A 61,844-nucleotide genomic window follows, 5' to 3' on the forward strand; every position below is an offset into this window, starting at 1 on the left:
CCCAAAGCACCGAGTCTGCTCCCGTCTCGACGCTTGAGGCCGCTTTTAACAGTTTTACTTTTCCAGAGTAACACACACATCCACACGTGAACACCTCCAGAGGTGTGGTGTGTGCATTTATAACATGTGCTACAATTATGGAACACTCGCCCCCTCCCCCGACTTTTGCGTGAGTTGGGTTGGTCTCCTGAGGTCCAGTTCCCTGCTGGGTTTTGTTTGTTCTTTGGAATTGTAGGCTTCCTTGTCCTGAAAGCAATGGCTCCCATCCCTGTAGCCTAATAAATGGGTATTGTTTTAAACACACCCATGGGTTTCACATAGTTTGCGAAATGACAGCAGCGTGGGAGCCTTCCTAACCTCCTCAGGCATGTCATTCCACAAGGTTTGGGCTGCCACAGAGGACGCAGGGTACAGGCAGTTGTTGATCTTGCCCATTTGCAGGGTGGCACCTGTAGAAGCAGTGCCGGATTTACACATAAGCTAAATAAACTACAGCTTAGGGCCTCGCAATCTGCTGGGGCCTCAAATAAAAACAATATAAAAAATGATTTCAAATATTAAAAAGGCGTATATATTTTAAATTTTTTCTGAGACCAGTAGGGGGCCTCTGGGTATTGTATAGCTTAGGGCCTCAGCAAGTCTAAATCCGGCCCTGTGTAGAAGGCCCTGTTCAGATGAGCAAAGCTGTTGGGGCAGCTGTGGCACAGAAGCAGGGGTGGTCCTGCAGGTAGGAGGGTCCAAGGCAGTGAATGGTTTTGTATATGGTGGCCAATACCTTGAACTCAGTAGCTAATGAGGAGCTAGTGGAGTGACTCCAGAATGGGAGTAGTACACATGCTTCACATATTAAAAAGAAAGCCAAACATAGGAGCTGTAGTACTGATTCAGACCAACGAACTACCTAATCCAGCATTCTGTTTTACACAATGACCAACCAGATTGCACCCAAAAGATGTGAAACAGAGGCATATAGATGGAGACCTCATCCTTCAGTGGCTTCTAGCAATGGTATTCAGAAGGTATTCTGAACATGGAGGTTCCATGGAGTCATATGGCTAGTAACCATTGATAGACCTATATCCTCCATCTAGTTGCCTAATCTCCTTTTGAAAGCAGTTAAACTTCTGGCTAGCACCACATTGCTTGGCAGAAAATTTCACAGACAGTCTCTCTTTGGGTGATTCCTTTTGCATGCTCTAAAACTGCTGCCCAAGCATAATAAAAATCTGACTGTCAAATGCAACTGAAATGGAGATAAATTTTTGCCCAAACAAAGATTAGGGCCTCCAATCATGTCCTCTAAATAAAAATAGGCACTAAATAACCGGGGGAGGGGGGCATAATGCCAACAGGTCTCTTAAAGCTGATGGTCCCACCCTTACCCCAAATTATAAATCAGCCTCTGAAATAATTCAGGTTTTAGTTGCCATCTCAAGGCCATCATGGCAGGGCTCAAGAAAATTTCCCTGAGGAAGAAGTTTGGTAGTTTGGGTGCCAATGCTGACATACAATGCTGACATACATGCTGCTCAGATGGCAAAATGCCTTAACAGCTGCCTGGCCATGAGTGGTTCAGCAGAGACAGCATCTTATTCTCATGGAGCTGCAATAGCTGGAAAAGTAGCACCTGTTTAGTTCCTCACCATCTCACAGCATTTCCAGGCTCTTTGACTGATGGGAACTTCCACCTTTCACTAGTATGCCACACACTGTGACACAAATGCAGATCAGAGACAGTCTGCATCAGCTGCATTTGAAAAAGAAGAACTTGTTGTCATTGTCCCCTGAGGAAGCCATTTTGATTAAGCTCATTGGGTAAGCACATTTGAATCAAGTCAGTTCTTCTTTGGTCACTGGTTTGAGATTTTTGTGTCTCCAGGGGTTTTTTAGTGCTGCCTCCCCCTCCCCTTTTTTTTTTACATTTGTCAGATGAAAAAGCAACAGTTATTATAACCATCCTTTTTTGTGACATACCAGGGATGAAACCTGCATCACTGACTGGCATTAGCCTGTGCAGCTTTTCCTCGCATGTCATCTCAACACTGGGAAATGCTGCCTCATGTCTGTAAATAACCCTGCTAATAGGTGCTATAGTGCACGAAAGAGCTTCAGCCAGTGTTCCCTCTAAGCTGAGTTGATGTGAGTTAGCTCACAGTTTTTTAGCCTTCAGCTCACACATTTTTGTCTTAGCTCAGGAAGGATGACCCCAGAGCAAACTAATTTATGCAGTAGCCAAACCGCTCGCTCACCACTTTAATGCCACTAGCTCACAAGGTAGGACTTTTGCTCACAGGACCCCAAAGCTTAGAGGGAGCATTGGCTTCAGCATAATCAAAGGCATTCACATTTCCTCAATATTAAATAAATGCTTGCATACACACAACTAGAATGCTTTCTTGGGAGTAAGCCTCACTGAATAAAATTGGACTTTCTTCTGAGTAGACTGGATTAGGCTTGCTTCTCCAGGGAGCAGTTCTAAGCAGGTCTGTCCACAAGCCTACTCAAGTCTACTCAGCTGGGCTTACTTAGACATGTGTGTTACTAACTTTGATGTTATACCATCTCAGGTATTGACTCCAGTAAGTTAGAAATACAACCAGTGTCCCCTCATCAGCACTATGTCAGATGCATGATGAGCACCTAATTTTTCATGCGCATCCGCATTACAAATGAAGGGGGCAAAATGCCCTATAAACTGTTTCATTGGTAATAATTTGTATCTCTCCAATAAATAATGGCAGGAGCCTGCAGTGAAGAAACAAGTAGTCCCTAAAACAAACAACACAAAAAATGTATCCCAGACATGTTATGAAATTAGTTTTAATAATGATTTAGTGAATAAAAACGTGCTATGTGTGCAACTAAACCTTCTAAAAATAAAGTATTAATACCAATGTATTTTAAGATAATCGCTTCGGCTTAATTGTCTATTCTGCGAACAAATGTGTAGGGTACTATCAGGTTGAAGAGAAAAATAGCAGTCGTAAACGTAAGCTCTGTCCCAGGGCTGCGATGCCCCCGCCGCTTCATTCTCTACAGTTCGCTGAAAGCCAGAAGGAAACCCAGGCCTGCACCGCTCGAGAGGGAGGGGGCGGAGCCAGACCGGCCGGTTCTATGCAGATCAGGTGCGGCAAGGCATTGTGGGGGAGCGGGGGCGCCCCGCGATTGTCCGAGCTTAGGGGGTCGGATCGCACTCAGAGGGCTGGCTCTTTGGTGCCGGACCGTGCCCCGCTATGCTGCGACGTGGACGGCGTGGAGGACGTGGAGGAAAGGGGCTGCTCGCTGCCCGCTGTGCCTTGGTTAGCGGGCGGCGGCGGAGGCGAGCGGCGTCCGGGGCTGGAGAAAGCATACTTACCTGGCAGGGGAGACACCTTGATCACGAAGGAGGTTTTCCCAGGGTGAGGCTCATCCATTGCACTGCGGGTGTGCTGACCCCTGCGATTTCCCCAAATGCGGGAAACTCGACTGCATAATTTGTGGTAGTGGGGGACTGCGTGCGCGCTTTCCCCTGGCATCTCAGTTACAAAAGATAGAGCTGGTTTCTCTTTTCCATGCTGTGTTTTTCTCTTGTGCTTCTTTCAGTCCGTTTCTGTTGTTTTTACCGCTTTCCGTTTCTCTTTTTTTCTTCCCTACCATAAAAGTTTTGTTCTTTGGTTCTCACCGGATGACTTGCATTTTCTTCCCCCACTTGGGTAAAAGTCGCACATCTCTGTGTGTGGTAACTCGCCGCGACCCTGTGAATACGCTTCAAACGTTCTGTTGTTAACTGCTTTGTTCAGGTCGTACTAACTTGACGGCCCTGGCTTCCCATATTGAGTCAAGCCACCCTACTGTTGGGTCGTCCTGTTTTCTTGAACCATAACTTTTCCGCTGGTAATGTAGAAACCTGATAATACAAATGTTATACTTGGCAGTACAACCTTTTCCTTTACTATACACTCTTTTTACAGACTTTCTTGCTTTCTCCTAACAGTGACTTAAACCTCTTTTGTCAAGAACTTCAGTGCTTCTGATGCACAGATAGCATTAAGTTCAAAAAGAGTAAATTCTTGGTACTGCGCCCATTTTTAAAAATCAAAAATAGTTCCTCAACCCACTAATTAATGTCCAATTAAATAAACGTAGTAGACAGTTACTCTAGTACAGATTTGTCAGCTCCCAACTTGATGCGGACCTCTGCACTTTGTGTTTAGTACAGAACCCAACAAGTGCAATACCACGCACCATCCTAAGCACAGCCAAACCTTGCTAAGTCCCTCCCCCACACACACCTTCAACTTTTTTTCTCCAGACCCCCATAAAAGCCTTGTTCAGAACAAGTTGTTCTTCTGTTTGAACAGGCAGACTTCCAATTTCTCCCCCCACTGGGTAAAAGCCACATCGCTCTGTGTGTGTATTAAGTTGCCCCGACCCTATGAATTAATATTCTCCGTATGAATATCCTCCAAAACGTCCTATTGTCTCAACAGCTATAAAGCCTGGGAAATTACAACAGCCTTGTTCAGGCCTTGCAAACTTGACGGCCCTGGCTTCCTTACTGAGTCAAGCTACTTGATGTTGAGTCTTCCTGTTTCTTTGCTGCTTTCAACTTTTCCTAGCGGTATTGTCTTTTTTTAGTTACTTGCCTTCTCAATGACCAGCCAAAAAGAGAAATAAAGAAAGGGGTGCTAGACTAAATCAAGTCTGAATTAGAATAAAAATTATTAAACTTCGGTCATTGTCATTGTACTTTAGTTACATTATGATGGGGGAACTGAAAAACACGAAGACGTAGAAACAACAGCAACAGACTGAAAAAAGCACAAGAGAAAAACACAGCATTGAAAAGAAAAACCAGCTCTGTCTTTGTGACTGAGATGCCAGGGGAAAGCGCGCACGCAGTCCCCCACTACCACAAATTATGCAGTCGAGTTTCCCGCATTTGGGGAAATCGCAGGGGTCAGCACACCCGCAGTGCAATGGATGAGCCTCACCCTGGGAAAACCTCCTTCGTGATCAAGGTGTCTCCCCTGCCAGGTAAGTATGCTTTCTCCAGCCCCGGACGCCGCTCGCCTCCGCCGCCGCCCGCTAACCAAGGCACAGCGGGCAGCGAGCAGCCCCTTTCCTCCACGTCCTCCACGCCGTCCACGTCGCAGCATAGCGGGGCACGGTCCGGCACCAAAGAGCCAGCCCTCTGAGTGCGATCCGACCCCCTAAGCTCGGACAATCGCGGGGCGCCCCCGCTCCCCCACAATGCCTTGCCGCACCTGATCTGCATAGAACCGGCCGGTCTGGCTCCGCCCCCTCCCTCTCGAGCGGTGCAGGCCTGGGTTTCCTTCTGGCTTTCAGCGAACTGTAGAGAATGAAGCGGCGGGGGCATCGCAGCCCTGGGACAGAGCTTACGTTTACGACTGCTATTTTTCTCTTCAACCTGATAGTACCCTACACATTTGTCCGCAGAATAGACAATTAAGCCGAAGCGATTCTACCTTTCTTTACCTTCTTTCTTGCCCCAAATGTCCCGCTCCCCCACAATGCCTTGCCGCACCTGATCTGCATAGAACCGGCCGGTCTGGCTCCGCCCCCTCCCTCTCGAGCGGCGCAGGCCTGGGTTTCCTTCTGGCTTCCAAAGGGAGTCGTGGGGGCATTGAAAGAGGGTCGTGATCAAACGCCTTTGTTGGGTGATGAAGACGAACCCGTAGGCTGGTGTGCGAAGAGAATTGCTTCCCAACCTTTCAGAAGGAAGAGAGAGAAACTGCTACAGGAGTTTGAAAGCAAAAGAATGCAGTCGTGGGTTGTTTTAATTCGAAAAGTTAAAAGAAGAATTTTTCAAATAATGTGCTAATATCTGGGCATTATCTGAAACACGTGATACGGATCTATTAGTGCCTGGATGGGAAACCAGTTGTATGCTGCCTTGAGGTGGAAGAAAGGAAGGCTGCATTTACGTAACAAATTCTATCCATTCACAAACGAGTCGAAAAACCTCTCTGGGAACCCAGGACGTGCAGATTTCTATTAAATGCTTGTATTTTCCAGAAATGCCACTAGGTGGCGCTCCTGTACTTTAAACACTGTGTAAGGAAAACCTCTCGCCCGCCAACCCATCGTTTCAGTTCCAAACTCATTGACGCCAGTGCATTTAGAAGATTGTCACTCTTTACCATTGCGCTGAGAGACACCAAGAAAAATATATGAGATTGAATTCATCTACAGTTCAGTTTTTGTTATGTGTTCATCCTTTTGGAGTTAAGTAGGTAAAGACACCTTTTGGGACAGACCTGTTAAATGTAGGTTGCATGTGAATGAATGTTAACGAGGAACTTCTAGCCTCCACTTGTATTTCATTCAAAGGGAGGCAGTAGGTTTCTGCAGTTCTGCGTGTTAAGCTCAGGGCTCAAACGTCTATGCAATACATTGAACTGACTCGCAATTTTGTAAACTCCATGTTTCCACCATCCCACCGTCCATTACAGCCCGAACCGTCTAATCTACTGTCACGTGACGCTTGAAAGCATTCCATGAATATATTCCTTTAAAGAGAGATTCTCCTCTCACTTTCGAATTGTCACCGTAAAAGTCAAACTGCTGGGCAATGGGGGAATAAATTGGAAGGGGGCACCTGCGTCAGAGCGTGAAAGAAAATACCGGTGGGGACCAATGTTCCCTCTAAGCTACAGAGCCCTGTGAGCAAAAATTCTACTTTGTGAGCTACTGGCATTAAAGTTGTGAGCAGGTGAATTGACTGCTGCATAAGTTAGTTTGCTCTGGAGCCATCCTTCCTGAGCTAAGACAATAATGTATGAGCCGGAGGCTAAGAAACTGTGAGCTAGCTCACACTAACTCAGCTTAGAGGGAACACTGGTGGGGACTCTGTCAGAGATGAGAAGCGGTGCCCCATCCAAGCCTCTCCTGAGGGCCAGAGCTCCTCGTTAGTAAGCAAGCAGCCCGGACTGGTTTGGCGCACACCTGGGGGTCTCTAGCTGAGGATGGCCGGTTCCCACCTGCCTAGACCGGAGTTCGAAGCAGTTGGGATTGGGAAGACGTGGCTCCGCTGTACCCAACCAGATGGACGGAATTAGGGCGCATCGCCGCTATGCAGGGGAGCCCGGGGGTTGTAGCAGAGATCGGGGAAGGCAAAAACCCGCCCAGACTCGATTCGCGGACCCAGTACAGTAACTTTCGGCCCTACAAGTTGAGACCCACTGGTCTAAAACAAAATCCCCCTTCCTCCCACCCCCACATAACCAGAAGCCACATAATAGCTTTTATTAAACCCAGTTTCCGGAATACATTTCTTTTTCTTTAGTCCGTGAGGTGCCATTGGCCTCCTATCTAATTTTACTGTGACACGACTGTCCCTCTGGAACTGTCAAAAAATGACACAAAAGAACGGATAAACTGCCAGATGCTCCAGCGCGCTTCTACAAGCTGAACCCCACCCATGTTGTAAACCGAGCGGAGGCAGCGGAGAAGGCTTATTGTAAAGAGCGGCTCTTCCGGGCCTTCTCCTTCCTCCCGGCATCCTCTCTTTCCATCGGGGAGGGTTGGGTCGGTGACGTCACCCTACGGCGACGAGAGGCGAGGTCAGGTTCCGTGTGGCGGTGGAGGAGGAGGAGGAAGCGGCGGCTGGTGATTGCGCGGGTGGCTCCTGGCCGGCCACTGGCTACTCGGCTCCTGCTGCTGCGGCGCCGCGGGTGGTAAGGGGGCGCCGGGAAGAGGAGGGAGGCGGAGGGGAAGTCCAGCGCCTTCCCTCGCTCACACGAAGGGCTTCGGGCCTCGCCGGCCCGCTGATGCGGAGCGATGGGCGAACTCCCGGAGTAGTCAGAGAGCCGCTGCCGGACTCCTCTTGTGAACGGACCGGGAACGCGTTCAACAGGCGAGTGGCGCTCCAGGCTGCGATGAGGGGGCATGCGCGCTTGCTAGGGAGTAAGCTTCATTGAGTTCAGTGGAGAGCGACTTCTGAGTAAGTGGGCGTGCAGAGTGATCCTGTGCACCTTCTATTCAGAAGGATGTCCCCCATGGACTCCTTGCAGGTTCCATTTCATGTTAACGTGCATTGGACTACATCCTTAAGATCGCACGAGAACCATTGTGGGGTAACGGTTGGTGTCATGAGATCTGGGAGACTTAGGTTCAAATTCCCACTCAGACAGGAAGTGTGCTGGCTGATAGGCCTGTCGCTTAGCCTAACCTACCTCGTAAGGTTGTTGGCGGAGTAAAATGGAAGAGAGGAGAGCCTTGGGCCTTTTACAGACTTTCTGCCTAACTGATCTCACTGATATGTTGTCGAAGGCTTTCACGGCCAGAGTTCATTAATTGCTGTAGATTTTCCAGGTTGTGTGGCCGTGGTCTTGGCATTGTAGAACCTGATGTTTCGCCAGTCACAGTTACTGGCGAAACGTCAGGTTCTACAATGCCAAGACCACAGCCACACAACCCGGAAAATCTACGGCAACTAATGAATTCCAGCCGTGAAACCTGACATTTCGCCAGTAACTGTGACTGGCATCCTCAGAGGTATTATACTCTTTTGTCAAGAACTTAAGTGCCTCTGATGCACAGATAGCATTAAGTTCAAAAAGAGAAAATTCTTGGTACTGTGCCCATTTTTAAAAATCAAAAATAGTTCCTCAACCTACTAATTAATGTCCAATTAAATAAACGTAGTAGACAGTTACTCTAGTACAGATTTGTCAGCTCCCAACTTGATGCGGACCCCTGCACTTTGTGTTTAGTACAAAACCCAACAAGTGCAATACCATCCTAAGCAGAGCCAAACCTTGCTAAGTCCACTGAAGACCACGAAGTAGGATGACACGGAAAGCCGGGGATCACAACCTTGCACCGGCTTGACTCCCCCTCCCCCTCCCACACGTTCAACTTTTTTTCTCCAGACCATAAAAGCCTTGTTCAGAACAAGTTGTTCTTCTGTTTGAACAGGCAGACTTCCAGTTTCTCCCCCCACTGGGTAAAAGCCACATCGCTCTGTGTGTGTATTAAGTTGTCCCGACCCTATGAATTAATAATCTCCGTATGAATATCCTCCAAAACGTCCTATTGTCTCAACAGCTATAAAGCCCGGAAAATTACAACAGCCTTGTTCAGGCCTTGCAAACTTGACGGCCCTGGCTTCCTTACTGAGGCTGCAGTCACACGGAGCATTAACCAGTCACAGTTAGTGATGCCAGTCACAGTTACTGATGCCAGTCACAGTTACTGGCGAAACGTCAGTTTCTACAATGCCAAGACCACGGCCACACAACCCGGAAAATCTACAGCAACTAATGATCTCACAAAGTTGTTACAGTAAACTGGGGAAGGGAAGAGTGGGGTATATTGCCCTAAGTTCCTTAGAAAAGGGCAGAATAAAAATGCACTAACGTGATCTGCAAGGAATATCTGCTTAAGACCATCATGCACAACCTACTTGCATCGGGCCAGTTGCAAGGGGTTTTTAAAATTAAAAGTGGCCTCTGGAATTATTGTTGTTTATGTAGGTACCATAGGGTTGATCAGCCATTCAGCTCCTTCCAATTTGATTTCATGCACAGGGTTTAAGAACCTTGTATTCTGCTTGTAGAGTGGCTCAGCCTTTGTGTTTGAGTGGGTGTGTTGAACTCCAGTTGAATAGGTATGTGCCACTTGAGTTATTTCAAAGGTGTAATTGGAGAAGGAAGGCTGGTGGTTCCCATGGTCTGCAGTGGGTACTGTGCTAAGGATGTGTATGTTGAGGTTTAGCTGCTAGTCAGTTTCATTGACAAGCTCTGGGTCCTTCCCTGCTCCGGGTGGCTGGGGTAATGATGACCTGCATTCTATGTTAGCTTCAATTTGGATAGTCCATGGATATATTAAGGCAAGCCCTAGTGGGAAAGACCAAAGGGCTATATGAGCAGTACTCTCTTTAGCCAATTAGGTGCTCTCAGACGTTCACATGTGGGACATGAAGGTAATAGCCCTTCCTCCACACAACCTGTATTCAGTGTCAGCTGCTTCCAAACCTGGAGCTTCCACTGAGCAGTCATAGCTAACAGGGTTATCAACTGTTGTCTTCCATGAATTTTATAGGCCCCTTTTAAAGCCAACTGTGGCTATCTCCACATCTGGGACCAGTTTATTCTTTTTTCTCTGAATTCTGCTGCCAGTGAGTGTCATTGGGGGCCCCTCTGTGAATTTGTTCTTTCTAGCCATTTTATACACATGAATCTTAATGTGTCTCATACACACACAAACACACCCTTTTTAGTTCAGAAAAATGTCCCCAGGCATTTTCTCCCTACCAGTAATGTCCAGCCTTTTAATTGTTTTGATTGTTCTTTATAGTCTCTCCTGACTTTCTGACACCATTTTTGAAATGGGGTGGCTAGAATCATCAAAATACAACAAATAGTACAACAGTTAATGTCCTAGATCTATATAAAGGTAATATAATGCTGGTAATTGTGTCTTTAGTTCCTTTTCTAATAATTTTTAGTGTGAATTTGCTTTTCAGGGGGACAACTGCTGCCACTCAGTTTAGTCAATATTTTCATTTTCTGTGACTATCCACCAAGAATTATTTCCTGTTTAGTCACTGCTAATTTAATGTAGATCCCTCCACATATGGGGGAGGGGGGTTGTAAAGCAATTTCTACTGTGGTTTGCATCACTTGACCCTTAAGCCTAGGGCTGCCTTAATTTCCCAGATAAAGGAGGCAAAGGGGTAATAGTTAGGATTTCCTAGAAGATTAATCCAAGTTGAGAGTGTGTAGCTTTAAGGTATACTGCAATTCTATTTGTATTTATTAGGAGTGAATCCTGTTGGACTTGCATCTGAATAAATGTATAGGATTCAGCTGTAATATGCAATATTTCCTAAATATATGATAGCACCAAGTATTTATTTTTTGTCAGACTGGATAAAAACTTCCAAAAATAAAAGGCACAAGTTGAGAACATTTTTAAAGGAACTGTGCTTTCCCTTTTTGTGGCTTGACAGAAGAGGACTGGGGATGACAAGGAAATAGGACTCCTGAGGAAAAGGAGAGTTCTTTGTAGTTTATTCTGTGTCGTTTGGAAGTTGGAACTGGAAGTTTTTGAAGTAAGAAACGTGTCTTGTTCTGAAACTGATGTTGTAGAATACAGTAATTCTTAATGTAATCAGAAACAGTGTTTTCTTATTCACATGTTCAAGCTCTGTATATTTCATTGTTTGTCCTTAAATGCCCAGAATTTAGAAGTTCCACAGGTACTAAGAGAAGGAATTCAGAGTAAATCTGTTGGGGGTGGGTGGGGACAAAATACCCCAACTAGTTGTGCCAAACGGAAACAGCTCGAAGTAGATCAGGTTAAGAGCTTGGGGATGTCCTTGAACATAGCTGTATCGATGGATCCACAGGTCAGTGCTGTTGGCAGGGGCACCTTTTTTGGCTACATCTAACATAAGCTGGATCCTTATTTAGACTCTTGGGACTATCTATTTGCCAGCTGACAGGTTAGGCATTTTCTGTGGCAGGGCTGGTCTTTTGGAAGGTGTATCAGAGTGGGAGTGGAGGCACCTTCACTTCCCACATTCAGGAAGGCATGTCAAACAGTCTTATTTCAGAGGGTGTTTGTAGCAGGTTAATAACACGGTTATTCCAAAACTAAATCTGAAATCAAGCAAGGGTTTTGAGACCGAACCTCTGCTGCAAAATACCATCACTTTAGGAACAAGAAACAGGTGTTGTCAAACTGTTTAGCTAACTTATTGATTCCCAACTGCAGCATAGCTTTCACTCTGTCTTGTCTCAATGTTCTTCCATCCACTTCCTTAGAAAGGACGTATTGTGGTGTACCCCTTCATAAGTGTTTATGACCTTGTGTTACTGGGGAAATTGAAACAGTTGAACATGTGCTGCTGCAGTGCCTCTTCTATGATGATCTTAGATATGTATTTCTTATACCTATCCTCCAAAAAATCCATAGAAGACTGGTGGAATGGTATACCTCCTTCTAGCAGACCTTGAACTTGGAACCTTGGATAGAGTTGCTAGATTCTGGTATTTGCTACTTCAATACTTTGTAACATAAGGCTGTATCTATGTTTTTATAACTATTCTACTAATGTTTTATTCTGCTGATCTATGACTATAATAAATGATTGATTGAGAGGGTGCTGTTTGGAGGGTAAATTGTTTTGGGAAAATAAGACTGTGTTGCTCTTATCTTTGTTACATTTTATTTTATTTTACTTGTCTTGAGTCTAAGGAGAAAATGTGGGATGTCAGATTATTAAATAAGTAAATGTGCAGAAGCTAGAGAAGGTGGGACAAGTATCTGTGAAAGAGTTCATAATTTCATTGGTTAGCTTTCAGTTCAGTGAGATGTGCTGTATAAGGAGATGCTCATTTCTTTTCTGATTTTTCTTTTTGGGTATTTTCTTCCGCAGAAGGCAATTCTACAGTAAAGGGTGCCCGGAACCAGCAAGTGGCTGTGCCTTTGAAGAAAGCAAGATGGACAAGAAAGCATTTGAGATGGTGCTTGATGAAATTAGAAGGGTAATTTGTTAGTTAAACAGTTATGTTGTAAGTGCAGCACAATGTTTAAAGAAAGGAAAATCAAAATTAAAATCGAGAGCAAGTTGTTTTGCTTGCACAGTACAATGAAAAATGCATGTTTTGAATAAAGTTATTTGGAGAATACCAGACTGTTCAAACAGTCAAGAACTGAGAAGTTGAAATACTCCTATGTACCTATGCAAAATAATACAAAATGCTTGAATTCAGTGCCTTCAGCCTCTTATTTTGTTGTGTAATAATTAAACTGTAATTACCATAATTTATTAGAAATGTGCCTTTTTATGAAAGTGTGATTCTTAGCATTTCAACAAGCGCTGTATATTTTTGTACATCCCCCTCATGCTTTGATCTTTCATTGAAGTACTCAGGTTGGATCCAGTGATTTGTCAACAGAAGGTGCTGACACAGGTGCAGATGTTTCCTGCATTTACCCCCTCCAGCAGTCCTTTCCAACCTTGGTGAAGTCTATTCCTAGAGTCACAGGACCTGCATGAACTAATAATACCACATGGCTTAGGAGGCTGCAGAGTGGCTTGCTATTGCACCTGCTAACCTGCTAGTCCACAAGAGTCTTGTGACCCTGAAGAAAAACTTTCCCAGGGTTGGAAGGGATTGCTGGGTGAGGGAAGTGTGGGACAAGACTGCAGTCTTTGCATCCCCAGTTCACTGGATCCAACCCAATGTCTTTAGGATCAGGATGTAAGTTCCTACTGAATTCAGCAAGACTTACTCCACAAATTGCTGCCGATGCTAGCCTTTTTCGGACGCACACAGGAGACTTCATTCCTATTTAATATACTATGATCCCCGATTGGCCAGTGATCTTCATTTCTGTAGTGTTGCAAAATGTAACATCTGGTCTGACTTTGATAACTATCTTTTCTGTGTTTTGTAGGCTGTGTTGATGGAGTACAAATTAAAAGCCATTGAGTATGTACATGGATACTTTTCTAGTGAGCAGGTAATGTCTAGAAAGTATAATCTCATTCAGCAATTTCATTCAGAGGTCCCTAATTCTTCTTCCATTCAATTAAGGATCGTGGGATCCATTTGCCTGTTTCGAAACACTACAGACAAATCAGAAGCTGATTAGTTTGATGTGATAGTCTCTTCTCAGAAGCTACAAACTGGGATATTTGTGAGCCACGTCTGCACTACTGATGTTAAGCAAAGTGCTGGCCTCATGACGTGCACACACCAAGGGCAGAGGGGTTCATCCCTTTGATTTACTTCTCAAGGCCATGGAAGGCAGCTGCCTTCAGTGTTTGCTTTACCTTCAGATTTGAATAACAGTAAGCAAATGTTAGCTCAAAAAGGGAACCTCCATGTTCAGAGGCAGTAAACCTCTAAATATAAGTACTAGGCACTGACATCGGGGTAAGGTCTTGGACTCTGTGCCATGTTGTTGGCCCTACAGGGCAGCTGGTCGGCCACTGTGTGAGACAAGATGCTGGGCTAGATGGACCACTTGTGTGATCCAGCAGGCCTCTTGTCACAGTACAACCCTAATATTAAAATACAGTCTTTTTGAGACTTCAGTTTATATTGAAATTTCATTTCTAGAATTTTTGAAATTCTCTATGATCAAGTTTTAAATTATTGCTAAAGTAGTTCTCATATTCTTGGAGAATTCAGTTGAGCAGTGCAGGAGGGATGCATATATGTATGATGTATAGTAGGATTTCTTTCATTGCAGATTGTTGAGTTGCTGAGGTACTTTTCTTGGGCTGAACCACAATTAAAGGCAATGAAGGCATTACAACATGTAAGTTTTCACTGAAGCATTCACTGAAGTTTTCACTGAAGATTCATTGAATTAAATGTACTGCCCTTCCTTGGAGACACATTTCCTGCATCATTCTGATTGGTGGCTCATGATGACTAGTTTTGCCTTCTGAAGAGAACATGTGTTTGCTTCCTTTGTGCTGTGATTAGCAACCTTACTCTGGTGGCAGTAGTTACGGCATATACCACACCATTGGAAAAGGTGCAGTGGCTCACGTTTCAGATGCTGCTGGAAGATTGCTGCCCAGCCTCTTCTTGAAAATTTCAGATGATGTTCAACAGTCTCCTTGAACATTTTCCTTTCATTAACTGCTGTTTCCTAAGATTTACAAGAAACCTGCCCTCTTCTCTGTGCGTAGAGGGAACTGTATGATTCCCCCATCTCTTCTGAACCCTTTTCAACGTCTGCCACATAACCATTTTCAAAGATTCACCCAGTTTTTTTCACCTTTTTATATTATCCAAATACTAGACTTCTTGGCATACGTTAAGTTTTCTTTGGAATTCTTTCAAACTTCCATCTCCTTTGGAATTGTGTTGCCTAGAAGTTCAAACAAAATGTCACCAGTGCTGAGTAAATTGCTCCAGCTTTGAAACAGATGCACTTAAGCACCTTTGAGATTTTGCTTCATAACATCACATGGCTGACTTGTGTTTACCTCACTATCTTCTATAACTCCTAAATCATCTCTCATGCTGTTGCTTAGCTAGTTATCTGCATCTTGTATCTGTGCATCTTTACTTTTTCTCCCTCTATGTAACATTTTATTTCTTGTAATTCCATTTCACTTTTTGTCGTCTCTACACATCTCTTGCAGAGTGTTCTGATAATTTTGTTAGGTCTTGATCTTTTTTTAATTCTAAATTTAACAGAGCTGGTTTAATAAGCTTTCCTGATAATTGTTACTTACAATCTTGGTGTGTTCTTGGTCTGTTTAAAAAAATGCATATTGCTCTTAGGATATGAGCTCTGATTTGAATTTCTCAAGGTGATCAAAGGGAGGAAGTAGGTTTGGCTGCTAGAAATAATTTTATTTTTCCTCTGTGCTTACAAAGCTAATACTTTTAGTGTTCAGGTATCTGTAGCTCTCTTGTAAATTCCCTTGAATTTCCTTACTTCCCCTTTCTTCCTCTCATTTAAGTAGTACACATGCTGGCTTTTGGCTAATGTTTTAAGTCCCAGTTCTGAAAAGAGATAGCTGTTTGTCCAAATCCTTCTCTCTTATTAAAGAGTGTGAGTCATTCTGACATGCTTACTTAGGCCCTTGTTCTGTCAGTGGTGCTTTTTGCCTTGTAACAACTTCCATTTTATGGCATTTTTAGCTAATAGTACAGCTGGGATCTGAAGTGTCCTTTCTGCTTATGGTAGGCACTTCCAGTTGTGGAAGAGGCCATTTTTGCCGATTCCCACCCCCTTGCTGTAATCCCCTACTTTGACTGTTCCTGGGAGTCCAAGGGGGAGGGTATGCCTTTGCAGGGAGGAGGCAGAAAGTCACCATTTATGCAGTGCATCGGATCTAATTCACACTTCTTATTTTTCCATGCTTATTTTTTGTCAGTATCTCTGCTGAGCTGAGCAGCCAATCTAGAGGTGTCCTTTGAGTTGTGCCTTCTTTCTGTGACCATAGACAGAACTTCTTTCTATGGAAAAGTCTGCCTTGCCAGAGTATAGGGAGTTGAATTAGGTAGCTTTCATGTCCATTCCTGTAAGTGGAGATCTGGTCCAGTAAGCTGTTGAAGCTGAAACATGCTCCGGAATCCAAATATCTGTTGCCATTGGCTGAAATGATTACTCTGTGAGTCTAAAGCTGACTTATGGGATAGGGACTGAGGCAACTTGCTTTTTTCTTTTGTTTCTAGAAAATGGTAGCTGTTTCTGCCTCAAAAGTGGTTAACATCCTCAACTGTTTCACTTTTAGCAAAGACAAGCTTATTGCACTAGAACTGTTGGCTTCGTAAGTATCAGCTGTTGATTTGCTTTGCATGCCTGCTGTTAATGCTCGCTTAAATCTTGTTCATGTTTTGTTTGATTATGGAGGCTTGAATGCTTAAGAAACTTGATTTAACCAATTGATGGGCTGTGACTATAAGGTGTTAAATAGTTTGCATTTTATGCTCTGTTATTTTACTTCATTTAGATATATTTTTCCTTCTAACATATAAAAATAAATGCAAATACTAAATCTGAACTGTATTGTACCCTGTTAAAATGCAGTTAGTGTTACTGAGGAGTAGTCATTCTTTCTAAATTGAAAAAAATTGCTTCTTCTTCTTAGCAATATAGTTGATGCTCAGAATTACCGACTTATTGAAGACCTCTTCAAAATTAGCCTGTCGGAGAAGAAGAGATGCAGGAGAATTCTTGAGCAGGTATTGCTGCATGGCTTGTTAGAGCTGGAGACTGATGTATATCCATAACATAGCTCAGGCCCTAAGTCCTTGTTAGGGGGTTGAAGTACTTTTCCTATGAGGAAAGGCTGGACAATCTGTGACTTCCCAGTTTAGAAGAAAGAAAGACAGCTAAGGGAAGTCATGATAAAGGTTTGAAAAATTATGCATGGGTGGAGAAAGTGGAAAGGGGATACCTCTTCCATAATACTAGAACTTGGGGGCACTCCATGCAATTGTACAGAAATGAGTTCCTGACAGATAAAAGGAAATACTTCTTTACTCAACAAGCAGTTAAAACTGTGAAATTTGCTCCTAGTGGAAGCAGTGATAATCATAAGCACAGACAGCTTTAGAAATGTGTTAGAGTTACAGTTTCATGGAGGAGAGGTTCATCAGTAGCTACTAGCCACGGTGACTGAACATAAATATAATGTTTGTGGAATTGCCCCACTGCCTGTATCTGCTAATTGTCGATTGGATTATTTGTTAGGAATTTGTTCTTATGCTATTGATGTTTTATGAATGTTTACTGTACTTGTATTTTTATCCAGTGCTATTTTAATGTTTAGATTTATTTTATGGTATAAAATTGCTCAATGTTTTATTGTAAACCTCTCCAAGACTGCACATGAGAAGATGTAGTATAGACATCTAATAAATAAATAAGAGGCAGCAGACCTCTGAGTACCAGTGGTGGGCGGCAGCAGAGGAAAACCTTGGCCTCTTTGCCTTGTTTGGCTTCTAGGGCAGTTGGTTGGCCACTGTGTCAAACAGGATGCTCGACTAGATGGACCACTTGTCTTGCGTTCTTACAATAGGGACACAGGGATGAAATGCCACAGAACTAAGTCATAATTCTTTTCAGGATGGTTTTCTGAATTTTGTGTTGAGGCACTCTTGCACAATATAAAAACAAAAGCTGAACTAAATTGTGGCTACACATAAGTCCAGGGGACAGTTTGAATGGGGCTAGGGCAATGTAGGTAACGAGTTGCGTGGGGCTAGGGCAGTGTAGTGTCATGCTTGCTGAAAGCTTCCAGAGGGAAACGGGTACTCAATGCTGCAGTGAAGGAGGAGATAGGCACCAGGAGGCCGCCTCCATGGATGTTGCAAGAAATGCGAAGGGCAAGTGTTGGCGAGAGCAAGTAGAATTGGGGGTGGCGGGGCTAAGATAAAGCGGGTTCTGGGCAAGAAAGCCTTGAATAAGAACATGGTGTTCTTGTTAGAGCAGGAGTTGAAGAGAGACTTATCGGACATTGTGGGAAGTGGGGTTAGACGTGCTGGGCCTAGGAGGGCATTTCACAGTAGGTATTCAGAAGATCTTATTTGCATAGCTGCATTGTGTAAAAGGCAGAACTGGGTTCCTAAAAGCTGAGACAGTGTGGGAAACAGGTGCGTTTAGAGAAAAGCTACCTGTGAAGAATCTGGTAGTCTGAATTTTATCATTCAGGCTGTACCTTCATAAACCTTGGCTGTTTATCCACACACACACCGGGATGTGAGAAGTCAATCTGGTTGGTGTTTGTTTTGTTCTTATATTTCAGGCTTCCAAAGGAGGTTGCAAAGCACCTCATGCTATGATATCTTCCTGCGGTATGATTCCTGGAAACCCTTATCCCAAGGGGAGGCCCAGCAGGATAAATGGCATTTTCCCAGTAAGCATTGTCTTAATGAATTTTGTTCATGTTCAGTTTGGGGGGAGCTGCTGGGATATTAACTCCTCCCCAAGTAGCATTGTGTCTAGAATGATTATGCTTTTGTATTTAAGCAGAGGCTGCCAAGAAATCTCTCTCTTTAAGTTTTAAAGACCTGTCTGAATAACAGAAACAGTTCATGTTCAGTCTTCTGTGCTGTCCCACATGGGTGGGGGAGACACTGCTCTTGTGCAAGCCAGACATCGGAGGCTCTCTTACAGCTACTCTAGAATTTTCTGCCCTCCAAAGGGAGCCCCTCCCCTGCAGAGCTCGTTAGAGGCCGTTTTCCCGCCTGTCACATGCTCTGCAAGGAGGAGCTCCCCCTTTCCCTCAGTCCTTTCTTTGCCACCAAATTGTGAGGACAGGTTCTCTACAGCTCTATGTATCATGAGCTTTTCTCCAAGTTTCCTTTCTTCTGGGCTCTCTCCTTTTTGGGGGTAATGTTGCTGAGGGCTTTATTTAAAAAGTGTTCCCAGTGTGGTATTAAAATGACCCATTCAGATGAGCACCTACTCTGCCTTCTCTGCTTGGGTGAGGCTCATAATACAGTCACGTGCAAGATCTGCCTCCAATTTACCCCAAAAGCCTGCTCAGACTGAGCAGCACGCTTAAAGGTGAGTTTATGGGAGAAAGCACTCTCTTGTTCTAATTAGCCCAGCAGCAAAAACATCTGCCCCAGCAGAGCATAAGCAATCCTTGCCTTCAAAATCACCAGTTCGAACCAACCAACCTGCAAGTCCACCATTGAGCACCTTGGTTCTGTGGTTCCAGGGACAGAACTGAAGCATTTGCTCAGCTGAAGGCTGCACATTGGAGCCCCAACCTAAGAAAGCACGTTCCAGGTCCAAACATAAGGAGAAGCAGTGTTCCAATCCCAGGACACTATCTGAATCAATTGACTCTGGTTCCAGCCAAATCAGCTGCAGTTCCAACAGAACGGAGGGGAGTCTCTCTACCACGAACTCCTTCTCCACATGCCTCCCCAGCTCATTTGCTCTCTGAAAGGGAATTGGAAGCCTAGCCAGGGTGCTTTGGCAGGTCCAGCAGCTAGTCGTCCGTTGGAACCATCCTCCTGGACCTCAAGAATAGGGCAACTGGCAGTCGCAAAAAGCATCTCCAGCACCGAGGCACCTCTCTTCACAGAACCGTGACACTGCAGGTCTGCCAGTTTGGTATCCTCCTGCAATCTCTCCTCCACCCCCACCCTTATAGGGCATTTGGATTCTGAGGAAGAGCAGGATTTGAGAGCTGACTCCCCTTCTGGTCCGAGCTCAGACATACCACCAGACCCTTCACCTGATGATACTGTAAGGGACCCTGATCCGATTCACTTAATGACGTTCTTAAGCTCTATGGAGTGAATGGCTGAATTGCTGGAAATAGAGGTGATCTCCATCAATCCAAGATCTCAAGACAAGATCTTAGGCAACCTCTGTACATAGTTACCGGGTATAATTGCCTTCCCTGTCCTGGAGGGTACTGGGGACATCTCCAAGGCCCTCTGGCAGAAGCCAGCTAGCATGGCTGCCACATTCCAAAAAGTGGAAAATTTATGCAGAGCGCAACAAGAAGGTCATACCTTCCTCCAGCTTCATCCCTTGAAGCTGAAGAGATGCAGGTGAAACAGCGTACATGGATGCATTCCTCACCAACTGATAGAGAAGGGCAAAAAATTGATGCACTTAGTAGAAAAGGTTACTGTTCTGCTGCACTCAACCTGCTCATTGCCAACGATGGTGCAATTATGGGAGGATACCAGTTGTACCTCTGGGAAGAGAGCTTCTATCTGAAGACAAGAAGCCTTTGGCTAAACTTCTCCAAGCGGAAGCATTGTGCTTTTCCAAGCAACAGATGAATTCAGGCAGACACTCCGCTGACTCCTCCTCCAGGCCCATGGCTTCAGCACTCGTACGGAGAAGGTATGCTTGGCTGTGCTCCACGACTCTCCCTTCTGACACTAGGCAGAGAGTGGAAGACCTCCCATTTGAGGGAATGACACTATTTGCTTTGTCGACTGACAGTTATCTCTAATCCAGAAGAACAAGCAAGCAGGTCATTCATTCGGCACCACAGCAGGTCCACCACTCTGTACAGACCTCAGCAGTCATACAGATTCCACCAATCGCAGTTGCCATACTCTTGGCACTCACATCAGCAGCCACACTTATCAAAGTATCCTATACTTTTCAGGGTCTATGGCTCAAGGCAGCTGCAGGTCCAATCATAGACAGTTGGGCTCACAACATCAGCCACTTCCTAAAGAGCCACAGCAGGCTCCAAAAGGTTCTTTATGACTAGGGCCCGTAATAGACCAGTCAGCTATCATCTTTAAAGACAGGTTGGCTGTTTTGAGTGACAAATGGCAGGAAGTAACTCATGACATTTGGGTTTTGTCAATTGTTAGTTTGAGTTACAGACCAAAGTTTTGGCGGTGGCCACCCCTCCAGCATGTGGATCAGGCTCTGAATAACTCCATACCTGAGTTGGAACAGGAGCTGTCATCCCTTATCCAAAAGCAGGCAGTACAGAGAGTCCCTGATTCGGACGCAGTCACAGGTTTTTACTGATGTTTTTTTCCTAGTACCGAAAAAAGATGAAGGTTTTAGACCAATCCTGGACTTAAGGGATCTGATTTTTTTCCTGAATGTTAGAAAGTTCAAATTTTTTTTCCTAGTACCAAAAAAAGATGGAGGTTTTCGACCAATCCTGGACTTAAGGGATTTTAATTTTTTCCTGAATGTTATAAAGTTCAAAATGTTGTCTTTGGATTTAGTCTTACAGCTGTTAGCATTAAACTGTTGGTTTTGTGTACTTGTCCTTCAGGACACTTATTTCTATATACCTGTCCACCCCGTTCTTGCAGGTTCTTGCACTTTAAATATAATCATGTTTCTCACCAGTACATGTCCCTTCCATTTGGGTAGGCAACTGCCCCATGAGTATTTTCTAAATATCTTGCGGTTGTAGTAGCCCATCTAAGGTCTAAAGGTTGTTCTGTTTGCCCATATTTGGATTACTAGCTCATTACTACACCTTCCTGTGGGGAACTAGACTCGCAGGTTTCCCTGATTATACAGATGTGCCAGGAATTGGGTTTGGTAATTAACAGCAAGAAATCACGCCTCCAACCTACTCAGATTTCCTTTATTGGAGCCCTTCTGGACACCACAGGGGCCAAAGTTTTCCTACCAGTAAATAGAGCTTTACACATCAAGGCATTGATTAGGTGCCTGCCTCACAACAAATTTCAATCAGTCCTTTTCTTTCAGAAGCTGTTAGGACTGATGGCTTCTACCACAGCCACAATCACGCATGCACACCTAAGAATGCGACCTTTGCAGAATTGGTTTTTAAGTAAATTTCCCCCTGCTCTGCTTTCCCAGTATACTAGGTTCACAGTCCCTAGGTCCATGGTATGGCAGTTGGGCTGGTGGGTGTGCAATAGTAACCTCTTAGCTGGAGTAACATTTGGGGGGAAGGATGCCTCAGCTTTCTGTCACCTCTGATGCATCCTTGCAGGGCCGGGGAGCCCATTGTTGGTCACTTTCTGTTCAGGATATGTGGTCGTTAGAAGAAATGGCTCTTCATGTTAACCTCTTAGATTTGCGTGTCATATGTTACGCCCTTACCTCGTTCACAGGGCTCACCAAGGGAAAAGTCATTCAGGTCATTACAGACAATACTACAGCAATGACCTATATAAACTGACAGGGGACACGGCCTCAGCAGCCCCATGCAGGGAAGCCACTCGTATTTGGGAATTGGCCATAGCTGAAGGATCCTCCCTTCAAGCAGTACATGTGACAGGCAATGCTCCCTCTAAGCTGTGGAGTCTTGTGAGCAAAAATTCTACTTTGTGAGCTTCTGGCATTAAAGTTGTGAGCAAGCGATTTGGCTACTGCATAAATTAGTTTGCTCTGGAGCCATCCGTCCTAAGCGAAGTCAAAAATGTGTGAGCTGGAGGCTAAAAAAACTGTGAGCTAGCTCACACTAACTCAGCTTAGAGGGAACACTGGTGACAGGTAGTGCCAACACAAGGGCAGACATCCTCAGCAGAATGGGGCAGTCAGAACACGAACAGTCTCTGGGGAAGAACGATATCCTCCCAGTTTTCCAACAGAGGGGTTTTCTGGGAGTGGACCTTTTTGCCACCCATGCCAATGAGAAAGCCCCGACATTCTGTTCCAGGGCAAGTACCGATCATCTTTCTCTAGGGGATGCCTTCCAAATTCGCTGCAATATAAGAAAAACTGGAGATAGGCGACCTAAGAAGGTATAAACATTCAAGTACTATAATGTATATGCAAATGTAATCAACTTTATATTAAAGCTCAGAATGTACAAAATTACAATATTAGGGCATAATAGCCAGAGGTATACAAAATTACAATACAAAAGCTCATTAATCAGAACATAACAATGTAGCAGCAATATAGAAACAGTTCAGCAATATATAATATTATAACTAACCTTCCTAGTTCATAGAAGCACCTTCTCCTCTCAGGTTGCTACAGATAGTAGTGGGACTAGCCCTTAGTTTCTATGGAAAATCTGTCATTTTGGACTTCTCTGCATAATGCTAAGCTCAAGGCTAAGGAAGTCTCTGTGCTTAGCATTATGGTCCAAAATGACCTGAGAGGAGAAGGTGCTTCTATGAACTAGGAAGGTGACATTATAAACCAAGAGATATCAAGACACAATACATGTTGATTTGCTTCTGATGAAGTTTCACCACGAAACAAAGTGAAAGCCGGCTGCTTTGTTAACTGCTTTGTAAACTGCTTTGTAAATTGTTTCTATATTGCTGAACTGTTTCTATATTGCTGCTACATTGTTATGTTCTGATTAATGAGCTTTGGTATTGTAATTTTGTATACCTCTGGCTATTATGCCCTAATGTAATTTTGTACATTCTGAGTATTAAGCTTTAATATAAAGTTGATTATATTTGCATATACATTATAGTACTTGAATGTTTATACCTTGTTAGGTCGTCTATCCCCAGTTTTTCTTATATTGCATCCTTTATACTGGGAGGTCTGTGTTTCCTGTTTGTGCAGTTCCAAATCCGCTGGGCAGGAACCCTGTTTTATGCCTTCCCGCCATTCCCGCTTATTCACAGGGTATTGACCAAAATACAAAAGGAGCACACATGTTGTATCCTGATCACTCCCTTTTGCCCCAGACAAGTCTGGTTTCAGGTCTTCCTATCATTATCCAAGGGCCTCTACGTACACTTTCCCTTAGCTGCAGATTTACTTCGCAGGGGACCTGTCATCCACCACGAGGTGATTAGGCCCAAGTTGACAGCTTGGCTGTTGAATGATCCCAGTTTCGGTTCTCCGACCAGGTAGCCAATGTCCTTCTTACTGCCCATAGACCCTCCACTAGGACGTCATACATGAATGGGTCCGTTTTTCTAATTGGGCAGGGAGTTCACACAGAAAATTGTCTTATTACCTTGGTATTAGAATATCTACTGTCTCTTAAAGAATCTAATCTGACGGTTTCTTCCCTTAAGGAACATTAAGTCGCTATATCTGCCTATCATACCAAGATCCAGAACAAGACGCTGTTTTCTCACCCAGCGTCCAAATGTTTTTTGAAGGGGTTGTTTAATTTGTTTCCTCCATTACCACATATAGTGCCACAGTGGTCCCTTTCAATGGTTCTCTCCCAGCTCATGCTAGCCCCATTTGAACTGCTGGGTTCTTGTAAGAAAATGTATGACTCTGAAGTCCTGCTATTTGGCTGGTAATCTGCCATAGTTGTCAACAGTTAACAATAAAGTACTATGTCATTTGGTTGCATTTGGACGAAGGCCTTGTATTATAGCTGCAACCTTAAAGAGACCAAGGGTCTGTCCTCCCCCCCCAAAAAAGTTTTTAGGTTGCTTACTGCACCTGGTTATTCAAACAAGAGGGGCAGATCTTTCATTTCTATGTATGGCATGTTTTTGCTTTTCACAATACATAGAATTAATTGCTTAGTAGTGAATTCTTTGTATGTTCTAGGGGTCACCTATCAAAAAGGAGAATGAAGAGTATACAAATGAAGGCAAAGGAATCGCAGCACGTATTCTTGGCCCATCCAAACCAGTATGTCTTAGTAATTATCATTTTTAAAAGATACTATGGTGGCCATTATTCATGTTGTTGTAAATAAAATGCAGTTCATTGTGGCAGAGAATTAGATATAGAGTTAAAAGAGCAATAATGGGTTGCATCCTGCTATTTCTAGGTGCAAGGATCACTGGATTCCCCCCATCCACCCTCTCCTCCCATCCCCTCTGGAGCCATTTCTGATCCCAGAAAAGCTTACTTCCAGGGTTGAGGGACTTTTATGCACGAATAGCTGCATCAGCTAGGTGGCTATAGTGGGCAGAGGGAAGGGGGCAAAATTGCTCCTTTCTTTCCCCTCCACGAGCAGAGCTCAGTGCACTCAAGGTGCAAAAAGGGTGTTCTTGTTCCTTTCCCCATCAGAGACGCTCAACTGGTGGTGTTAATTCATGCAGATCCCTCAGCCATGAGATTAAACATCCGTGTGATCACAAATGGCTCTGGGAAGGGAGAGGAGGGAAAATCCCAGACTGTCACTGTTGTCTGCTAGTGGTTTGCGAGTGGTTTGTGAAGCACTTGGGTGGGTACAATAATTAAGTTTAAGGGAGAAAATGTTTCAAAATGGCCTTGAGGAAGACAAAAGGGCCACCAGGAGGAGGAAGGGGAAGGTTAGAGGTGGTTTTCAGTATCCAGGGAAGGGGGTATGTCAAAGACCTGAAACTCAGTAGGTGACACTTGGCAGGCAGTTTTTGGCTAAAAAGTTCTTCCCATGGCAGTTGTTGAGTACTGAAAATTAGTATAAATCTTCTGATATCTACTGTGCAATACATTGAAGGTATATGTTGCAATTACTTCTGTATTATCTTAATACGCAACGACTTGGGTTTGCCTAAATATGGTCCCTCTTCCTCAGGCTCCAGCAACATACAATCCGCACAAGCCTGTTCCTTATCCTATCCCTCCTTGCCGACCTCATGCAACCGTTGCACCAAGTAAGCTGAGGGCTGTCTGCTGTTATTTGTCCTCTGATAATATTTCTACTGTGGAAGAAATGTACAACCCTGATATGCAATAGCCTCAGCTGTAATTTTTTGTGTCATGGAAATTTATGGTGTCTGGTTATTTGAGTTTTTTTTAACTCTGTGCATAATATTCATAGCTCTTCTCCTTTGAATCTGTCCTGCTTGGTCTCCCGTAGCTGCGAGCACAGAGCTGAAAATCAGTCCGGCATAGCACTGAATGTGTTGTATCAGAGAACCGTTGTAATGTCCTCAGTCTTGAGACTGATGCTGTCTCTCCCAGAACTCTTCAACAAAGTTTACTCATTCTGCATGTCTGTACTCGAGTTTTAACTTGAGGGAAAGCTTAGGGGCATTTCAGGGCTGAAGACTCTGTTCCCATTTAAGCAACAAAGGTGGCAGAACTTTGAAATGTGCAATATTGGCACAATAGGTCAGGGAGACTGAGGGCTCTGAGAAGAAGAGCAAAAATCAGACCCTGTGAAGCAAGTAAAAGCCAGCATGGTGTAATGGTCAGAGCCCTGGGCTAGGAAGATCTGGGAGACCCAAGTGTGAATCCCCACTCTGCCATGTGAGCTAAACTGGGTGATCTTGAGCTAGTCAGTCTTTCTCTTAGCCTAACTTTCTTCAGAGGAGGGTGGTTGTGAAGATGAACAGAAGGAAGGGATAATAATTGTTGTGTAAGCCGCTTTGGGGTTCCCATTTGGGAAAGTGGGCTATAAATAGCCAAATAAATAAGTATTAAAATTCTCTCTTGGCGTCTTCTAGTTTATAAATATTCGGCTGAAATTCCTCACACTTGGAAGACTGAGGTTTAGACATTTTCTTTTCTGTTTTTTGAAAAGTTAAGCTAAAAGCTCAGGAGGCTTTAAAGGCCTACAAATTCCATACAAAAGGCAGTATTCTGCATTTTGGCTTACAATTACAGTTGTACAAACACTTTGATATATAGAGAGTAGATCTGCCACCCAGGGATTTGTCTGTGTAACTGTATTGTTGCATTGTCATTTATTGTCACCTTTTTGTCTTTACCAGGTGCTTTCAACAATGCTGGTCTTGTTCCACTAGCCAATGTCATAGCCCCTGGCTTGCCAGCTCCACCACCATACACTCCTAGTCATGTAGGAACAGGTAAAGCAGGTATCCTACTCATGACCTTGGTTATGCTCCAGAGTAACCAAGGGGAGGGGGGAGGGGCTGTGCACATGGCTTGGGGCTGCAAGCCTTTAGCAAGCTCCTTCCTTCAGCAATGGAAACAGCTCTATCTGATAGCTGCTGCTGTGGTTTCAGTACAAGAAGGGAGAAGAAAGTTTGTCCCAGGCTGGGCTTGAGTTTCTGCTGTGTTATCAAGAGATGCCAAAGTTGCTGAGGCAAAAATGTGAGGAGAGGTGCCTCACATGGGGAAGAGTGCCCCCCCCCCCGAAGGGCATGCCTCCTCAAAACTCTAGAAAAGCTAAAGTTTGAACCATAGGGTAGGGGTGTCCTGCTGTAGTGCATCCTGGATGTAAACGTCTTCTACGGCAGAAGGGAACCACTGCTCATGGGGGCACTCTTAGGGCTATTCTCCACCCCCAAAATTAGTGAGTCCAGCGTCCCCTCACAGGGTTACCATGGGGTTGGGCAGAGATCATGAGAAATGCCTGGTTCTTATCCATAATGGTAGTAATGATTGGCATTACGCTTGTTCCCATTAAATGTAAAACCATGAATTATGTTCTTTATGTAGAAAATGAAGAGGTTTCCAATCAGGCAAAATCTTCCCAAAGCCAAGGTAAGCTGTACATCTATCAACCCTAGCTATAATAAATTAAAATACATATCTGTAAGAAAAGCCTACGTTGAGAATTCTGTTGAATACTGCTTTAGAAAAGAATCCATTTATAGTTTAATAGCAATTTTAAGGTAAGCTGAAAGTAATAACAGGCGCATAGAATTCTTTTCCAGTGATGAGTCTCAACCAGCAACAACGTAGGATTACATGTCATAAATGGGAGGCAGAAAGAATAGCCTTGAATATTGTGAGAGAAGTTCCACACCTGCTTTGTAGACTTGTCCATTTAGGGATGTGATACATCATTTAAAAACAGCTTGCCTTCTGGTTTACAACACTACAGTGTATTCACCAAAGTTACAGTGTATTCACCAGATTGTCCTTTGTCCAAAAGGGATTAACACTGTCAGGATGAACTCTAGCCAGGATGGTCAATTAGGAATGGAAATGAATGGATTATTCTAATATAAATTATTCAGGGGTCCAAGATCCCAGACACTCTAAGTGGCACTCTTGCTATAGTAAGGTGTCAAGGTTTCTGTCACACACCCTTAATCCAGTGGGGGAGCCTGTGCTCCTGAAGCTGGCTTCCAAGTAGTTAAGTGCAGGTAACTGGGAGCTGATGTTTATGTCTGCACATTCTTTTTAAAAGGCAGTTTGTATTCCGTGCCCAAAAGAAACAATAAGATTTATCCCACTAGAGTGCACCTCAAATAGTTACATGGGCCATAATAGATTTTGACTAGCACTAAGCAAGCCACCACCCCATGGTGATACCAGGCTTCACCCTCTGAAGGTGGCTGACTCCACTATGGGCCATGTAAATGTTTGAAGGAGTGATCAGAACACCATTTCTCAGTTCTTGTGTGGGCTGAGAAACAACATTAAATCTCCTCTCCGCCCCCTCCCCAAAAGTTTCTTCATTGCATCTCAGAAGCTTGCAATGGGGAGATTTTCAATGGGAGATCAGGGTTAGAATGCTATCCTTAAGCCCAGAGGATGCCTGAGAGTCAGTGTTCCAATCCCCCCTCCCCCATTTCTCACCGTGTTCCTCTTCTGGGAAGGGGTGAGCAATTGGGGGGGGGTCAGAATGCCTCCCGTACTGCCCCCCCCCTTCCAGCCTCATGGAGAGTCATAACATAACTCTGCCAAGTCACACGTAGTATAACCATTGTTTACACTAATGTGTTTATTTTGCATACGTGTTCAATTTGTATGTCACTTTGGACCTAATATTTAAGGATGCACATAATTTGGAAGATGCAAAAAGAGAAACGAGGGGATGGCTAGAGGAAATCAGTACCTGAGATCAGGAGAAAGGCAGGCCAATATGTACATCACAAACATCACTTTGCCTGAACTCTAGAGTTCTCCAGATTCTTTCTGTATTTGTTCCAAAAATATTTTCACAATCCTGAAATTCAGTGGAAGTCTTTTTTTAAAAAATCTGCTTCACAAATTAATTGCCGTGTAGTGAAGCTAATCTACGAAGGCAGGAAAGATAACTGAATAGGTTTTCAAAAATATGTTCACAATCCTGAAATTCAGTGAAAGTCTTTTTTAAAAAAAATCTGCTTCACAAATTAATAGCCTTATAAGGATTGCCCTGTAGTGAAGCTAATGTACGAAGGCAGGAAAGATAACTGAATAGGTTATATGGGTGTCTTTTTTTCCTTTACATGACTTTATACATATGCAGATGTTGTGAACTTTGAGGGGGGGAAACAAATTTTGCTTGTTCTATAGTTTGAACATTTCAAACAGTAACTGAACTGCTGGTCATGTCTCACTCTTGCATACCATTTTTTTTGTAAGTTGTGGTGCACTCTTTTGTTTTGCTCTTATGCCTATGAGTTGCTGCGTGAATTGTGTTAGAATGCATTCGTGTTGAATACAAGCATTTCCACTGGTTTCCAAGAATTCTTACTGGTTTTGTTTCTTTCCAGCTTTTGCTACACAAACGAATCATCTCTTTACACCTCATGGTTCTATCCCTGCTGCTACTTCAGCCCCTACCCCACCATCTGTTAAGGCAATAAGCCACTCATCGACACTCGCATCTCCAGCCATCCCAGGGCTAAGCGTCTCCACCCCTGTTCTCCCCGTCTTCCCTGGGCAGGTCATCTCCTCCGTCCATCTGCCTCAGCCGTCATCAACGCCTACCCCCACTGTTGTCAAATCCCATTCCTTGCCTACCGTTCCTACCACATCCACTCATTGCGCCACCTCTGCTCCCCTCCCTGCCACTTTCTCTGGGCTGTCTTCTGTGCTGCCTGCTGCAGCAGCCCCTCAAGGGCTTTCCACGCCGTGTGCCACTCCTGCAGCTAACGAAGCTTTTGCATCTGCCTCAGCACCCTTTGCCAGCCTGCCTTTTCCTGCAGTGTCTGTCGCTACCTCTGCCAGCAACTCCAGTTCATTGTCATCTGCTTTCACTGGCCTTCCTTTGTCCTTGACTCCCACTCCGCAGGGGATAGCTAGTCCCATTCCCTCTGCCATTGCTGGTTCTCCCGCCACTAGCCTCCCCTGTCCTCTTAACTTGCCCAACCCTCTTCTGTCTGTCTTAAAGGGGTTTCTGTCAGTAAACGACAGTTCTGTCATGAGCTCAACGGCTTTGCCTTCTGCCATGACAGCCGAGCTTGCGTCTTTGTCCAGTCTCACGAGCCAGAACTCTGAAGCTTCCTCTTCATCCAGTAACAAATGTTACACTCCAACTGCGACGTCTGCCCTTCAGCATCCTTCCGCTCCAGGACTGGCCATTTTCCCTGGGCTCCCATCTCAGTCTGCAGCTAGCAACAGTGCAGTCCCACCTGCATTACCAACACTGTCCCCACTGGCCACGTTGCCATCCTCCGTTATTCCAGTCAGTGGTGCCTCCTCAGTTGCTCTTTCTCATTGTGCGAGCCCCGCTAATCCTGAGCAGCATGTTTCATCCACCCCGACAGCCCCAGCCCTTCCAGCTCTGGTCAAAACGGAACCCACCAGCCCTACCCTTTCAGGTTTCAAAGGCCCTTTGCATTCCACTGGGCCTGCTCACAGTACTTCTAGCTTATCAGCAGCACTTGGGCATGTGTATACCTCCACTAGTTCCTTGCCAGTCAGCCTCCCCAGTTCCCTGAACCCAGCACTCTCCAGCCTGTCCTCCTTGAGTGCTCCCCTCAACAGTTCCCCTTCCATTGCTCCCCACGGCTCGTCTGCTCCCATAGCTCCTGTATATAATGCACTCCCACCTTTTACTTCACTGACCAGCAGCTTTGCTTTTCCTGGCAACCCAGCACTTACCCCGGCAGGGTCTCTGCTGCCCATTCCGCCCACGACGTCATCGGCCATCTCCGCGCCTCATGCCAGCTCCACCAGCACCGTCCTCCCGACGCTCATTGCTTCAGCGGCTGCCCCGGCGCCACCATTCTCCCTTAACCTCTGCAGCGCTGTCCCTTCCCTGTTTTCTGTGCCTCAGGTCCCTCTAGGCTCATGCAGCTCATCCTTCCCACCTTTCCCTGTCTCTAACACTCCCTCTGTCACTCCTGCTCTCCCTTCTTTCCCTGGGCTCCAGGCATCTTCTACAGTAGCAGCAGTCGCCCCGCTGCCGGCAGCTGCCACAGCCCCAGCGCCAGCTCCAGTGCTGCCAGGGTTTGCCTCGGCCTTTAGCTCAAACTTCAACTCCGCACTTGTGGCCCAGGCTGGGTATGTTGCTCACCTCCGAGATCAGTCTCTTTGGCAAATGGTTTTATCGTTTATATGGGGGTGTGGTTTCTAATCATAATGACAAAGTGCATTACATACTCCAGTAATTCTGTGGCCACCTTCAGAAAAGCATAGCTGGAAAACTGTTAGATTTCCTTACGATCTATCCCAGGGTGTGTGTGGGGAGGGGGTCTTTAGCAGAGTTGCAGGAAATGTCTTTTGTTTCCATATCCAAGGTCTTTAATTACAGGTGGGTTTTGAAAATTCTTAAAACACAAACTGCCAACAATAGTATTCGACAGTGTCTTACAATTTTCTGTTGTCTGAAGTGTTGTGGTTAGATTGTCCAGCTAGATCTGGGAGATCCAGTTTCAGATCCTCACCCTGCCATGGAAGTTCATTGGGTGTCCTTGGGCCAGTCACGCATAATCAGCCTAGCCTGCCTCACAGGGTTGTTGTGAGGATAAAACAGAGGAGAGGAAAACGACACGGGCTGCTTTGGGTTCCCCTTGGGGAGAAAAGCAGGGTATAAATAAAATAAATATCAAATATTGGCAACAGAATTTCTGTGTTTAAAGAAGTCCTCTAATGGATCAGAGCTAAGTACAAACATAAATGTGCGGTGCCTCTAAGCTGTACAGCCATAGCTTGAAATGCAGTCCCTTTCAGATTCTTCAGAACTTTTGTATGTAAAATGTTGCTAGGTCAACAGTGTTGAATGTATTCTGTATCTATTTCAGCCTGACTTCTGGGCTTCAGGCCCCTGGAAATACAGTTTTCCCAGGACTCCTCTCTCTTCCTGGCATCCCTGGACTTGCCCAGAGTGCCACACAGTCTTCCCTGCAGGAACTGCAGCACAGTGCAGCCGCACAGACAGCATTGCTACAGGTAAAAACAACATTTTTTAAAATAATGGATGCCATGGGAGAGTTGGGAATTTGGGGAAATTAGTACCTAAATACAAAGAAACTGCAAGAACTGTATGCCCCAAGTCATAACTTCTGCTTCTGAGAAACAGCTAAGGAGGTGCATGTAAAATGCATACTTGTTAATTTTCTGGAAAATTTGGACTGGAGTACAAAAGCAGGACCTGAGCTACTTCATATGGACACAATATAGAGGCAGCTGTGTGGGGGAAGGTACGACTTGAAATCTGCAAACTTAAGTGTCACTCAGTTTTCTTTTTATATTTTTTGAAATAATTACAAAATGAAAAATTTGAATTGGAAAATATTCTGGAGGAAATTCCCATTTCCTGTAGTAGAGCATGTATTGATTCAGCATGTTTATTTTGACTTATATTTAATGGTAAACAAAACTTTTTTAATGATATGTGCCAGTGGCAGACACGTGAACTGAAATATTTGATTGGGGAAAGGTAAACCAAATGTTTAATATTTTTATTGGAATTGTGCTTTAAATAAAGACAATTTTTTTACATTGTTCACATCTTTAAAAAAAACAACTCAAAGGCATTGAAAACTGTTGACGCTAATTTTAGCACAGCTAAAGAATTGTGGAAGATACGCTGTGGGCGTGACTTGTCCACTAATCTGTTTCAACAGAACTCTGCTCTCTTGCTCCTCTATTTCACTGTCACTCTCCGTAACATTACTTGTTAGTTCCGTATTAGATCTGTGATTACAGTATTCTAGCCACTGTACGACAGGAGACATATACACTTTGGCTATGCACATCAAGTCAAAACCAAAGGTGATCATAACTTTATTTTTAAAATTTGGATTGTTTGTTTTATACCACCACCTCCAAGTTTACAAATCAGTAGAACATATATGTATTATCTCACAAGTCATAGAACATTGGGCTACAATGTGGGAGACCCAGGTTTGAATTTTCACTGTGCGCTGAATCTTGCTGTGTGACCTTGGCCCAGTCATAAACTCTCTCTCAACCTAACCTACCTCATAGGACAACTGTTAAGTTAAAATGGAGGAAGGGAGAATAATACTATACTCCACTTTGGGGTCCTCATTGGGAGAAAAACATCTAAATACAATTAAGATGTATAAAAATCTAAATACAGATCCTAAGGATTATCACCTTTGACTATCAAGCTAACCTAATGTTGCATAGGCAGTGGTATCAATTTATGGTTAATTTTATGTAAAAATGAACTTTTAGAAATGGAAACACAGATTTTTTCTGGTTCACATTTCTGGTCATATTTGAGTGTTAAGGGAGAACAGCACTGCGTGTGTGTGCGTGCGTGCTGGGTTTTTTGTTAACATTCTGGTTTTGTGTGTGTGTGTGTTTTCTTAAAGGCCCACTCAGCTTCTGCTCTAGAAAACTATACATCTCAGCCTGATGGTTTTACTACATACCCACCAGCATCAGGAACTCCAGGAGCAGCTTTTACGTTGCAAGCGAGTCTGCCCCAGAGTGGATGGCAATAAACTACTTCAGTTTCTCATGCAGAGAGAGTCCTTCCCGAAGAATGTTGTGGCAGCTTGGCAAAGCCACTGATGGTGCTCCCATTGAAGGTTTTGGAAAATATTTACTTCAGTGTGTACCACTGAAGAGGAAGAGAAGGAGGATTCTGAGAAGCTGTTTCGGACACACTACAAAAGACAAACTATTTCACTTTTTATCAATAAAAAGTACTGGGTGTCCCTAATTCCATTTTTAGCTAGTAAAAGTTGAGGATACTTGGATCTTCACATGATCCAGTCTAGGGGTCAGTATTTTTTTTAAAGTGGTTTGGGGTAAGAAATGTTACATGAACTTTTCAGGACTAATTTAATCCCATGTTTGAAATGTGGGTTTTGATTATTAAAAAAAATCAGAGGCTGCCAGAATGTCAGATGTTCTCCTTTCTCCCCACTTCATGTTACATATCAGATTCATTGCTGATCTTCCCAGGCTATAGAAACTAATACTTTACACAAAAGGCAGAGTCAATTCCAACCCTCTGCCTTTCATTTTTTAATGTTCTGCATTGCCTTTCCAATTCATGGTTGCACATCTGTATCTAAATGCTATAAAATACTATAATATGTATGAAATTGCCCCTATTCTTTACCTGAACATGTTTCCAATTGTAGGCTGCGATCACACACACTAAATAATCCACTTTCAACCTACTTTCAGTGCACTTTTGAATTGGATTATGCCAATTCATACAGTAAAATCCAGTTGGAAAGTGCATTGAAAGTGGATTATTTAGTGTGTGTGTGATCACAGCCAATCATCAGTATTTCTTTACCCTCCAAGGATGCCAGGAAGCCCCACTTTAGGAAACTTAAGTATTAGTTTATTTTTAAAAATATCCTTTTGCAAGTCCTAGACTTCAGTGCACAATTACTGTAGCTCATTAGGGCTTGTATATATAATTCATGGTTTGTTTTATGAGTAACACGTAATTTTGTGTCTCCTATTGGTAAAGCATTGGTTGAAGCTCCAGTGCATCAAATGCATCACTTCAGATTCTGCCTAACGTGTCAAAGGCCTGCTGATTTGTGAACAGAGTAGTCATTTGTCTTAAATGAAAAGAACTGCACTAATATATAATGCTGTATTGTAGTCATATCAGAATGAATTCCATGGCTAAAAAAAGAATGCATCTAAAACCTCTTTGAAAGATGCAAATTTAAACCTTTGAAAGATGCAAATGTAAACCTTTAAAATGTATTCTCCACCTTATGCGCCTACACGTGGCTGGCACTAGATTATCCCCTGCTTCCAGACTGCAGAAGCCAGCAGTATACTCACAAGGATTTTAAAGACAGTTGGCTCACTTGAAGTAGAAATTATGCAATACAAGATATGGATGATGCTCTTGTTATGTTAATGAAGTGCTCTATACTGTTTTAGTATATGTAGTTAATACTAGGGATTTTTTATCTCTTAAAGTCTTGATCACGTTATAGATCTATAGTAGTGATATACTTGATTTTTTTAAATGTGAATTGTCAGAAAAAGCAGAGCTTGATATCTTTTTTTCTTCTAAAGATGGAAGTGTACTAGATGGGATTAATATAGAGGTTTCCACAAGTGAAAAGGCATGAAGAACACTAATGTGTATATATCTGTATTTTTATAAAGTTTTTTAATAAAATGTGTAGGGATGGTACACACATTTCTAAAGTAGACTGGAATAAACAATCTTTACAAAACTGTTTTGCCTTTCATTGACAAAGTGAAGAAAATTAAAGTGAACACATTTGTGTTTTTTTGAGGCAGGATCTTTGTAAAAATAGTAAGACTATTTAAGACTCAGATTTGAAGAAAGAAATGTTCATCTAATATATTTGTACCCTAAAGTAGTTGAGTAAATTCCTTACATAGTCCAAATAAAATGGAGGGGCAAGAAGTGAGTTTTGACTCCCAAAAGCTTAAGGTGCTGGAATATTTTGTTCTTTGAGGTGCTACTGGAATTGAATTGTGTTCTGCTACTGCAGACTAACACTGTCACCCACCTAAGTATATCTATACCCAAATTTTCATTTTGGGAAGTGTTGTTAGGGTTGCCAGGTACCCCCTGGTCACTGGCAGAGGATGGGAGGGTAGGGTTGCTAGATCCAGGTAGAGAAACTCCTGGAGATTTGGGGGTGGAGCCTGGGAAGGACAGGGACCTCAGTAGGGTACAATGCCACAGAGTCCATCCTCTGAAGCAATAAGCATCCCTTTTCTCCAGAGGAACTGATCTCTGTAGTCTGGAGATGAGCATCCTGCAACCTGGAAGCTAGCATCCCGAAGTTGTTTGGAAGTCCCTTGTTTTCATTTTGTAAATGTAAAAATATTCAGACTTTTAGTAAGGATTATGACATGCACACAATCAACATCTACTGTCCACTAGCTTTCTTTGTACAAATGTTAAGCATCTGGGAGAGGGGCCATGGCTCAGTCAGTGGTACAGAATCACGGGCATTCAGAAGGTAATTAAGAGAAAATTTGCCTTTGATACTCAACTAAGGTTCCTGTTCTAATTGTGTTTCTGTGAACTGCAGAGAAGTGAGGACAAAAGAGAAGGATGCTAATGTGAGCTACTTTTGTCTTCAAATTCAAAACTTCTGCTCAGGGCTTGTGAACAATGCTCCCTCTAAGCTGTGGAGTCTTGTGAGCAAAAATTCTACTTTGTGAGCGACTGGCATTCAAGTTGTGGGCGAGCGATTTGGCTGCTGGCTGCATAAATTAATTTGCTCTGGAGCCATCCTTCCTGAGCTAAGGCAAAAATGTGTGAGCCGGAGGCTAAAAAAACTGAACTAGCTCACACTCAGTTTAAAGGGAACACTGCTTCACTTGTGAATCTAAAATTGCCATTTTGTTTACAACGACAGAAGAGTGAGCTAGAATTCAGGCCGTATTTCATCAAACCACACAAAAGTTCAAGAAACTGGAGAGTAGCAAATCAACGCGCATGCAACAGATCACTGGTTTGCGAGGAAACCTCATTTTAAAAAACCCTCTCAAACAGCGAGGCTATCTCCTCTCCCCCCTCCCCCCCCCCCGGGGTCCCCAGGGCTTGGGGAGTGGCGCGTTGATTTTGCATTTCGGTCGCGGCTGTGCCGTCATGGGCGTCTTCGCTCTTTTTGCACATGCGTTGTGCATTCTCTGTCGAAGAGCGCTGTTCTGGTGGAGGGGGAGTGACATGGAGTCGTCGGTCGAGGAATTGATGCCCCGGCTTTTGCCTGTGGAGGATTGTGACATCGCGGAGGATTTCGATCCTAGTGTGCCCCCCAGAACACCCCAAGAGTATTTAAAGCGGGTTCAGTAAGTGAGCTGATCGAGGGTCTGCGCCCGCCGCAGTGGAGAGAAGAGAAAGAGCAGGGTTGGGAGTGGGGCTGCCCCTGGTGAGTGGATTGATCCGGCCCTCCTTTTGGAGATGGGCTTGTAGCCGTCCCTTCCGTAAGGTGGTAGGGAGGAATAGAAATGCTTGCCGTCACTCAGTCGGTATTAAGATAACTGGATCGGCCGGGTTGCCTCTTCTAGTGCGCTCACAGTTTCCATAAGGTTCAACTAGACACGCGTTTTCCTCTATAAACAAGCGCGTTACGTTCTGCCTAGATTTGGCAACTAGTACCGAATGGGGTTGTTTATATTATATGATCTTAATGAAGAATCTACTTGCTTCCTGTAGGTATGCGGTATATTTTCAAGGCTTGTTGGATAAAGGTGCCTACGCTTATTTTCATTAATAGTCTGATTCTGCCTATGCTCCTTCTGTAACATTGCTTGTCTGGAGCTGGTTGGTAGTAGTATCGCATCATTGAATAAATGGGGGGGTAAAATCTACACAAGAGTAATTGAAATTAATGCAGTGCAGATGCACTTTTTTCTGGGTTTCACTCGGTGTTAGAAGGCACCCATTTGATCAACTACGGTCCCAGTCACACGGAGGGTTTTGGCCCGGGTGAGGGACGGATCGGGGCTGCAGCAAATGGGCGCGATCTCACCACAACATCTGGGAAGTGGTGCGCACCCGTCCCCGATCAGTCCCTAACCCCAGAAACCCCCGCAGCAAAAAACCCCCACCGACAGAGGTGGTCTTACCTGAATGGCCGCGGCAAGCGTGGCCGTGGGATCGCCGGCGCATCCCGGCTCCTGGCCGAACTGTGCATGCAAATGCATGCGCAGCCAGCTGCCTCGGTCTCCCGACCGTGGCTTCCTCCCCGGCATCTGATCATGCCGGGGAGCAACGGCGCCGCGGCTCAGGGAATCCGTGTGATCCCGCTGCTGTGTGTCTATTTTGGTGTGGCTTCCAAAAGCCGCACTTTGGCCACGCAGAGGCCAGAATAATTTGTGACCCATTCACAAGCTGAATATGGCCCACAAACCTTGGGGCCTGCCAGGTGCCACACGGGTCCTGTGTTTTGGCAAGGCAGGCTATTGTCCCAAGAGAGTTTCAGAATATGAATACATGTGGATTAAATAAGGAACACTTTATTCTACTTTTATACAGTGAATTGCAATAAAAATTATAGAACAAAGTTTGAGTCCAGTGGCAGCTTTAATACCAATAATGTTTTAATTCTGGCTATAAGCTTTAATTGGTTTGCACACTTCATCTGCGGTGGCTCAAGTGGTTAAGACGCTGAACTGCAGGCTGTAGTTCAGCAGTTCGAGACCCTAGTGTGCCGCATGATGGAGTGAGCTCCCATCTCTAGTTCCAGCTCCTGCCAACCTAGCAGTTCGAAAGCAAGAAATTGCAAGTAGATAAATCGGTACCGCTTCGGTGGGAAGGTAACAGCGTTCCGTACGCCTTGGTGTTTAGTCATGCCGGCCACATGACCACGGAAACGTCTTCAGACAGCGGCTCTTCGGCTTGGAAACGGAGATGAGCACCACAACCCTAGAGTCGGACTCGACTGGCTTTCGAGCAAGGGAACCTTTACCTTTACACTTCATCAAATATGCCAAATTATAGTCTGAAATGAAATATTTTGATTCTATAATCTCTGTCACAACCTTTTCTGCCACTAGACAGAAAACAGCCTAAAAATAAAGCTGCTTCAGAAAGAAAGCAAAAAAGAACGAAAAGAAATACTTAAACCACCAAAAAATGCTGGATTGCAAAGATTTTATAAGAAAGGCTCAGTTGCCTTCAAAACTTCGGCTATGGGACTATGAATCCAAAACTTCCATTTTATTCAAGCCATATATCGATTGGCGCAAGTTTAGAAATAATTATGAGAGAGTACTGTCGGGGCAGAGTTGCCATCTTCATGTAAAGTTTTTTTGTGCATGAACGTAATGTGGAGAAAGTTTTAGCTACTTCGTTTCTGTGGGCCATGTTGGTATTTTAAAAAGAGCTGGGTCAGTAAAAAAGTTGGCAACTACTCAGAACTGGGGAGACAGCAGGTGAGAGATTAGGGTTCCAAGGAAGACAGTTGTGTTTCAGCTGTGAGACTGCATGCTTCAGTACAGCAAACAAGAAATTTTTGTGGAATGTTGGTGTATAAAAATATAATTTGGTTTTAAGTGGTCAGCATTGACACTTGTTATGAAGATCTCATGGGTCCTATAAAAAAATCCAGATTATATGAAAGAGAAGAAGGCAATAGAGAGGCCCTGCAGGAGCTCAGCTGGGACAGAAAAGTAGGGGAGATTGTGGTAACTTCCTTAAATCATTGTTGTATTGTTAGTCATATAGAAAAATCTTTTTAGATGTGAAAAAAATGTAAGAATTCCTGGATAATTTCTGTGCATCTCCAGAAACTGGAAGACATTAAAAACAAAATTGGGACACTTGTTTTCTTGTTTTGTAGGATTGAAGCTGCAAAATGCCCCGATGTTGTTGTGGCCCAGATTGACCCAAGAAAACTGAAAAAGAAACAGACAGTGAATATTTCAGTAAGTTCTGGGGAAAGGTGGTGACAAAATTTGTTTTGCATGGTCCAAGGACCTCAGGGCAGCAGTAAACGTTGAGAATCTCCTTGTTATGGTTTCACAACAGCGGTGGCTGGTCTGAAGTCATATAGTGAGCTTCACAACTGAGCAGAGATTTGAATCCTTTCCCCTGACCCATCTTAGTCTAACATTCTAGCCCCTATACCACGGTGTTCTCTTGTTCATTTAAGAGTGGACTGTGGCTGTAACATGCTGAGTGTTCAGCAAGACTACCCTCCATCCTGATTGTACAAGGTGTTTATGGATTACCAATAAAACACCTTGTACAATCAGGATGGAGGATTACCAATATATGGACGTGAGCAGGATTAGGAGCCCTGTATTTGATGTAAGTTCACTTAACAAGATAGCTGTGAGACCTTACATCAAATATTTAGATATCAGCAATCATAGAAGAATTTTTACCCTATTATAGGAAAGAAGGAGGGAAGAAAGAAAGAGAGAAGGAGGGGAAGAAGGAAAGAAGAAGGAGTAGGGGAAGAAAGAAGGAGAATCAAATAGGGAGAGAAGGAAAGGAGGGAAAGAAGGAAAAAAGGAAGGAAAGAGAGAGAGAAGGAAAGTAGGAGGGAAAGAAGGAAGGAAAAAAGGAGGGAAAGGGAAAGAAAGAAGGAAAAAAGGGAGAGAGAGAAGGAAGGAGAAAGGGAAACAGAGAAGGAAAAGGGGAAAGAAGGAGGGAAAGAAAGAAGGATAAAAGGAGGGAAAGAAAGAAAGGGAGAAGGAAAAAGAAGGGAATAACAAAGCTTCTTGCAGAGTTCATGTAGATGGTGTCTAGTCTTCCAGAACAAAACTTGGAATTGCTGTGGTGCAGGCCAGTCTTAAAAGGTTTTAGCAAAACAGACCTGTCATGATCTGGCCTGTGCCACCAGAGGCCTACTAGGCCCAGGGAGCCTGGCTAGCAGTAAGGGAGGCTGGGCCTACAAACCCCAGAAGGCCTTGGGAAGTTTTGGTGCCGATTTTGACCAATAGGGAAGAAGAGGGCTGGGGAATATAGGAACTGGTACAAGAGGGAAAGCTGTTCTTCTTCCCAGGGAACAGAGCCAGAAGGGACTGAGGCTGCTGTGGGGAAGAAACCCTCATCCTGAGGGAAGGGTGAGTAGTCTAAGGCCACGATAGTGAGCTAGGGACAGTATATTTTTAGACGCGTTAGGGCATTTGATTTCTTTTCACCCACTTACTGTTATTATTCTGCACCTTGTTTGTTTGACCTCCTATAAAATAAATTATTTTCATTGTTCACTCTGCTTGGTCCTCACGCCTATTATTCGGCCAAATGGGAGGTCTAAAGGCCTGGGAGGGTGCTCTGGGCCTTCTCAGAGGAGCCTGGAACCAGAGTGGTGGCAGCATCAGGTGACACCCCACCTGAGCCATGACAGGACCCATGTAGTACAAGCAGTTGTAATATCTGGATCAATATTTTCACTGTCTCCAGGGTTCTAGCAACTAATCAGTTTTCATTTGTTGTACATTACAGTCACTGCTTCTCTCCGCTCTCTGAATCTTGATGAGTGATTTTAACTTAATGTTGTCTGGGCCAGGGTTCCACAGATTTTAGCTAGTTATTTGTAGCCAGCAAGACCAGGCTTTATTATTTCTTGCTCCACAGAGGCAAATAAATGCAACACATGGCAAACTAGTTTTAGAGGGTAGGAGTGCCAGACAAGGTGGTGTGTTTTGGAAGCAATCTTTTTCCTCTAATCCATGTCTTGGCATGTGATACAGCCTGCCACCACTATGAAGGAGGTACCGCTCTGCCTCTGCCCATGACTCGTGGCAGAGTACACTAGAGGCTACCCCTGTTGGTTGCAATTTGCCAACATTAAACTTTAGGTTGCTATGGGTTATTTACTTCATTTATAGTGTGCCTTTTTCGCTGAGTCTCAAGGTAGATTACAACATATAAAAACAATTCAGTCAGACAACAAAACGCCTCCAATAAACAATGCAGTAAAAGTAGAATTACGGGACTGGAAAACAGTGCAACAGTCAGCATAACAAACTGTCTAAGGCGTGGCATACCATCATACAGAAAGTGAGCTACAAAGGTAGAAGACAGTGTTGTGGGCTTCTTGAGTGTTTCATCTACTTCAATATGATTTGAGTTTTCCCTGATCTTTTCTATAGTGAATGAACTCTCTGTGTGGCCATACAGCAATCTCTCTCTCAGCCTACCTTACCTACAGGATTGTAATGAGGAGAGAAAATGTAAATACCTTTAATGCATGGGTCAAGAATTCAGGTCTTGACCGATCTCAGAAGCTAAGCTGGCTAGTATGGGAGACCTCCAAGGAATACGCAGAGGCAGGTGATGGCAAGCCACCTTAACATCCCTTGCCTTCAAGCCCCACTAGGGGTTGCCAGAAGACAGCTTGATTTGATGGCAAAAAAAGCAACAACAACAAAACAAACCCAAAAACACAAGAATTTAGAACTGATATTGTCAGCATTGTTCCCTCTAAGCTGAGTTAGTGTGAGCTAGCTCACAGTTTTTTAGCCTCCGGCTCACAGTTTTTTGTCTTAGTTCAGGAAGGATGGCTCCAGAGCAAACTAATATATGCAGTAGCCACATCACTCGCTCACAAAGTAGAATTTTTGCTCACACGACTGCATAGCTTAGAGGGAACATTGATTGTCAGTCTAGCATTAATAGTTCTTCCCTTTCTTTTTGTAGCTCTCAGGATGCCTCCCTGCCCCTGAAGGATACTCACCAACTCTGAAATGGCAACAACAACAAGTGGCTCACTTTTCAGCCATTCGCCAGGTGACTACTGCACGTGCACAGAAATCCAGCAATCTTATATGGTGTTTTTTCTTGTCCAGGCTTGCAGCAGTTCTTACTTGGGAAGGTCCTGATCGCATAGTACCCATTTTCAGGAGAGTTTACTGCAGTGCCAGATCCAAAAGGCATTACATTCTCAGTTAGACTAATTTTTCAGAGACTTCTTTTAATGGAAAGAGTCCTATTGTGGCCTAAACTTTTGTCCTCTGAAAAATTATTTAAAAATTAGCACTTATGTCTGTCACTCATCATTTTGTTTTTTTTCCCTTGAAGATTTTATGCAAATAAGGCTTTGGGCACATTCATTTCTATTTTTGCTTAATATTGCAAAACTAGTAAAATTATGTGACAACAGGGCCCTCATCATCTGCAGAGGCAGTCTTCCACTGCAGAGTACATTCTTCTTGCGCTAGCCACTTCTTGGCTCCTTAAAAGACAGTGTCGCATGAGTGGAAGTGCACCCTGCAATAAAGCACTGCCTCAGAAGTGGTCAAAGAGGCCTGCAAATCCAAAGAAAGTATAGGATGCAGGCCTACACCCATCACTTGAGGGAGGAAATCTGCGTTGTTGCGTTACACATGATGTTGATGAAGTTAGGTAATTCATTAAATCTTCATAAATTTGCATCTGAGTATAAACAGTTCTGGGGGGGAAAGGCTTGATTTTGTTTTTAGGTAATCTATTACAACCTAATCTATTACAAACAGTCTTTGTGTATGACAGTGAAGGGAATGCCTTTTCTCATTTGTTGTTTGCCATCTGCAACTTATATAAGTATCAGTATTTTTAAAAAATCAGATTTTCAAATATCTGCTTGATTAAATGGGGGCAACTTTTCAGTTGGTCAGAAGGCTTTTAATCACTTGATCTGAATAACTGGACTAAACACAGCAGCTGTAGTAAAAAGTTCATATGAGATTTTACTTTTTCAATTTTCCAGAGTGTGTACAAACACAGGGACCACTGGAAATCCCAGCATTTGGACAGTAATGTTACGATGGTGAGTAAAATTTACATTGTAATCCTGATTGGCGGATCATTTGCTCCAGAATACTGCAGAGCAAGCTGTCTGAGGACTACAGCCTTTTGGGTCACCTTTCTTTTTCTCTTCTCATTGAGTGATGTTGAGATAGACAACAGGGCAGTGCCTTGTTATTAACTAAAAGTGTAGGATTAGCATTTGTGTTTGAGTGCACTCTGTAATCTTAGGGAGGCACAATATTTTTGTTTTATTAAAACAGAGAAAATAATCTTGTTTGCTTGGTTTCCTCAGCCCACATCAGATGACGAAGAAGGCTGGAAAAGGTTTTGTCTGGGTGAAACGTTGTATTTAAATACAGGTGTTAAAGTATACAGTGATGAAAATCAAGGAATTGATTACATACAGGTGGGTAGAAAGCACAAAGATAAAAGTTGATAACCTGTACATTTGCAATTACTTTATATTTCCTATAAATACTTTAGTTTTTTACGTATTCTGATGGCTTTCCCCACCCCAGGTTGGCTTTCCTCCATTGCTGAGCATTGTTAGCAGAATGAATCAGGTATCTCTTACTACTGTCATTCTTGAGTGGGGTTGGTGGTGAGTTTTTTGTAGATGTGCTGTTAGTTATTTATACTTCCTTCCATAAGGGTAACCTGGTGCATGTGACAGCACCCCATGAGCCCTGAACACACTGGCCCTGCCTCCATATGACAGACAAGTCAGCTGCTCAAACTCTCTCTCCAGGCTGATCATTGGGGAAGGAGAGTTCACGCAGCCACTTCCTTGGTGCAGTTGCCCCTGCGGATGATCAGGAAGTCGCATGGAGGCAGGGGGTGGGGCCAGCAGGCTCACTCTCCCTCCTTGTGTGTTCAGTGAATGCGTGATGGTTCTTACCAAATGAAACAGCATCATACAGATAGCTTGCTGAAAGTTATACTGTACCTGGACCCACAGTGTAATTATAATTTATTTGTTTATTTATTTATTGCCCAATCCCTGCTTTTGCCAGGCTCTGGGTCATGTACGGTATCCATAAAAGACAACCAGATAAAACCGTTAAAATATTAATAACACATATCCGAAGAAAAGAGATGGCAAATACTGATTAATCCGATTTCAGACTGCCGGCTACTTTGCAGGCAGGGGGGAAGATAAACAGCAGGAGGAATGAGAAAGTGTGCCAGCCAAGAAAGAAACCATTGCTGTCCTCAACCAAAAGCCTGGTGGAACATCTTTGCCTTACAGGGCCTGCAGAATTGCATAAGGTCCCACAGGGCCCTGGTGGTATTTGGCAGAATAGCAGCAGGTGGGGCCAGGACCAAAAAAGCCCTGGTGAAGGACAGCTGGATATCTTTAGGGCCAGGGACCGGCAGCAAGTTGTTATCTGAGGAGCGTAACACTCTCCCAGGGACATAACGGAGGAGACGGTCCCTAGGTACATTGGTCCCTGACCACTCAAGGCCTTATAAGTCAATACCAAAACCTTGAACTTGACTTGGTATTCAACTGGGAGCCAGTGTAGCTGGTGCAGCACCGGATGGATATGTGCCGTCCGTGATGTTCCCATCAGGACTTGCGCCGCCACATTCTGAATCAGTTGGTGCTTCCGGGTCAGTTTCAAGGGCAGGCCAGTGTAAAGTGAATTACAGTAATCTAGTCTGGAGGTGACCTTTGCATGGATTACTGTGACCAGGTTGGGGTGTGACAGGAAGGGGGCCAATTGCCAAGCCTGGCATAGATGAAAAAATATCAATCTGGCAATATGTGTGACCTGGACCTTCATATTCAAGGAAGAGTCCAAGATCACTCCCAAACTCCTGATGGATTGTGCCGATGTCAGCAGCGCTCCATCAAGATCAGGCAGCCTATATCCCGACCCAGATGCTCTCCCCCAGCCACAGGACCCACAGGCCTTCGAACCATAGCATGGGCCTCAGATTTAACCCAAATGCTCTCTATATTTGTATGCATATAAGAATATTTGTCACTTATAGTCTGATCCTCCTATTTGTGGAACAGTGGAAAAAATGTTTAGGGCACACTGTGCCAGCTGCTACCTCATAGCATCACAAAATATGAAGCTGCATTGATATCACATAGTTGCTTTGCATGTGAACTTAAGCCATGGTTGCCATTGATTTAAACATCTGGTTTCTGGATTATATCTAATGTTTCATGAAACATCAGGTGCAAGTGTACTTCTTGTTTGGTAATGCAATGCAAGGACTATAAGGAGGCACCATATAGAGGGTTGTTTTTCATAGCTGCTTCTCTTCCTTCTTAAAAGGCAACAGTAACCAGTGTCTTGGAATATCTAATAAACTGGTTTGCAGAGAAGGAATTTACTTCAGAACTGGTAACTTTTATTTCTTCTGTTCATTTTGAAAAGCAGACAAGAAAACTGTCCCTCTTGAAGCTTAGCAGAAGGAAAAACAGAAATATTTAATGACTGGTTTTGTTACTACATCCCTACCCAGACCAGTTGAGCATCAGCAAGATTACTGTACCACAGGCCTTCCAACCGTAGCGTGGGGCCCAGATGCACATTCAGTCAGTCCAGGGTCTCTTTTAGTGAAATGCCTGCTTAGCCATTAGTAGAACTATGCCCCTATTATATGGCCTTCTCAACAATACGCTTTTCTGAATCTCAGTTTTCTGCATCCCAGGGATGGTCCTTCTCTACAGATAGAATGATTGCCTGAACTTATAGAAACCTAAGTAGATACTGTAGACTCCAAAAATGAAACCTAAATCTTTTAGTATTAACACAGCAGTTACAAAGACAGAACCTGCATGCTCTATGTCTGCTGTTCAAAACCTTGTGCACAACCCAGCTTGCCTGGATAGGTGCATGTTACAGGCTAAATTAGACTTATTTTTAAAATATTTATACCTTGCTTTTCTCCCCAATGGGGACCGAAAAAAGCTTACAGCATTGTTCCCCCTCCCCTCCATTTTATCTTCACGACAACCCTGTGAGATAGTTTAGGCTCAGTGACTGGCTGAAGGTCACCCAGCAAGCTTCCATGGCAGAGTGGGGATCTGAATTTAGCTCTCCCAGACCCCAGTCCAGTATTTTAACCAGTACACAATCTTGTGCATGTCTGTTTGACATGGACTTAAGAAACAATCATTTATATTCAGGCTGGTTAACCTGTAGACCTGGGATCAGGACATTTATGGGCATATGTTAAAAATGGCTTTCCCCCACTTTGCTTGGATGAAGTACCAGTAGTGAAACATTACTTTCAGGATGCACCTTCCATTAAATTCCTGTAGGGCAGATGGCTTTATGCTTTGCTGGCCTGTCTTGAAAAACCATTGTTACCAGAGGCTCACTCCCTGATTCGGCAATTGGCCAGAAGATGCTCTGAAGTGAGAGTTTTGGAGGTAAGCTGACTCTACAAATTATTGAATAAAAATTATTTAGAAAATATTCTCTTGCGTGTGCGTGTCATTCCATTCAGTTATCTGGTTCCTGGTTTGTTTTCCATTATACCATCTGAAAGTGACAGTTCAGAACCTAACAAAAAGCATTCCAAGTACTCACTGTGATCTGTGATTGACGTTCACAGAATGTTAAATGTATCAGGTTCAGTTTTCTGAATATCCAAAAACTGGTATTTCACCATTTTATGCACCAGTGAATACTGACGGTCATATTTAAGTGGCCGCTGTTTACTAGCTTATCTTTGGGGTTTTGGACATTTGCCAGATTTGTTCAGAATTGTGAATGTTGACATTCCCTAAACTTCAGATGTATGCTGCATTAATTCTGCTTTACTCTGTTGTAGGAGAACAAGAATGAAGAAAGAGTATCTGCTCTGAACTTGTTAATTTGTTTAGTTGGCAGGTATGACAGATATCTTATCTATTGAGTTGGCTCTTTAAGAAACTGCATGTGCTGTTCAGACTCGCTGTTTTCCTCAGTAACTTGTCTAGCAGAACTGGCTTGGGCCTTTGATTTGACTGCTTGTTCAATTACTTTCTAAAGTTTTAAGAAACAGAATCCAGTCATTATTAGGCTGTGATCCAAAGTAACATGGATGATTTTGGGAAGGTTATGATAAGCATCATGCACCAATAAGCAGCAGCAGCAGCAACACTATAGAATCCTTGAGCAGTCTTCCTCTTGCATTAGAGATCATGTATTTTGATCCCTGAGCAAGAGTGTGCTGTAAATTGGGCAAGAGAATCTCACCATGGAATTTAATTACTATAGAATTCACCACTTTTCTCTTTCACACGCTAGAGACTCTTATATTGCCAAAGCAAGGTATTTTGTTGTTTTAATGCTGTGTCTAGTAAAACCACCTGTATGCTTCGCTTCTGCTCAAGCTTTCTGGCCTTCTGTCTAGTCCTGAACTTCCCTGGCTGTTTTTATTGAAGACAATCAAATATATTGTAGTTTTGTCCCTTCCTTAATACACCATTGTTCAGTTGACAGTAGATATTTGTTACATCTCCAGCATATTCAAGTCTTAGATTTAAGGGGTATTTTTTCCTATTCTTTCTATTTTCATGACTTTTATTCTCCCCTCCAGGTACTTTGACCAGCATGATCTGGCCGATGAGCCAGCTTGATAAAGTTTGGAGAGCAAAGAAGCATGGCCTATCATAATAACTGTGAGGGAATGCCATGCCAATATACTCAGTCAGCTCCTATATGACTTAAGGGTGAAGAACTGCAGCTGTGCCCTACCTTCCAGTATGACCTTGCTGGATTGTAAGAACAGTAATTCAAAGTGATTTTAGCAACAGTTGTGGTCAACTCAACTTGAAAGATGTCAACAGCAGGGCGCCTGAACACTTTGTCAACTTCTTTGCCGGCAAACTGCTGTGAGACCTGTATCCAAACTGCAAGCTCATCCTAATCAAACCATGGAGCAAGACTGTTGAACTTGTTTTAAAAACCCAGCAGGTTTTTAAAAATCAGATCTGTACAGATTTTCCCCTTCCCCCATCAGTTAATGTAAAGTTGTATCGGTCCTTTTTCAGTTTTACATTAAAGGTTTTTTTAATTGTCTTGAATTATAAATCTGAGCATTTTGAGGTCTGTTAAGTCTTTGTACTGGCCCATGCTGTTAAAATGGCTAAAAATAGTTCATAACATGAGCTAGTCAACCCACATAAATTCTAGTCAGATAACAGATCTTCCAAAGTTCATGATGTGTACTCAGGTTTGTTTCCAACTGACTAAATGTCTAACCCTCCCCCACCTCCCTAATTAATGTTGCTATAGTTAAACAGATTAACCACTTTAGTCCCTTGGATGACCCAGGGGTAAAAGAAGTACTGAAGGATAGGAAAATGGCTGAGAAGCTGAATGCATTTTTTGCCTCTGTCTTCACTGTGGAAGATGAGAAGTACTTGCCCACTCCAGAACCACTGATTTCGGAAGAGGTGTTGAGAGACCTGAGTCAGATTGAGGTGATGAGAGAGGAGGTCCTACGACTGATAGACAACTTAAAAACTGATAAATCACCAGGCCCAGATGGCATACATCCTCCAGGAAATTACAGGCCAGTCAGTTTGACGTCGATACTGAGTAAATTGGTGGAAACTTATTAAGGAAAGAATTAGTAAGCACATTGATGAACAAAAACTATTGAGGCAGACTCAGCATGGGTTCTGTAAGGGAAGATCTTGTCTCACTAACCTGTTAGTGTTCTTTAAGGGGGTGAACAAACATGTGGACAAGGGGGACCCAATTGATGTTGTTTACCTTGACTTCCAGAAAGCTTTTGATAAAATTCCTCATCAAAGGCTCCTAAGTAAACTCAATAGTCATGGGATAAGAGGACAAGTGCTCTTGTGGATCAAAAACTGACTAATTAATAGGAAACAGAGAGTGAGTATAAATGGGCAATTTTCTCAGTGGAGGGTGAGCAGTGGGATACCACAGGGATCAGTACTGGGTCCAATGCTCCCCTCTGTCATGGGATATTGTACACTGTGGGTCATCCTACTAGCTATTTTCACCAACTTCAGACTCCAGTGTTACATAGAACCTTTTCACTTGCCAGGTTCAGTGCTCTCCCCTCAGCGATCTTAACTGGGAGGTTTAATAGTATCCCTTTTTAAACAGACTATGCCCCTGTGCAAGTGGGTCTGTTGAAACGATGTCTCACAAGTTATTGGAATGACATTACTATGCCAATATTCGACAGCGCATTTTATCGTCATTACTTGGTGGTATCAGAGAGCTTCTTGACTCACACAAATTGCTCTACTTGCTAAACAGCGATGATGAAAATATAACCATTTCTGTGGCAGAGCTCTTGCAGACTGCTCTTTTTTATTCATAGTACAATATTGTAATACAAAACTTGTTTTCAGGAGATATGAAATTGAGACTATTTTATATTGATTTTAGACTATCTTAGAACATTTTTCCCTCTTTGATTAGTATCCGTTCTTTACCTTAACTTTTGTGTATTACTCTTTTTAATGTCAATGCCTGTAAAGGTAATTGAATTGATTTGGAATTGGGAGTAAGCAGTGAAGTGGCTAAATTTGCGGATGACACAAAGTTGTTCAGGGTGGTGAAAACCAGGGAGGATTGTGAGGCACTCCAAAGGGACCTGCTGAGGTTGGGTGAGTGGGCATCAACGTGGCAAATGGGGTTCAATGTGGACAAGTGCAAAGTGATGCACACTGTGGCCAAAAATACTAACTACAAATACACGTTGATGGGGTCTGAACTGGCGAAGACTGACCAAGAGAGAGATCTTGGGAGTTGTAGTAGATAACTCACTGAAAATGTCGAGACAGTGTGCGACTGCAAAAAAAAAAGACCAACGCTATGCTGGAGATTATTAGGAAGGGAATTGAAAACAAAACAGCCAGTATCATAATGCCCCTGTATAAATCAATGGTGCAACCTCATTTGGAATACTGTGTACAGTTCTGGTCACCACACCTCAAAAAGGACATTATAGCATTGGAAAAAGTGCAGAAAAGGGCAACTTGAATGATAAAAGAGTTGGAACACTTTCCCTATGAAGAAAGGTTAAAGTGCTTGGGGCTCTTTAGCTTGGAGAAATAATAAGGGGTGACATGATTGAGGTTTACCAGATTATGCATGGGATAGTGCACGTAGAGAAAACTACTTTTCTCCCTTTCTCACAATACAAGAACTCGTGGGCACTCAATGAAATTGCTGAGCAGTTGGGTTCAAACAGAAGGGTTCACTTGTTTCCTGGGGGCTGGGGGGGGGGGCAACAGTGGACGGGCTTCTAGTGTCCCGGCCCCACTTATGGACCTCCTGATGGCAGTTTTGGCCACTGTGTGATACAGAGTGTTGGACTGGATGGGCCATTGGCCTGATCCAACATTGGCTTATGTTCTTATAATCTGATTTGAGAGAGCTGTGTTAGTCTCCAGCAGCAAAAGTAAACTAGAGAATATTGTAGCCTCTAAAAACCCACAAAGAACTAGAGTCCACTTCTTCAGATGCAATAAGCGGATCCCACGTTGCATCTGAAGTGAGCCCTTATCCATGAAAGTTTATTTATAATGTAGCTTGGGACATCCCATACATTTGCAACCAATGCATAGCCTTACCAATGCATTGCAACCAATGCATTCACAGACCATTTAAGGGGATATTTTGCCCCATTTCAGATCAGGCCAGAAGGTTTATAAACACTTAGTATGATATTTCAGTATATACAGCCTGCTCTAGCTTTTCAAGACAAAATATATTAGTCAATTTACAACATAACTGGGGGTTATCTATATATAATCTGTTGTGCATTGCTAAAGGCAGAAGACTGCAGTGCCATTCATTTTTACAGAAAAGTCACATTAAGAATTCTACCCTGGCTTTTAAGGCCTGGGAAAATTCCAGTACATACAAACATAGAATATACATGGTTCTTCTGAAAATTCTGTATGAATAAAGCAGGACTCTCACCAAAGAATCCACTTGGGGGAGGGGGTGTTGATGATTGCCCTCAATTATCTTCCCACATCCTGAAAAAGACTGTTGCCAGGCTATCTCATTGTATACATAGAAACTTGGGTGCATACCATAACATTAAAAAAGAACATCAGCAACTTCATAGAACCTTAGAATGTGGTTAGCTGTTAGCTCAGAGATTTTGTGTGTTTATAAGGCCACTCAGAATAAATTCTGCATTGCTAGACCAAACCAACAAATCAGATAGTCAAACTTTGTATTTAATCGGGGATCCGATTGACATACTTGTATTTCCCAGAAACATGCATAAATGGGACATTACTAAAAAACTGCAACAGTCATCTGATAACTATCATGTTATGTTTGGCAAAACGTTTCACATAGACACAGGACATTTGCATTAAACTGCAATTATAAATAAAATATACAATTTCAAGATATTACAGGGCAGGTGTTTTCTTCTATACATTTTCTAAATCTTCTGTATCATCACCTGAAATTTACCTGTCAAAAAACAAAAGAGAAGGAATGTATAAAGTATCTACCTTACTTAGCTGAAGCAACTATTAACCTAGTTCAAAAAACGCAGTTGCCTGAGTCTATACTATTCTCTTGTACAATGCATCCAGCCATATTTAAACAAATCTGAGTTGGTTACACCTTCTGCCAACCTTAAGCAGAGTTATACCCTTCTAGGTCTACTGAAGTCAATGGACTTGAAAGGGTATAATTCTGCTTACAACTGCATAGCTGGTGATTAGAATGTCAGAAATTCATGTTCAAATTTCCACACTGCAATGGAAACTTAATGGGTGACAACCTGTCACTCACTTTCAGCCGAAACTACCTTACAGGATTGCTGTAAAGATAAAATGGAGGTGGGAAAATGTAAAGTCCTTTGGGTACCCAGAGGGACAAAAATAGAGTATAATAATAATAGCATGCTTTCAAGTTGCAATAAGCAAACCATGGGGCTTTCAATGCAAAAGATAAGCAGAAGTGGTCTGCCATTGCCTTTCTCTGCATAGCAACCCGAGAGAGGCTTCAGGTTTCAGGCAATTACAATGGAAAATACAGCATCTGATAATAATGCAGTGCATAAAGTCTCTAACTGATTTGTGAGAGGGCAAAGAAACCCCAGCAGCCCCTCCAGCATTCCAAAAACTATAGCCATATTAAATTGGCTCAAATGAGATCTGTGTATTGGGTTTAGAAATGTCTGGGGACCTAGGGCAAAGTCTGGTCCTTTTAACCCTGTAGAGCTGAACTGGAAATCTACAAAAAACATGGTATGCACTGCTTTCCTCTCTGGAATTCATCACTTTCAAAGCTGGATTTATGCACAAAATAAGTAAGCTACAGTTAAGGGTCTTATGAGGGGCCTTTAAATACAAACAAATTACATGGGAGGGGAAGGCTTCTAGACAGGGCCTCAGTAGATCTTAATCCAGCCTTGATTGCTTTTGTTAGTCTTTGTAACACTCTTAAGAGCAACAGTTTTACAGCCGCTGATAATCACTGACCTCACTTGATATAAAGAATGCACTGAGGAACAATTTCTTTACATTACATCACACCTATATGTACCATTTTTCTCTCAGATACAAAGTGAACTTACATGCAGGCATTGCTGAAACTTCCGCTGTCACGATACTCTTTATTCCCAAATTTGATAAAGCACCTCTGATCAATCCACAAGTAAATGCCAAATACTGAAATGTAATAATACGAAAAGAAAGAACAGCTAAACAGGACTACATTTTTGCTTATTAAGGTCAGGACACACCATGTCTCCTATCCATACATATGCCAGCCTCAAAAGTGTAGACTGAATCACGTAACAATCTTGTCACACATGTAAGTAGTGCAGACAGAGGGCCAATAAGCATATCAGTCTTCTTATTAATACAAAGATATGAACCCAGCTATATCAAATAGGACAAGCTATGTAAAGTATACTTCCCTTCCAATATTCATCTCCCTAACTTGCAATAAAATATTTCCATATAGCATGCCCACAGATACGAAAATCATTTTAAAAAATTCTGTTAGCTTATTTCTATTCATATCTTTTTTAAAAAAAATCTTAACAAGACCACTTCTGCCCTTTCCAGTTTTGTAAAGAACGCTCTGCAGGCATTCATTGTTGTTCATTACATAAGGGGGGGGGCACCATTCTTGTGGCACCCTCCTCCCCATATATACAGATCTGTAGACACAAATGCATGCAAGTCAGGACAGCTATTGTGTCCCCCCACCACCACGTGGCAGAATTATAAGCAAGACAGGGCAGTTCTGTACTGCAGCCTGAATTGTCTTAGGCTTCCCTATTTGGTTCTCTCCCATAAGACATGGCAGGAGGCTCTTCAGCCTGACAATGCACCTGGCCACTCTGCTCTAAAAAAATTGTTTACATTTCTGAGTTCCAGCCAGGAAGTTAAAACATCTAGATGGGCCTTGACAGGGATAACTCCAGTCAGAATCTTCTCGTCAGAAAGGGGAAGAGTCTGGGCTTCATCAGGACCATCCGATTACTTGATTAACAGCTCTTAGAGGGGCAATTCCCTGGGGTACTCAAGGAAGCGATGGTCCACCCTCTCTTGAAAAAGCCATCTTTAGACCCGGCCGAATTGACTAACTACCGGCCGGTCTCCAATTTTCCCTATTTGGGCAAGTTGATTGAGAGGGCGGTGGCGATACAGCTGCAGTTTCTCTCCTATCCAAGATGACGCTTCTGTGTTAGATCCCTTCCAGTCCGGCTTTCGCCCAGGTCATGGAATGGAGATGGTGCTGGTCGCTCTGACTGACGACCGCCGGAGGCATCTAGATCGAGGCGGAACGGCGGTGCTGTTGTTGTTAGATCTGTCGGCCGCATTTGACACGGTTGACCATCAGCTACTAGTCCACTGCTTCGCCGACGTGGGGATTAGGGGGCTCGCCTTGCTGACATGGCTACAGTGATCCACGCAATGGTTACCTCGAGACTAGACTACTGTATTGCTCTCTACATGGGGCTGCCTTTGCTGTGGATCTGGAAGCTGCAACTAGTGCAGAATGCCGTGGCCAGGCTGTTGATGGGTCTCCCTAGATGGGAGCACATCCAGCCTGTGCTGAGGACACTGCACTGGCTGCCAATAGTATACCGAATCCACTTCAAAGTGCTGGTTCTTACCTTTAAAGCTCTATATGGCCGGGGTCCAAAATACCTACGGGACCACCTTTCCCCATATATACCCCAGAGAACACTACAGTCTGGGTCTCAAAATCGGTTGACCCTCCCTGGCCCGAGGGAGGCCAGGCTAGCTGCTACTAGGGCCGGGGCCTTCTTGGTGGTGGTTCCTACCTGGTGGAACAAGCTCCCAAAGGAGATCAGGGCCCTGCGGGGCCTTTCACAGTTCTGCAGGGCCTGCAAGACGGAGCTCTTCCACCAGGCATATAACTAGGGGCCGCCGCCATCTTAGTGCACGGCCCGTAATGTTGACATCAGCAGCTGCCTCAAGAATGAGCAACATAACATTTAAACACTTATGTGGAATAACATCGAAGCACTTTATTTGAAAACATCTCATTTGTTTATTTTATCTGCTGCCAGTACTTTGTAACATTTGTAATGCAGTATTTTAATTCTTGTGGTTTAATTCTGTACTATTTATGCTTTTATTTTGTATTGTTGTATTGTTGTTGGAAGCCACCCTGAGCCTGCTTTGCAGGGAGAGCATAAATTTGATTATAAATAAATAAATAAATAATATGGATTCTAAAAGTATTTAACACCCAGTGTTTGAGATGCTAAGAGTGCTCTGCCAACACCATGGTTAGGTCTTGCCAGAGCACTCCTAATTTCCCCAACAAATCACACTCAATGCATATAAAAGAACATCTTCATAAAACTTAAAATTCAACTAAGTGAAGAATTCTAATTTTGAATCTACAATTACTAACCTACATAGGCTATGATGCAATACGTACCTTAGGTGCATGTTCCAAATACTGTTTACCGGCAGACATTTGAGTCAGGAGACGAAATTTGTTGTCTTGGAGTACATAGATGCCCTGCAGAAATGAATAACTATCTCCATTTCAGACAGAAGACAAGAATACTAACATCCCAATCCAGCTAGAAATCATATACATATGGACCACACCCCTAGCTGGATGGAGGAATTGAGTGTACACAACAGATTCCGTACACTGATTTCTCTAGCCAGTCCAACACATCTGTACATGCATGCCTCTGTCAAACTACATGTGACTGTCACCTTAAACTCCCCCCACCCATCCAAGACAGACCATCCTCAGAATTTTTAACTTCATTTTATTACTACTTTTAAAACTTACACAGTTCAGGCAAAAAACTGTATAATCACTACCATTTTTTTAAAAAAAGTGATAGCGGATATAATTAATTTAACATTTGCATGGGTTATGTGAAGAGATTTTAACCCATCAATGACTGCCATTTTATCTTTGTTTCATATTTATCCTTCAGTTATTCTAAACAATCCATAAATTGTTGCCAGGTTGATTTAGAACTGCATTTTTCACTGCATGTAATTCTTCCTTGAATTGTAAGAGCCTCAGTCTATTCTGTTTTACATGCTTGCTTTGCTTTCCAATGTTGTAAGTCTAACAACTGGGATACAAGTACTATTCTTGCAATGTAATACTTGTTTTCTTTGAAAACATCCAGATAACTGGAATACAACTCCACATACATTGCTCTGAAGAAAGAATCCAACTATATGACAGAAAAAACATGAGGTTCAGTTCTTGCCAGATAAGATGGGGTCCAATGTTTGAACATTCCCAGTTTACTTTAAAAAAAAAAAAACTCTCTCAGTACATAGAAAATTAGAATGTGAGAAAGAACAACCTGTATGTAACATGTCTATGTTCTATGTGTTTTGATGGGATCAAAATTATTTTCATTTCCTCACCTACAGGAGGAAGTGGCCTAATCCAGCAAGAGTTCTGTAACATGATTTTGCTGAAAGCATTATCTCTGCTTTATGTCTCTGCTTTAAGTCAACTCCGTGTAGGATAAGAGTTAAAATCAATATATTTATGTTTCAAGTTCAGTCAGGTATATGTAATCACAGCTTTTTATTTTCAAGCTTAGTACTGATATGCAACATGTCCAGCTGCACTACAAATTCCATATTCTTACAATATTAATACCTGATGGTTGGTTCTGAGGTTATCAATTTGCTTTTTGAATACAGTAGTCCAAAAATCTTTGCAAATAAACTTCATAATATCTAATTCATCCTTGAATCTGGCAGTATCTTTGGTAAACCTAAGAGAAATGAATTCAGAGTAGAGATATTTGTTTAATTATCTTGAAGAAGCTGTCAAATACAATAATGTGTTTTGGTAACAAAATATGCGCTTGACCTTAACAGACATTTTCACTGACAGAAGCAGTTTCCATTAGCATGTCATGAATTTGTCACCACCCCCTGAAATGCTGTTCCTGAGACACAGGTAACACCCCACCCACCACTCCAGGAACAGCATGACCATGGATCAGGAGGTCTGATGCAGAAGAAGAAGCCGGTGAAAGCTGAGCCCCTCCTTTCCATCCCATTCATTGGATCCAGTCCTATGTGTAGAAGAAATTCATGTGGCTTTCTTAAAAAGCATGGGTACAATCCAGACAGCATTAAACACACTGATTTCATGGGGAGATAACTGATTGTTTAAATTCACCCATGACAATCTAAGGGACCTGAAAAATACAACCCTATAGTTACTACAGCGACTTCATTGTTTTTTACCCATACACAATATAATAACAGCTGTGCTGATATCAACTGTTCAACAAAACTCAATTATATTAAATAGTTTTCTCTTTCACTGTTGTCTTACTACAGTGATCCCCAACATGGTGCCCACTGATGTGTTTCCTGGTGCCCACTTGCTTTTTCCCCAAAGCAAAAGCCCAGTCCTGGCTTTCATCCATTTCACTGGAGTAGGATGTACTTCAGAAAAGTCCAGGACAAATCTTTTTGGAAACTACTACCTCTGTCATAAGAGGATGCTTCCAAGTATTCTGTGGAACATTCCAGTGTTCTCAGAGTGAACCCAACCCACCTGGCAGCCATTTTGCTGTGGTAACAGTTACCTGGTCTCAGAATTCAATACATGCTCACAGGTGGAACAAAGTTGGAGACCCCATCTTAGACAATCAAACAAATAGTTTAACTGCAAAGAGTCTAAATATGAACACAACTTTATGGAGAGTTCAGTTAATAAATAAAATCATGCACTTTAAACTTCAGAAATGAAAACACCCCAACATTGTTCAAAGTCTTCAGAATAAGATGTAGGTACCACATAAAAGGGAAAATCAATCTGAATAGGAAAACTGGAGGACATTCACAATGAGAGCTCCAGCAGATTTCAAAAACAATTAAAAACAGTCATTAGAATAGGAATGTTCAACATCTTCAAACACAGGGTCAACATTTATCCCCAAACTGCAACATGGGACCTGTTCTGTTTCATATCAGTTTCTCTCCTATGTTTAAAAAATGTAAAGCAAAGAAAATGGTCCATGTGCTACTGATGCAACCAGTCTTTGGTGCAAGCCAGCTGTGTGAGTGACAACCCACCAACCGAACACCAATATATTGTCTCACCAGTTTTCTACTACAAGTGAATACTATTTCACAATAACACACCAAGCTGCTGGAAGCTGATATGTCTATTCCTGTGCTTTTCTTGCTATACAAAGTACACAGCGTCTTTCAAAAGCTGTCCTCATGCCACTCCTAAAAAGATATATAGAACCAGGTGGAATATTTAAAGTCAAGCGATGTATCAAAAAGAGGTTCTACTCACCTTTCTATTAACCCTTGTCCTACTCTAAATCCCATGTTTTCCAGTTTTGTGATGCATCGTCCATTTTCCTGAAAGCACAAAAATTGCAATCCTGTAGCAAATCTACATAAAAGAATTTTAACTATTTCTCACATTTCAATCATGCCCTTCCTCCAAGGAGCTGAGGGTAGCATACATGTTATCCTCAAAACAATCCTGAGGTCAGACTGTGAGAGTGAGTGGTACAATATCACTATGTGACCTGCAGGACCCAATGGACATTTGAACCCAGGTCTCCCCACTGTTGCAGCACAATCCCAAGCAAAGTTTATTTACTTCATTTATACGAGCCACACCCTCCTAAATCCACTGAAGTCAACAGGCTTAGAAGGATGTAACTCTGTTTAAGATTGCATTGATAGTCTCTTGCCACATCAGGTTTGCAAGTTAGGGCCTGAGAGGTATAGCTGGAAGTAGAACATCTGACTAGGATCTGGGAGAATCAGGTTCAAATCCCTATTCTACCAGGGAGATTGCTGGTTGAAGAAGAGAAGAAGATATTGGATTTATACCCCACCCTTCACTAGCCAAAGAGGCCTCCAAGCAGCTTACAATCCCTTTCCCTTCCCCTCCCCACAACAGAAACCCTGTGAGGTAAGTGTGGCTGAGAAAGCTCTCTCAAGAACTGCCCTCGAGAGAACAGCTCTGAAAGAACTTATGACTGACCCAAGGTCACACCAGCAGCTGCATGTGGAGAAGTGGGGAATCAAACCCGGTTCTCCCAGATTGGAGTCCACACTCTTAACCACTACACCAAACTGGCTCTCTTGAACCTGTCACACAAACTAACTTGGATCTGTCACATAAACTCAGCCTAATGTACCTCACAGGGTTGTTGTGAGGATAAAATGGAAGAGAGGAAAATGATGTAAGCTGCTTTTGGTCCCCACTGGAGAGAAAGGCCAGGTATAAATGAAGTAAATAAATAAGATGTAAACACTAGTTGCCTTTAACACTTTACATGGAAGAAACAGAACTCTGGTAAAGGTCTTTCCAAAACAATGAGCATAACCAAGCTCTTTTCTTACTCTTTTCTAGAACCAATGGGCCTAGAACCAACAGTTACCAACCTACTTATTGAAAAGTCATGATCTTCATCTCCATGGGCAGAGGAGGATTCTCAAAAAGCAACAACCCTAAAAAGGTAGTTTCTGTCATTCAGGTTACAGCCTGCTACGAAAAGACAAGCAACGATCATGGGGCATTACAGCTCAGCATACTAGCAGACTTGATGAAACAAATCCATGGCTTTATAAAAGGATAACAAATAAATAAGACCCGTTGATTAAACTACCAAAAGTGACGCCCAGTTAAATCAATGGAGCTTGTTAACAACTAGCTCGCCAACAGAGCAATCCGGTGCAGAGTTATCCAGTCTCAGCTCACTGAAACCAATGGACTTAGATCAGAATAACTCTAAGCAGGACAAGCCTCTCTATCCCCCACTTAAGAGGAGGGGAGGGAGAGAGACTCCTGTGTCACCCCTACTCATTTGCCAGTAAGGCAGCCTGGGCACTGAATGCGAGGTCTACCCAACCTGTTCATGCAGCAAAGCCAGAAAAACGGGGCAACCGGAAAACTACGGTTTCCACGGCGTGAGGCGGGTGACGGTGAAGCGTTTAAGAGATATCCGTTGCGTTTATAAACGTTTGTGGATTCTGAGTCCAATGGAGGACTCCTCCGCCCCGTCCCGAGGGCCATCCGAACTGAAGCGAAAGGTCCTGTAGCGCCTTAAAGCCGGGGGGGGACGGGGGGACGGACCTGGGAGCTCTATGCCGCAACCGCGCTTCGTGTCTTTACGGTACCACCGTCTGCAGCTCACAGCCAGGCCAGCCTGGAGTCACTACAGCCTCCCTCCCCCCGGCTTTCAACCGGGAAGCGCCGGTCTCCTTCGCAGGAGCGGCGGGTCTCAGCCCTTCACTCACCCCGTCGCCTTGCTCCGCGGCGCGGTACAGCCCAGAAACCATCTCGTTGTGCAGCAATAGGAAGAGCGCCTCGTCCGCCATCTCCGACTTGTTCATGGTGGCCCCCTTCCCGGTTGGAGAGGCAGCCCCGAGGGCTCCTCTCGCACACACCCTCCGGCAAGGCCAACCAGGCCCTCCCTCCTCAGAGCTGCTGGCGGAACTGTCACCACAACCGCCGCCGGCTCCCGGGGCGGGGTTTCTAGAAGTCCCCGCCTCAGTTAGCTCGAGCTCCCGGGGAGTAGGAGGACTGGAAGGCTGCCTGGCTACTGAGAAGAGAGAGAGCTAGGCGTAGGATGAAGTCTTACGGGTGGTTTCGGGGCGCAAGTTTGGGAGTTCTCTCTTGGGCGGCTCGGTCCTTTGCATGTTCACCAGACTCTCAAGGAAATATGCAGATGATTTGCAGCCTTGCTGCAAATCCTGTAGCTTTCTATGACTTTGGTATCGCGAGATAGTGCGTGTATTGGTGAGAACTGCCGCACTTTTGGGAAGCTCTTTAAATGCTTGGAAAGATCTACATACATACAATGTATTGTTGTTATTGCATAGTCACGAATTAAGGGGAAACTTAAGTAGCTGCCATTTCATAATTTTTATCTCCTCCGTTCATATCCCAAATGGACTTTGGATACTGGAGCACACCAGAGAATTTCAGAAGAAAATCAATTTGTGTTTCATACATTACAGCAAAATTCTCACTGTGTGGATCATGAAAACCTATGGTTGGTTTTAAAATAAATGGGTGTGCCACAATATCTGTTTGTTTCAATGCACAACCTGTACTCTGGAAAAGAAGCTACAGTTAGGACAGAATATGGAGAAACAGAATGGTTTCCAATTAGCAAAGGTGCCAGACAAGGATTTTATCTCCCTGTCTCTTCAATCTATATGTAGAACATATCGTAAAGAAAGTTCACCTTTAGATGAAGGTGGAGTGAAAATTGGTGGAAGGAACATTAACAATTCGAGATACACAGATGATACCACATTAGTCACAGAAAATAGTGAAGACTTGAAACAACTACTGCAGAAGGTTAAAGCAGAAAGTGCCAGAGCAGGAGTACAGTAGAACATCAAGAAGACAAAAGTAATGAATACTAGGGAGTTACACAACTTTAAGGCTGAGAATTAAGAAATTGAAATTCAGGATCTTCTATTCCTTGGCTCCAGTTTGGTGTAGTGGTTAAGAGCATGGACTCTAATCTGAGAGAACTGGGTATGATTCCCCACTTCTCCACATGCAGCTGCTGGTGTGACCTTGTGTCAGTCATAAGTTCTTTCAGAGCTGTTCTCTCAAGGGAAGTTCTTGAGAGAGCTCCCTCAGCCTTACCTACCTCACAGGGTGTCTGTTGTGGGAAGAGGAAGGTAAACTGCTCTGAGACTTCATCCAGTAGTGGGCGGGGTATAAATCCAATCTCTTTTTCTCTTCTTCCATCCTCAACCAAAAGGGAGACTGCAGTGAAGCAATCAGAAGAAGGGAAGGGCAGCCAAAGCTAGAAAAAATTCTTAAGTATAAGGATGTGTTGCTGGCAACCAAGATTGTTAATTCATGCCATAGTATTCCATGGTATTATATATGGGTGTGAAAGTTGGAAAGTCAAGAAAACTGACAGGAAGAAAAAAAATATTTTTTTTAAATTTTCTAAAAACTACAAGAAAATAGGGAAGAGGGGACTATAAACTATGGGAGAAAGTAAAGATAAACCACTAAAACTCAAGAGGTGGGGGTCATATAATGCTTACAATAAAATAGCTTTGAATAAGAAAAGAGTAATTTGTTACATTGTAGGTGATCATTCAGGAGCTGCAGTGGCTCAAGTGGTTAAGACGCTGAACTGCAGGCTGTGGAAGGTCAGTAGTTCAGTGGTTCAAGACCCGGGTGCCGCAAGACAGGGTGAGCTCCTGTCTCTAGTTCCAGCTTCTGCCAACCTAGCAGTTCAAAAGCAAGAAATTGCAAGTAGATAAATAGGGACCACTTCGGTGGGAAGGTAACAGCGTTCCGTGCACCTTGGTGTTTAGTCATGCCGGCCA

The 61,844-nt window shown here is 43.4% G+C and overlaps 3 protein-coding genes across 3 annotated transcripts; 2 read left to right on the forward strand and 1 right to left on the reverse strand.

Moving 5' to 3' along the window:
* Window positions 1–9,913: 9,913 nt before the first annotated feature.
* PROSER1 (proline and serine rich 1) lies at window positions 9,914–33,411 on the forward strand. The gene is made up of 16 exons (XM_015426351.1): window positions 9,914–9,928; window positions 11,189–11,356; window positions 11,775–11,890; window positions 12,389–12,497; window positions 13,414–13,479; window positions 14,215–14,283; window positions 16,164–16,258; window positions 16,580–16,673; window positions 18,239–18,349; window positions 24,403–24,486; window positions 25,361–25,439; window positions 26,502–26,597; window positions 27,193–27,237; window positions 29,184–30,918; window positions 31,659–31,806; window positions 33,201–33,411. Exons 1-16 carry the CDS (start codon window positions 9,914–9,916, stop codon window positions 33,330–33,332), a joined length of 3,162 nt encoding a protein of 1,053 aa, XP_015281837.1. The 3' UTR covers window positions 33,333–33,411.
* A 3,077-nt stretch (window positions 33,412–36,488) lies between these two features.
* GEMIN2 (gem nuclear organelle associated protein 2) lies at window positions 36,489–48,029 on the forward strand. Its single transcript, XM_015426363.1, has 10 exons — window positions 36,489–36,648; window positions 39,144–39,228; window positions 41,954–42,043; window positions 43,002–43,061; window positions 43,335–43,448; window positions 43,561–43,605; window positions 45,334–45,402; window positions 46,326–46,436; window positions 46,841–46,899; window positions 47,591–48,029. Exons 1-10 carry the CDS (start codon window positions 36,527–36,529, stop codon window positions 47,628–47,630), a joined length of 795 nt encoding a protein of 264 aa, XP_015281849.1. The 5' UTR covers window positions 36,489–36,526; the 3' UTR covers window positions 47,631–48,029.
* A 2,305-nt stretch (window positions 48,030–50,334) lies between these two features.
* TRAPPC6B (trafficking protein particle complex 6B) lies at window positions 50,335–60,177 on the reverse strand. The gene is made up of 6 exons (XM_015426365.1): window positions 59,778–60,177; window positions 57,814–57,881; window positions 56,149–56,266; window positions 54,940–55,023; window positions 52,589–52,682; window positions 50,335–51,474 (listed from the first exon to the last, which is right to left on the reverse strand). The coding sequence occupies exons 1-6, from the start codon at window positions 59,871–59,873 to the stop codon at window positions 51,443–51,445; spliced, it is 492 nt and encodes a 163-aa protein (XP_015281851.1). The 5' UTR covers window positions 59,874–60,177; the 3' UTR covers window positions 50,335–51,442.
* Window positions 60,178–61,844: the final 1,667 nt, after the last annotated feature.

Source organism: Gekko japonicus, unplaced genomic scaffold, assembly GCF_001447785.1.
Source record: "Gekko japonicus isolate JY-2015 unplaced genomic scaffold, Gekko_japonicus_V1.1 scaffold719, whole genome shotgun sequence".
In the NCBI taxonomy this organism is placed as follows: domain Eukaryota; kingdom Metazoa; phylum Chordata; class Lepidosauria; order Squamata; family Gekkonidae; genus Gekko; species Gekko japonicus.

What these genes read in the sequence shown, in the direction of transcription:
- PROSER1 (XM_015426351.1), top strand. An exon ending in CAATGAAGGCATTACAACAT is followed by an intron (nt 14,284 to 16,163) that starts GTAAGTTTTCAC and finishes TTTTGTTTCTAG; the next exon opens with AAAATGGTAGCTGTTTCTGC. An exon ending in CACAGACAGCATTGCTACAG is followed by an intron (nt 31,807 to 33,200) that starts GTAAAAACAACA and finishes GTTTTCTTAAAG; the next exon opens with GCCCACTCAGCTTCTGCTCT.
- GEMIN2 (XM_015426363.1), top strand. Translation starts at nt 36,527, where the DNA reads ATGGAGTCGTCGGTCGAGGAATTGATGCCCCGGCTTTTGCCTGTGGAG. An exon ending in ACTTTTCAGCCATTCGCCAG is followed by an intron (nt 42,044 to 43,001) that starts GTGACTACTGCA and finishes TCAATTTTCCAG; the next exon opens with AGTGTGTACAAACACAGGGA. An exon ending in TGGACAGTAATGTTACGATG is followed by an intron (nt 43,062 to 43,334) that starts GTGAGTAAAATT and finishes TGGTTTCCTCAG; the next exon opens with CCCACATCAGATGACGAAGA.
- TRAPPC6B (XM_015426365.1), bottom strand. Translation starts at nt 59,873, where the DNA reads ATGAACAAGTCGGAGATGGCGGACGAGGCGCTCTTCCTATTGCTGCAC. An exon ending in ACCTCAGAACCAACCATCAG is followed by an intron (nt 55,024 to 56,148) that starts GTATTAATATTG and finishes TCATTTCTGCAG; the next exon opens with GGCATCTATGTACTCCAAGA. An exon ending in ATTTGGAACATGCACCTAAG is followed by an intron (nt 52,683 to 54,939) that starts GTACGTATTGCA and finishes ATTACATTTCAG; the next exon opens with TATTTGGCATTTACTTGTGG.